Here is a 53,741-nt window from a genome sequence, read left to right on the forward strand (position 1 = left end):
ATCTTTTCCTACGTAGCTGACGGCTGGTAACTGTGCAGGGGCGGATCTAGCAAAGTTTAGCCAGGGGGGCCGATAGGGCATTAACAGGGAAAAGGGGGCACAAAGACATACTTTTCTTTCTTATTCTCATTTAAAATGTCGAGCTTTTAATAAATAATTATCTGACAGCCAAAGTTTTAATTTGATGCAAAATGAATAGAAGTCCATTACTGTATATAGTAACTATTAAGTCTAATATATATATATATATATATACCCTAGTAAGCTATAGTACTTTTTCCTTTGTGAAGGTACCATCTGTGCAGTCTGCAATTTTGTTGAAGAAAGATGTTGAATCTATTTAATATTTCTTGAAAAATAATTGATTTCTGTGCATTTTTTTCACACTGCATCAAATTAAGGTTGATTACGTCGATTAAGCATCATGAGGTGGAGTGTGAGGGGTGGTTCCCTATTTTTTATTTATTTATTTTTATTGTTGCTGGGAGTTGGAACCCTATTAGTTAGGTTGCTTAATATATATGCTAAGTACTCTTTAAAATACCAGAATAGGGAGGATGGTGTAGGTTTAAGTTTATTAGATTGATCAGTATTGCTGAACTATGAAATATTTTTTTTGGATACAGGTATAACAGAATAGCTTTAGTGTAGTTGTTGTTTTAAACTTGAGTATGAACTTATACAAAATGCAGCAAGATATTTAAAAAACAGTTTTGTTGATTAAAAAACACTATATCGGATTCATATCGGTATCGGCAGATATCCAAATTTATGATATCGGTATCGGTATCGGACATAAAAAAGTGGTATCATGCCATCTCTACCAGTAACATGGAAAAAAACAAACAAAAACAAACCCCAAACCCCATCGATTTCATTTAGAGGTTTATTCATTGCTTTCATCAAGTAACAACTGTTTTTATAAAAGATATTTTACATGAGAGCAAATCGGACAAGATGAGGAGATATGTGTTTGGTCATTGGATTGAAAATCCAGTCTCTATCAAAACAAACAAACAAATAAACATAACATTTCAATTTATATAACTTAACAATAAAAGAACCAAACTATGGTCACCACTTTCTTTGTTTCGACAAAGTCTGAAATAATAATTTATAAGCTTTAATATACGTTTGCTTTCCATTCGTCAGCATGGTTGTGAAAGCATGGTTTGTGCTGGAGAAAGACATATACAGTACCAAAACTCGTGGCTTTGTTTATACTTGTAGGGTTTTCTTTGGGGGAGGGGGGGGGGGCAGGTAGGAACAACAAATGCATCTTTGTTGTCTCTGAAGCCTCCGTCCTTTTGCTCTGCCTCTTCCCAGAAAGCGGGTATTGTGTGAGGTGTGAGGGTCACGAGCGGCCCAGAGGTTCAGAAGTGCGATTAGAAACACAAGGAGCGGGTCCGATGGTACCCCGCAGCCACCCTGCCTGGATCAGGTGTATAAAAAACACATGTGGGAGCCCCCCCACCTGCATAAGCAAATAGTGCCTGGGGAGTGGCTAGTGCGATTCATTCCATAATACTTCCATAGTCACACTAACAGGAATAACATAGAGTTGTCCTTCATTTCTCTTTACTTCCATTCATTTTTATGTAAAAACACCTCCACTGAAAACTGTAAGTGCAGCTTTTTTTTTTAAACAGTTTGCACATTCAAGACACATAAAAAGGTCAAAAAGTTACTTTGTGCAGCTTCACTCCCTCTCAAAGTCCTTGACCAGATGCACAGTCTGGGTTTGTCAAAAAAAAGAAGGAAAACTGCACAATTTCTGAAGGAGTGTACATTTTGACACATATAAACAGTACCTTGAAGATATACATAAAATTAAAAAGTCAGCACAGAAAGCCAACTTCAACTTCTCCCATTGACTTCAATTTCATTCCCCCTGTTTGTGAAGTTGGCATCGGTCCCCCCAAACGTTTCTAACATATGCACCGTACATTAGTACATTCTAGATTCTTTCCATTGGATGACAGAAGAAGCGCTTGATGCTTAAGAGAAACTGAGTTTTGATCAAGAACAAAACAGACACACACACACAGACGGACAATAACAAATACTTGCTTGGCCGACGAAAAGATAATACTGAAATGTATTTTTGAAGTCAGGGGTAAAAAAAACGGAGCAAAGGGGAAGAAAGTCAAACTTTTAAGCCTGTTCTCTGGCTCCTTGTAAACAGCAATTAGAATGTAATGCTAAACAGCTGAGAGGGCTGAGGATCAAAAGGCTGGGGGTGCTCGTGGCGGTGGCTTTTTTTTCTCATACTGGACCATCTTGTTCTGAGCGCAGACGTGAAAAGGCAACAGTGTCCGCATAAAACACTGATAATGCAAAGCAAAAACATCCCTTTTAGGTCATGGCATTCCTCCACTGAGCCTTAAAGCACGCCTCTAATGCGTATATCTTTGTCACCGCGTCTTCATTTGGGTCCAGCTGAGTGTCATGTGCACATTTGAGCAAGTAAAAAGCCATGATAAGAAAGGAATCCTTCGCTGGTTAATGAAATCCAAGGCCGAGATGTGGACAAGGAGGAGAGAGCTGGCTGCTTATCTGCGTAGCCAGCAGTTGCTGTTGGCCCGCCATCGACGTGGCTGGGACTGGGACAGAGTTCAGTTTACAGTCAAAATGAAGACTCCAGTCAAAACAAGAACAATGCCTTCAGAGGATTCACACCGGGCATTTTCCCAAGCCCAGTGCGCACCCGTACAAGTGTGTGCCACTCGAGTTCGTCGGCGCCTCGGATTGCTGAGCTCACTCAGCCCTTAAGGCACATGCTGTTGCTGGGAATTTTCATTCACAAATTGAATCCTGAATCCTGAATCTTGACTGGGACCCTAAAAAAGTGTTCCAGAGGCACGTCAGTATCTGTGCTCCACATCGACCACAGTCAGTGAGTTATTTGTCTAAACAACAAAGGCACTTTGGCAAAAAGACTCAATTTGTAGCGTTAAAAAAAGAAGAAATAAAAAATAAAACATGAAAAAAAATAAGTTAACATTACAAAAGTTTTTTTCTTTTTTTTTTTTAAGGAAATACTGCTGCTAAAACTAGTACTCGCAAAAGAGAAGATAGCCAAGGCCTCTTATGAACCTTTTTTTTCAGACATCAATAACAACCAAAAAGAATGAAAGTTCTTTTTCTGCCTCACACTTCCTGACTTCAAATACCCCCACCCCACGACCACCCTCCCTAAACAACAGTTCTTTTCATTTTGGGGTGGGGAGGGGGGAGTTTATTTGGACTCTGGTGAGTTTGCTGAAACAGGAATGTTTGCTGGTTTGCATAGAGGGGACGGGAGGACGACGTCCAGGCTAATATTTCTGCACCAGCGGCACTTTGACAGTCTTGATCTCTGCTATATGAGAGGACTTCTGGATAATGCAGCTGGTGGTCCCGGAGGCACTGTCCTTCCCCTGTGCCAGGTTGGTCAAGGCCATGGCGGCGTTGATCTCCTTCCAGTATGTCTCGTCTTTGCCTTTCGCCTTTTCTTTCTGTGTGGCTCTGGGGCCACCGCTGCTGCTGATGAGCGAGCTGACCATGCAACACGAAAGGACAAAAACAGAGAGCGTTACGATCAGCTCGCAAATGCAAATGACTCGATCTGGTCTGCAGCGTTAAGAGAAAGGCTGCTCACCTGTCACATTTACTTGATCCATGCTCTGTGGTTTCTGAAAGCAAGGAGAGAGAGAGAAAAAAAGGTTAATTTTGCTGAGTTCATCGGGGTCAATGAGGATTTATTGGAATGTCGCTGAACATACACTCTCGCAGTGTGTGTGCAGTAGTGTGTGAGGTCTATGCTGTGCGCTCTTATGCGTACACCCTGCTTTGTGAAAACATGTGTTGCTCTGTTTTCTCTCTTCGCTCAGATGCTGGACAAAAAGGACGTTTTTTTTGTTGTTTTTGGGGTTTTTTTGCAATAAGCCGTCAAGAAACAAGGTGACTAATAGGATCGAGTTGAAAGATGTTTCTTATGACTCACAAGCTCCATTCTCTAATATTTTGTTGGAAAACAAATGGGCCCGGGCCAACGTAATTGAGTTGTCTGAGGAAATCAGATCAAAAATGACTGAGCGCAGAAGATTTAAAGGGGGAATGAAAAGGCAGCAAGTGAGTCAGTGAGAGAAAGATGGATGCCTGCTCTCCCTTTCTTTTTTCCTCTCTTCAAATGGGAGCAATCTTTATCTCATATGTGAAACATTAGCAGAGGGAATAGCAGAGTCATTAAACAATGAAACCCAACTTCTCTTCGGGGCAACCAGTGTGTTTATTTCAGTGTGCTCTTGTTGCCTGAATGCGTGTGTGTGAGTGAAAGAGGAGTTCATTTGGGTGTTTGAGCTGAACCTGTCCTGCTGTCTTGGTTCCAGCCTTAGGTGAGATCTGCCCAACAGTGAGTATGAGGACACAGGCTTGGCGTTTCATGAGGCATTAACCAAAAAGAAAAAAGCAGAGCATCTGGATTTTTCTAGTCGCGTCGCCCCCGGGCGCTCTCTTTAAGTTAACTAAACACGCGTCTGAGGCCCCATGAGCTTTTAAGAAGTTCGGTCTTGACCAGATATAGATGACTGGATGACTCAAGAATGTTCAAAGGAGGGCAAACTCTCCCCAAATTTTCATTTCGTCCAAAGATAACAGAGTTCGTCATACCTGGGTTGTCTCCTGCTCGGCTGTCAATCTGATTTCCTGAATGTTCTCACCAACAGCACAGGGTCACCCAGTCTTTTATACCCCGCCAATGTCGCATTTCCCCATAAAGCAAGTGTCTAAACCTGAGCTAGTGTTTTAACGAGACCCTTCCACCAGCCACCGTCACCACAAGGCAGCAGTTGGCGGGCGTGCATTAACGTTCTCCTTTGCTAATAAAAATCTGCACCCTTCATTCTCGCTGGAATTTCATTTGCTATCGTGGTAAGAAGGGACTGGAAGAGGTTGAGCGAGGACACTGTGTTCAGGCTTCGACATAGCCAACAGAGACCCACTGAGAGCAAAGGAGCCAAAGCTCGTTCAGCGACGGGGAAAGCACATGCAACATTTAACCGTTCTGTTGTGTCACCTCTAACCTCGCCAAACCCTCCGTAGATTTTCCAAATATCTGGATACAGCGTTCAGGCTTGAAGCGCCTAATTACTCCCAACGCCGCGCTCTGTTCCTCTTTCATGACAGCGTCGGGGTTCAAGAGGCCCCAGAGCTAATGCGAGCCTGATTATAACATTTCCTGCGCTTTTCCCGCTCATTCCGTAATAGGTGTAATCCACAGAGAGAGGGAGAGAGAAAGAGACAGACAGAAGAAGCCAATCATTCTTAGACAGAAGAAGAGCAGGAATGTGTGTGTGCACGTGTGTGAGAGCGATGAGGACGTGATAACCCAGTACTACAAACCACAGGATGAGATTTGGGGCTTCAGCGTGTAAGTGTTCCAAAAAAAATCCTCTCATTCCCATCCGACCACAACTCCCTGCTGTCCCGTCTTTTGCTCTGCCTTTATCTCACTTCATCAGCGAGTCCCCTTTTCCTTTACTGATGTCCCCCAGGTCGACTGTTCACCTTTTGATTTGCTGTAATACCCCCTGATTGAGGTACTCGTCAGGAACCAGCCAAAACAAATGCAATGTTTCCCGTCTGTTTTAATAAAGAGTGACTCTGTGCTATGTCAAGAGCAGGTTTTTTTAAAGCCCCTGATATTATCCATCTCTTCTTAGTCTCCAGTTTTTAATCCCTCTATATTTCTTCAGCCATTCTTCAAATTAATTGCCTAAATTGCCAGTGTCAACTGAATACTTGAAAACTGTGAAGCCATCCTCCCTGCACCCTATCTCCATCTTTCTTTCCTGATTGTTGCCAGGGCTCCAAAACAGATTGGTCCTGATTAAAAATGTGCACAACACTCCGTAATCACAGTGCTGGCCAAATTACACAGTTTTCATGCGCTGTTTATGCCCCCTGCCCCCCTGCCTTCGAGATACATTAGCTCAGTGTTTACGGCTGTGGTGCCTGGTGTAAAGATCGGTTGGTGACAGCAACTGATAGCAGCAACATCAAAGACAAACAACAGGCAGAAGAAAAGTGTGTGTGTGTTTGTGGGATCTGAAGTGCAGCGTTTGAGACTTTCCATCCACAGCTTTAAGTGTTTCCAGGGTGTGTGAGGCAGCCACTGTCCAGATGATTCCTTTCAGAACACACACATAAAACTGTGTTTTCTGAGCTTTCTAGCAGGTGGTTGCAAGGATGACCTTTGCCACCCTGCACTCCAAGGCCCTCATTGGGGACTAGACACCAGCTCTCAACCCCTTGGACCCCAGATTTTGAAAATGCACCACTGCTTGCAGAAAAACTCTGTTTCCAAAGCCCTTTGCCTAAAACATCTAAAACTGGGATTTTTAAAAACAAGAGCAGCGCCAAAGACTCAATAAATGGCCAATAAATCACTGAAGATTTTTTTTTATTATTTTCACTTTTTTTTTCCTTTTTTAAACTCAACTACTTTGCTACTGAATACTCAGTCAACTTTGCTGTTGCCTTTGGGCTTCACTGACAGTGGGGTTGCACGGACCGCCAAAGGGGAAAGCTAAGAAGTCTGATGGTTTCTGGCATTGTGCTGGAAGTCCAAAAATACTAGCTCACTTAACATCACAGCGGGATGATGGAGGGGAAGGGGGAAAAGAACATAGGAGAAAAAAAAAGAAAAAGTAGCTTTAACAAAACTTGGTGAAAACGAGGGAAACAAGCAGGGGCTGACAAATTATTGAGGTTATGAGGTTCCACCTGTTAAGATGGCTGCAGAGGAGAGTGGCTGACTATCATCATTACCATCTGGAGCTGTTGTTAGCAACTCGCAACAATAAACAAGGAAAGCTGAGTTGCACAAACCGTGGGCTGGGCTGAATCCGACAGACAAATAAGCACACACACACACACACACATACACACACGCAAGGGCATTTTATGATATTGCAGGCTTTTAGCCTTAGTATTATCCAGAATAATTTCTCGTCACCATGGATAGTATAAAGAGTCTAAAAATAAGAATGGAATAGAAATTGAAAACAAATGATTACCTAGAAACAGAAAAGATGGCTCAATTTTAAAGCAAGAGGGTTTAACAATTCTAACACTTATAGGTCTTTTATGCTAATTTCAATCTCCATATTTTTATTCTCTGGCTCTGCTAGAGTAGGTCTGCATGATTCACAGAGGTGTATAATCCTTATTCATCTTATATCATGCATTGGTGCAGCCCTGTTGACTGAAACAAGTGCTCTCCCTTTAAGGCAACACTCCCTTTAAATCTTTCTTCTAACAGGCTTCTCCCTGCAAAGAGAAGGGCTGAGGTGCATGCAGGTTGGTGGGGCTTTGGTCTTCAGTTTGAGGTGACTGCATTAGAGCTATCAGCACTTTTTGCTTGGAATGTTAGAAGCGAGGAGAAACAGCTAGCTTGGCTCTACCAGCATGTCTACAGCTTAAGTATTAAGATAAGATAAGATAACCTTTATTAGTCCCACACGTGGGAAATTTGTTTTGTCACAGCAGGAAGTGGACAGTGCAAAAGTTATGACGCAAAAAATTAGAATACAATAAGAATAAATACAGTACACAGCTGTACAGAATAGAATAAAATAATATACTATATACAGTAGAATAAAATAGAATAAAAATATACAATAAGATAAAAATAGAATACGAATGCTATATACAACTGAGTAAAAATACAACGATGCCAGAAAAGATTATTGCACTTAGTGTTATTGCACATGTGTGGATGTGTGTGTTTGTTCAGTTAAAGTCTTTGTTGTGGAGTCTGACAGCAGTGGGGAGGAAAGACCTGCGTAATCTCTCCGTCCCACACCGTGGGTGCCGCAGTCTCCCACTGAAGGAGCTGCTCAGTGCTGTCACAGTCTGCTGCATGGGGTGGGAGACGTTGTCCAACAGGGATGACAGCTTAGCCGCCATTCTCCTGTCACTCACCACCTCCACTGGGTCCAGAGGGCATCCTAGAACAGAGCTGGCCCTTCGGATCACCCTGTCCAGTGTAACACACTGGATCTTCTTTTGCTTAATCTGTACATCATAGGAGCATTGTATCAACTGTGTGTAGGGAGTCCTTAGAGAAGCCTAATCCATTTGAAACCTGAACATGTGTTCACTTTAGATACATTTAAAGATGATGCAGAAATGATGTGCTTTGTCTGGATATGTAAGACTACCAGTATGGATGGAAAGCTAAACTAACAATTGTCTGGGCTGCCAGTTTTGAAATAAATCATGAATAAATTCTGTGAATCTTAAAAAGTTCTTCTCAAAATTGGCTAAACTGAGAGATCTGTTAATTATTTATTATTAAATGTATTAGGCTATACTAATAAAGGCAGTGTAGAAAGTCACTGGGTAGAAGGGAAAATATGTTTACTTTGCTCTGAATGAGAAAATATTCCACCACTGGACGAAGGCCGGTGAATCTGGACGCAGAGACAGAATCCAAACTCGACTGTTAAAGTAGGAAATGAGCTAAGCTGATTTCCCCTAACAGGACCTGATGAGAACCAGAGTGGTGCTGCAGACTGGACAATCTGGTCACCGCTGACCTGTGCAACCACAGGATAGGAATGGACCATCATGTCATTAAGCAGCCTCTTTGAAGCCCGCCCAAACCCGAGGATGAGTCAGAAGTTACCATCACCACAGGTGAATCACAACGCTGCGCTCGACCTACAGGATAGAACTGTGATGAGCTCACCTGATGTGAAGTCAAATCAATATCAGAAGATGCATTAATTACTTTTAGCCAAGTCAAGAAGACTTGGCTAAAGGAAATGCCAAAAACCCTCAGGTGCTGCGACGCCTTTTTGAGCTTCTTTCTTTCTGCCACTTTAAGCCCGACGTGCGAGCCTAAGATTTCTCTTTTTATTATATTTCTCTGATGCTCTGTGCTTTTTTATAATGTCAAGAAGAGTCTGTAAATGAAGTTAGGGATGCCTTGGCACTCAGCTTGCCTCGTGCGCTGCCAACCCTACTTTTATATCACCCCTCCCAGCCATTCCTTTCCCCGTCTCTGCCGCGTTTGAACAAAGTCTGAGGCTCCAACGAAGCAAACTGTCAATTCCACTCAGCTAGCCAAAGACATCATACATGGCGTGAATTTAATGCCTTCTCCATTCGCCCTGACAACACTTTCATCGCTTACAAAAATATTGAATAATTAGCTCTTAAACTATTAAATCCAACATACATGCGCTGACATGGCCAGACAGATACTGAGCTGCTGCCCAAAAACGACGTTCATCTCCTGCTTTTTCTGTGCTTTCTTTTTTCTTCTTTTTTTTTCCTTTTCCATGTCTGCCCGGCAGATGACACACTGGTGCTGTGGCTGCGGTTGGGGGCAGATAACCAAGATCCTAGCATTGAGGATTGCCTTGTGTCTTCTTGCTAGATGGAGAAATAATAACAGTGCTTGAAATGTTTAAACGCTGCCAGGTTGTCATTGTGTTTACGAGTGCCAGTAAACAGAGAGTAATCAGGGCCCCCGTAAATCAGCCAAAATAAGGAGCGCGTCTCGACGAAGAAGAAGTAAATACGATGTCATGGCAATGTGTGCAAGTGTCTTGTCTGTGTGGCTGTGGGTGGACTGCCACAGCATCCAAAAGAGGAACCAAGGGGAATTAGGAAGTGGAATGAGATGTGAGCATGGGTGGCCGCAGAAAGATTAAAAACAGGATCACGTTCGACTGGGACACATCGCTGATGATGAACAGATGAGCCTCTTATCACCGCTTTGACGCGGCAGGTACAAAAGAGATTTAAAAAAGCGGGGCCCAGTCTCCTCAGGCAGACCCTTTCATCACAGCTTTCTCAGCGACATCCTCGGGGATGAACGGCAACTGCTTGTGGTGCAGAAAACACACAAATTAGGACGGGGGGGGAAGGAAAAGCGAAAACCACAAGTAAACATTATTCAGATTTTTAAGTGTTTACATGTGTGCAAAAATAACCTTTTTTTCAGGGGGATCTGGCCAAATGATATGTTTGTGCTGCACACACTGCATTATTATGTTGCAATTGTCTGCAGTGGTAGTTGCAGGACTCTCTCACACTCTTGGGGGATTTCTGCGTATGTGTGTTCCACGTCCTTGCTGGGTCACACCTCGGCTCGCTCGTTAAACTCTCTCCTCTCTCCTCCATCCCGTGGGAACGCGATGGCAAACGATTGTTCTCGACACGGCTGGGTTTTTAAAATGGAAACAATTTGTGTTTTATACGGAACAGGGCAGCGTGGCTCAGTTTCTCTGACTAGGCAGGCAGCTGTGCTTTCTGAATCCGATGAAATGATTATGTGTGTGTGTGTGTGTTTGTGTGTGTGTGTCCGTCCCTAGAAGCCTTGGTGTACTGATGATTTAAAAACTATCAGCTTGTGAGGGCTTATTATTCTGCCCTCTTCAAGTTCTATGTTAGGCAGTTGCGTATAAACAGTGTCTGTGCTGGTGTTTGTCTGTTAACACTTCTCCACAGGATGAGCACTGTCTCAGTCTGCTGCTGTCCTCTCTGGTTGCCTCTCATCCAGCCTCTGTTTAGTGGTCAGAAGCCAATATCCCATCTTCCAGTCAGAGAGGTTCACCATGAGGGTTTTTTTTCTTCCTCTCTGTCTTTTTTATCCACCTTTCCATTTGCCTGAAGCTGTCCCACAGCTTAATGCCAGGATTATGCCTAACCTTTGCCAACTCCTAGTTGTTCCCACCGTTGGACCAGCCACACCCTGAAGGACACTTATGTGTCATATTATGTGTGTCTAATCTCGTCCTTTCTTAGTTCTATTTTCTGCTGTGCGTGACAAGACGGAAAAAAAAACACAGCTGCAGCGGTAGGACACTTATATACCTTAATATACTATGTTAAAGTGGACCTATTACACCCATTTCTAGCTCAGTATTTTTTTTATTATTAATGAACTCTGCTAGAGTAGCTCTACATGAGTCACAGTTCAAAAATAATCCTTATTGGAAGGCTTGGTGCTGCTTTTATTTTGTTCCATTGTCTGAAATGAGCCATTTTAGCTTCTTCTCCCTTTAAGCCAGCTTTCCTCTGATTGGGCATGAGTTCCAAACAGAAGTTTTAAACAGAGGGTGGGTGGTGGAAAGGTGGGTGGAGCCTCTTAGCTCACAGTTAGAGCTGTATGCCTAAAATAACTGTATTGAGGCTGAAAGTCATACAAATCAAAGACCTATCAAAGTCAGCTATTGGTTTATGGGGTTTACTTGGAGTTTGCCAAGTTTAATATGACCGTCCACCACTGTAAAAACAGAACATATAAAGAAAGATAATAGCTGCTTTCAAAGAACAAATTATACTGAACATTACGAATGCATTTTTATCTTGAAACCTTTCGAATTCATTGGAAAAAATGCTGGAAAATCATTACGTAATACAAACAAGAGCAGTCCAAGCCTGCATACTTCCAACAAAGCTCAAAATTCATTTTGTACCACGCATAAACTGAGGCCCTGGATCTAGAAGGACATCCATATTAATTTGTGATATTTTCTTGGTAAATTCAAGCAATGTTTTGAATGTTTTTTTTCTTGTTTGAATTCGATACACGTCTATGAAGATGACATCTTCACAATGAAAAAAGTAATCCTTCCAAAAATTCCTCTATTCAGATCCAGCTCGATGTTGGGCCTCATCCCATTTCTGCAAACCTGTCCGTAACTTTTATGTTAACATAAGTATTTGCAAACAAACAGACAAGCCAAAACCAATCACACAAGCTCCTTGGTGGAGGCAGCAAATATTACTCTTATTAGGGCAATAAAACTTTAATAGCTTATAGTAAATTTCCTGAACATTCACGAGCACACAGATATCACTGATGTATAGCTATAGCTTTGCATAAAACAACACTGATTTCATAATGCTTATTCATACAGGCTTCAATCCACTGTCTACTGCAGTGATTCCCAAAGGCTCTGCTGTGTGGCAACACTGAAACAAACTATATTATCACATCAAAAATTTAAATCATCTTCACTATCAAGAAACCTGCTTTTTCTTGTAAGTGAGATCAAGCTTACATAATTTCACTCAATCCAAAGTTAGTCTGAATATGCATACTTTACATCATTGTTATGTCTTTAAATTAAAAAAGGGTTTAAACGGTTTCAACAGTTGTTACTGGAGCTCCTTTCTACCAGAAAATTCAGTTGGCGGTGAGTTCTTTGCACCAGGGGACACAGCTTCTTTGGAAATAATCACTGCTGCTTTTTTTTTTTTTTTGAAGAAATTTTTCAATGCTCTGAGGAGGACAAATAAAATTCCAACCATCTCCCAAATGAGTTGGAAGACTTTTCAGAGGCGTTTGTTATGGTTATTAACAATCTGCATGACCAGACACCGCAAGGGGTAAGTACAAAAATATATAGATCACTTTTGTAATTTGGATGAACTTTTCCTACACCTCAGTTTAATTGTTAGTAGTCTCACCCAATCCCCAAGTCCCAGTCCTGTGCGAAACAACCCCATCACAAAGTAAGGGCCAACCAGATGTCCCCAGTTTTTCCCCTCATCTTCCTATCTTTTTGAGAAAAAAAACAAGAATGCACACACATGCACACACTCACTTCTTCCAACCACACTCTCTGTGTGTCTTAGTCACTGCCACCACGCTGTCTTTTCCCTCCCAACGGGCCACTTCTGGGGAAACTCAACTCTTGATCTGGATGGACCAAGCGCCTCCCTCTCCTCCCTCTCATGCTGTCCAAATTGATTTCTAAAGCCGAACCTGAACCCAGTCAGTCTTGGCAAAAGCTGCCGCCTTGGAACAACATCTCCAACCTCCTCCTCTTTCTGTCTTCCCTTTCTTCTTTCCTATGAAATTGTGGAAAGAGCAAATTGTAGCCAGTCTATCCACATCTTTGAATTCCTGAGACAACGAGTCTTCATCCATCACTCGCCAGGAGTGGCTCATTGTCATCAAGTGTCCCTGTATCGAGCGCTGTCTTTCCTGTTACTCTGTGGCTTACAGTAAATTACCCTGCCGCCCAAGCAAGAAAGACATTAGAGCCTTAAATCAGTCATAACAGCCGGCATCCCTGAACAACACTGCTACAAAAATCATCCCAGTCGGGTTTTTTTCTTTGGAGAGGAAACAAGAGAGAGTAAGGGAAATCCAGTTAAGTATATCTTGTTAGTCGAAAATATGAAAACAATCATGATAGAAATCTCTTTTTATCGCCAGTGACCATCACATCTCTCTACCCTTCCACCTCACGACAAGGAATCCAAACACTCTGGGTGTTTTTTTCCACAATGAGACGACTTCTTCCATTCACCTGGACAAGTCGACAGCTCCTTAAGTGCTACGAAACTCTCCAGGATTCAATAACTGTCTGGCACTTGCTCCAGCCTAATTTGAAAGGCCCTTAGGACCTCAGCGGCTCCTGTCAAGCACTGCTGTTTTCATTGAACAGGTTTCTAAGAATCCTACGTGTTAAAAACCACCAGTTTTAGATTTAAGTCAGTTGAATGTGATAAATAATGGGCCAGTTTGTTTCTCTCGGTGGCAGAAATCCTCTAATTCATAGACTTATTGATGGGAAATGCAATAAATAGTGGAAGTATCAAGTGGAAGTGACAAAAATAAATAATTACACGATTTTGGCAGGTTTCGACACAAATATTTCACTTTTAGCTGCTAGATATTCACGTTCCCCTCAGGAAGAATAACTTTTACCTCTTTCTCGCAAGCATATTGCCGGGGCTCATGCCAAGCCAGTTCAAATGGCAGTACCCTTAAAAAAACTTTATTCGTCCAAAAAAGTTGATTGCATGTAAATTTTCAGTGTAATTTTGTTACATAATTACAACACAAGATGTTAAATCTAAAGGAACCTGTTCAAATGACTTGTATACATTCAGTTTGTACTGAGTGCATTTTTCTTAAATATTAATTCTTTGAGTAAATAAACCTTTGATTTTATAGATTTCAGTTGTATTTTACTCAAAATTATCACGTCATCTTGAGCAAGAGTGAAGAATCATTTCTACCTTGGCACCTGTTGATAAGCAGACCACATGTGGACAGGTTTGAGTACCAAACATGACGTAGCCTTGGTCTGGGTATTTTTTATGGCCAACAGAATTCTCTGAGAATCATTGTTGAGTTTATTGTAGTAACCTCTCCCATACATGTTATCACTGGTTGCAACTTTAAGCCCAACAACTTTACTGTGCCACTTTCTTTTTTTTGGTGAAAACGTATGGGACAGGTTCCAGGAATTCACTGGCAGCAAAAGGGGAAAGTGTTCTACGGTTGACTTTTTAACTTAGTTCAGTGCTTTTGACCAATCGGCCTCAGCTGAAAAGAAAGAAAAAACTGATGATTTCTAAAAGGCTTTTTTCTCTAATTTTGTGCGGTTGCACAAGTACTTTGGTCCAGGCTGCAATATCTCAACAACTTTTGGGGGAGTTTCACGATACTTCATGGGTACAATTATGGCAACTACAAAATGAATGATTTTGTGGTCCTCTCACTTTGCATTTAGCGCAGAAATGACATCAAAACGTTTCTAAAATCATCGAAATGCAGTGTCTTCACAAAATCTGTGTATGAGCAAATGTTAGCATGCTAACACCTACATGCTGCCATTTTTATTCTGTTTTAGGATGGTGATAACAGCTATTAACAGTATCTCAACCTAATAGAGGCATGACTTTAAAGAGGCAAATAAAAATCTCATTACTGGGAACTTGCTGTTGGCCGCTGACTAGGTTGCAGTTATTGGGGCTTTCCCACATCAATAGATGCACTGGCAAGAACTCTACATTCACCATCAGGCTACTGTACTCAGCTGTAACCAACGTCCATAAAGGGTAGAACCTGAGAAAATGCACTACTGTCAATCTCATGTAAAACGTCTGACCAAGATCTCTCAGTCTCCACCCGCAGAAACGTTGGGAGTTATTTGGCGTATAATGATCTATATGATATCAGACGGGGCGAAATCTGGTACCGAGCAACAAGAAAAACACTCGGCCAGATTCCTGCCATTTAATATCCCATTAAAGGGTAATTTGGCATGAAACCCCTGGCGTGTGTGATGGAATTCTATTGCTCCTTGTGTTCAATGAAATTCCCCACAGGCTTTGGACTGCAGTGTGCATGTGTGTGTTTGTACTGGATGTGTGTGTGCCTATGCTTGTATGAGGCCTGTGAATTGTATGTGAGTCCTTTCAAGCTGGCAGAAGTTTAGTTTTCCACTGGGGTAAATCTACACTCACCATCTCCTACCACGTCTGACTGCCCTCTGTAGTCACAGGGGCTCAGGCCACAACAACCAACTGGCCTATTAACGGACTTTTAGCCAATGGCACAATGGTTGCCAGGCACGCCACTTTTGCTTTGACCAATCGCAAGTGGTTGTTCACAAGCTGGAATTCGGCAAAAGAATGCACCGAGAGACATCGTTTTGTGTTTAAGCTGTTGTTTTTCTACGTTTAAATTCTGTTTCTCCCTGCTGAGTGAAAATGTCAGACGTTTTGTCACTGTCAGAAAGAAAGCAGGGGAACATTCAGAGAGCTTAAAGTTGATTTATTCTGTCTTCTTTTTTCTCTGCGTTTCTGATGTAAGCACAGATTTATGTGAAATCAGGTACTCGGGGAAACATTTTTCTCTTATTATAAAAACACAATAAAACTATTTGCAAAAGAGGAATGTGTTCACTGCACAAGTATCTGGGAAGCGGAGCCCACAGGAGGAAAAAAAATATTCAAAAGTTGCAGAGGAAGTGACGCAAGCCCGAGCTTAAAGTGATTTCTCTCTCTGCTCTGTCGGGGGAATCAGATGCGGTATTAAAATTTCATCTTCTCGACTTTTTTCTTTTGTTTCGTTTCTTTGAGCAGGTCGATCAGATCGGAGAGCCCCCGGCAGGTGTTCGATCCCATGAGTCAACGCCGCCTCTGAGAACTTTCCATGTGCGGATTTGAAAGCTTCTCTTGCATGTAAGAGAGTAACACTTCTGTAATGGTGCCAAAGCCCGAGAAATCCAAGAGGGACACCTCAAAGCCAAGAAGTTATATCAGCTATAGAGATAAAATAGTTAGCCTCTATTAAAAACAGCAGGTCAGCCAGATGAATTAATCCTTTTTTGGTGGGAGGGGAGTTCTCTTATTAAAATCTGGTAGAAAGGAGTTATAAGTCTCACTTGGTCTATCCGTCTCTTTCTTTCTTTCTCCATCTGTAAGTCTCAACAGGTGCTTCACTGTGAAAAAAGCCTGATGTTCGTTCAGGTCAAGGGGTTTGAAGTTCTTCTTTTTTTTGATAAAGGCAATTGTACCCGTTGCAGTCGTTGTTGCGTTTCATACAAACCAACCCCCACACGCTCCTTCATGCTCAGATAATAGGAAACACATTTGTCCACGTTTGTCCCCCCCCTCTCACTCACACACACACACACACACACACACACACACACACACACACATGCTCTCCATTACTCCACCACCTACACCTTCAGATCCAGGCCCTCCAGGTCCTGTCCATGCTCTGCAGAAAGTGAAAACGTTACTATTGGTTATGAAGTCTGCTTGAACAAATGGCCCAGTGTTCTCAGCTGAGGAAGACCTCTGATTGTTCTCGCCACAGACGAGCTGTGAGCTGAAGCGCCGTGAAAGCCTCTGTAGGCTACAAAGCTTTTGTGATTTGCTTCGGGCTGACAGTGACTTCACGGTTAGAAGAACATCGGCGTCAATGATATCGCTATGAGACATTTTATCTTATTCGGGTTAAAAAGCACAGCTTTCCCCCGGCAGACTTAAAAACAAGCTAACTGCAGTCAACTGGGGTAATTATTTCAGGGTGACTCATTACTGTAATGTAATGTGCAAAAACAACTACGGGTATGCTTTCCTAAAACAACAAAACATGCTAATAGGGCTTTTTTAGAAACAGAATTTAATAACTTCAGAGAACAGTTAATTGATTCGACTCTCTTCAAGTCAGAAGACCGAGACTTAAAGGAACTCATTTCTAAGAACCGACAATGAAAACTTGGAATTTTTATTTTAATTCAAAACAATAATACACACACTTCTTTTAAGGTCCTCATAAAAGATTAGTGACTCCACTAAGTCCCTATGTAATATTTTACCATGCTGCTTTTATTTCTATTAATTTGTTAAAAAGATAAAACTGATAAAGTTAACTCTAGCTTGAAATGAAAAAAAGCAATGCCCTAGATAAAAACATGTAAAAGTTAGGAAACATTTTTTAAGGATCATTTCCTTGTGGGGAATTCCATTCCATGACATTTCTACTAAAACACAGCAGCAGAGTGGAAAATATCAAAATACTAAAATAGGCATAGAAAAACAAAATCTATCCTCTGTTTTGATATGAAAGTGTTTTCATTCTGTAGAAAATGAACGGAAGCAAGTGTCTTCTTCTAGAGGGAGGAAAATGATCCCTCCAACTCTACTGACTGTAAAGACATTAGCAGCAGTGGAAGTGATGTAAAATAGAGCTGACCTTTTAGGATGATGTTGGTTTTGGTGGAAACTGCAGATTTTTGTACGTCAGAGATGAAAAAAAAATCCTTTTTTAGTTAAAAAAAACAAGTTTATGCTTAAAGACACACACAGAGGCTGTTTGCCCTGCTCTGTCAGCAGGACTTTGTGTCACAATCAAAGGCATCCCAAACAGTAGTGTGAATGTAAGCATGATGCACATGGCCCTGTTGTGTCTGGCATTTAGGTCAGAAGAGCTGCCTGTGGGTGGGTGAAAGACACATTTATGCACATGGGTTCACAAATGTGTATACGAGTTTGTGTTAGGGTGCTGGACACACGCTGGATATTGCTATAATTTAATCAAACTCTTCTTAACACTCAAGCTCTGCTAACTAGGTCTCAGTGGTCACAAGAATCTCATTGAGCAAGTCAAACGTCATGTGAAAAGACAGTTAAAGGGTGTGCTCTGGCAACCCAGATAAAGCGTCATATACTATCGACACAAGCAGGGAGGCAAGCAGAGAGACAGACAGCTGGGAAAAAAAGATGGACCAGCTGCAGGAATTAAAACAAAATGTGCAGATGGAGGGGACAGAAAAAGAACAAAAGTGAAGGATGGCGTGTGTGTGTGAAGGAGACTCTTAAAGGGAAAGAATGCAAGAAATGTGGCTTCTTACCAGCCCGATAAACAAAGTTCGCCTCAGCCTCAGAGGAGGACGGCGAGAGCAGCTCATCGTCATACTCGTTGGAGCTGAAAGAGCCGGAGTGGTTTCTCTTTCGAGCGTCCATGACGGCGTTGGCCACCATGACGTGGCGCAGCGAGTCATTCAGGTAACGGTGCAGCAGGCTGCTCTTGTACTTGGGTGGAGACACGTAGTCCTCTGCCAGTGAGGCGGCTTCGGCGGCCGAACGCAGCCCCGCGCCCATACCCATGCTCATGCCCATGCCCATGCCCATGGCCATCCCCACCATGGAGGAGCCCTCCTTCTTGATCACACTCTGGTACATGGGCTTGTTGAGCTCCTCGGGGCTACTCTGTGTCCTCTGAGGGTTGTCCCCATCTGTGCCAGGATAAGAATACTCATTTAGATGGACTGCAGAAATATATTCTTACACTTTCACAGCTGTCAGCAGACGCCGCACTCAACTGCTGTTCAGAATTTGCGTTTGAGAGGATCAGCCGATCAAAAGACTTGAATTAAGGAGGAGGGGGTAAGATTAGAACTGTGAATCACACAAACCTTTTCAAGTTCATGTTACACGTTTATATATTTATTAAGAGATTTCAAAAAATTTAGATTTTTTTTTTTTAATTTTCTAAACATGAGCTATAGAAGTTGGACACTGTTCCTTAATGGAAATGTTATATTGGATGATATGGATTTGTATTTGTTGTGTTTCATTTGCTTTCAGGTTTCTGTCATTGTGTGCAAACAATACTGTCGCAGTCACTGACTGCACATAAACCCACAGTTACCACATATGTAGTTCACAAGCTAAACACTGTACTTAATCAGTGCTAAATGCCCAAAATGCATAAAATGTTTTAAAGATTCCGATCTCTACTACTGCACATGGAACTCAGTCAATGCATTAAGGGGAGTTTAAACAGGAATTGCGGCTGGAGCTCCAGTTAGCACAAGTGTATATAACAATCACGCACATTTTCTTCAGCAAATATTGTATTTCTAGAGTTAAAATAATTTTCCAAGTTCTGCGCGTCCCATCTGACTCGGGTGCTGGTTATTTTGAGCTGAACTTGAATCCAAATACGAGGCAGGGAGATTTGAACCTGGCACTCCTGCCCTCCCGTTGGCTCTCCTTCAAGAGCGGGAAGCACAGCCGAGACTTAAGAAGCATTACTGAATCATAACGGATGGTAGTCAATTTCCTCTCCATCAAAAGCAAGCTGCCCCTAAGTTCCCCTGCAGAAATAAATAATTTCCAGGGTGCTGCTTTGCAACTGGAGACACTGAATTAAAGCACAGGTCCAAACCTGATGAAAAGGTGGGGGGGTAGGAAGATAAAACACTGCACAGAAGAACCAGATATCCTCTGGCAGAAGGGAAATTAGGGAGAAGTTCGCTCTAGATACCGTCTCTGCCAAGACCATAATTTTGTAATTTGGACAGGTTGGACATTTGATTCAGCCGGAGCCAAATTAAAATTATAGCTCCCACATATCAGAAACACATGGATGGAGAGTATTTGCTCTCCTTCCTATGCGCCATCAGATATTCAGCATTTTTCCTGTTGTCACTCAGACAATAAAATAAATCTTTTCACATCAAATCCTTGCAGTATTTTAAAGAAAACAGGCCCCTTTTCGCACCTCCATGACACTCCAGTTCACAAAACAGAAAACAACATTTTCTCTGCACTTCAACTCCAAAACAAGCTGGACCATTTCAGACAGTAAGAGGAATGCACTCAGGGTCAGTGGGGTTAGATCTGGCCCCATAAATAGACTCTGGAACAAAAGCATAGGCTTAAAAACATAATAGAGGGCCTTTTAGTGCGTGGGTCAGAAGTGGAAGCAGGCTGCGGATAGCTTCATAACCATAATATGACAGGGAGAAGAGTCAGGGAGATATACAGAGCCTCCGGTGGTACAGTGGCCTGTGGCAGACACAATGCAAACACCATGCACACATTCTTCTGTGAGCCGCACACAGCTTCTGCTCCTCAAAAATCTAATTAGAGATCACTGACACCACAGCGCTCGTCCTTTCTCTCTATTCTTTCACTGCTCGGGGATATAAGTTGTATTTTTTTTTATGTTTCCTACCCATGTTTTCTGTGCTGTCATGGAGTACAAAAAGGCAGTCTCTCCCCTCTGAGGATCAACATGTGTTTGCAGTAAATACACTACGCTGACAGGGAGCCGCTCATTTGCAATTGCAGACTAGGAGGCAGAGGTTGGCTCAGCAGGGTGTCCTAATGACAGCGTGTCGCAGCCCATCGGCCTCGGCGTCTCTCAGCTGGATCACCATTTATATCCAGCCCAGAACACTGTTTCTGCAGAGCGTCGGGCCACTTTAGGAGGAACTCAGAAGGAGGTGGACTGGCCTTTGGCGCCGGTTCACTCCGTGACACTACATTTAAAATTTTGGGGGTACAACAACTATGATGTAAGTTCGCAGGTCAGTCGGTACAGAGTGCATCAGGTTCGCAGCATGTGACCAGTTTATATAAGAGAGCCATTATTATGTGATATCTCAGAAGTGATCTTCCATCAAACTGACTGAGCAGCACACGTTTTCCACTGTTCTTTAATGCACATTATTGAATTATTCTAACATTCAGCATTCAAGGATATGCTCTCAGCGAGAGACAGAGAGCTGCAGAATAAGAGCGAAAGAGCAGGCAAAGGGTCAAACACCAAATCAGAACAACGCTGCTCATACACACAGAGAAGGAGTGGCCTTTCAAATATCATCATTATTAAAATTCTGTTAGATTAACTGGTGCCAATGAAAATGGATAATATGCTTTGGTGAATGGAAAAAGAATTAATCTGCTCTGTGTGCTGTGCATGGGTGCACATGGTACAAGTCTGATTAGTGCATGCTTCTAATGATCATTTCGGGCAGTTCTTTTTTTAAAGATATAAAGTAAAAACAAATTTTTGATACTATGGACACCGAAAAATCTTGTTTCTGTTTCACTGAAAGAAAGAAAAAAACATTAAAAAATATCTATCTATAGATAGATTGATAGATATGTCATCTCTCAGTCGGAACAACACAAATTTGATGGGACACAATGATCTTATATGTGTTCTATGTAAAGTTATATGTGATGGAAAACTTCCATAAATACGAATGAGTCACAAGTGACTAATATACAGCACGTGCACTGTATCTATGCCAGCTTCCTGGGAGAGAAGACAATATAAATATGTTTTTACAGTTCATGTGAACGAAGTTAAACAGGGCACCCTTTTAATTATAACTGTGTGAATAAAACTAATTAATCATATTGTAGATCAAAATTAAACATGCTAGTAAGTAAAGGGTTGTTAGTTATCCATGCCTTTGTTTACACCCGGCTGGATTACTGTAATGCTCTTTATATAGGGGTCAGTGCTTCATCAATGACTCATCTACAGAGGGTGCAAAATGCTGCAGCTCGTCGCACTCAAAAGTGTGAGCACTATTTTAGCTTCACTTCACTGGCTGCCCATTCCTTTGAGGATTCATTTTAAAATTCTTTTATTTGCTTTCAAAGCCCTCCATGGTCTAGCCCCATCTTATCTCTCTGAGCTGTTACAGCCTTTATACACCCACCCGCTCTCTCAGGTCAGCTGATCAGCTGTTTCTGAATGCACCTAGGACTGAGTGTAAACTTAGAGGAGATCGTGTTTTTGCTGTAGTAGCTCCAAAAGTGTGGAACACTCTGCCTTTAGAGATTAGACTCTTCTCTGCTTGTTTTTAAATCACCTCTGAAAACCCGTCTCTTCATGTTGGTTTTTAAGTTTATTTTTATTAGTTGATTCTATGTTGTTTTATGCTGTTTTTTTTTTAATATATATATATATAGGTCTGTTTTAATTTAATTTTTATGTATTATGTGTTTTATTTTTGTTTTATTCTATTGTTCTTAACTTACTTACTATACAGCACTTTGGTCCTGTGCTGGCTATTTAAAGTGCTTTATAAATAAAGTTGGATTGGATTGGGGAAATTGAGTGTTGACATTGCTGGCTAATAATCCTTCCTTTGAGGTGAAATTAGTCAAAGGACGACCACTCCCCCATCCCAGTAAACCTGGTTCAGCGTTGCTCAAATGGGATGGCTGACGATTCAGAAACCGTACCTTCTGAGCAGCTGTCATCGCTGCTAACGCTCAGCCTCTCTGCATTCCCCTGAACATATTTGTTGTACAGCTTGATCCTGAGCGCCCAGCTCAGGTCTGGCTGCCTCACTGTGTTCTTCAGTCGCCTCCTGGCATTGGCGAACCAGTTGGACACCTAAGAGAGAGAGTGAGTAAGACAAATAAGAGGGAAGTGGGAACGGACAGCAAATAGAAACATATGTTATTGTTTGGATTCCAAATTCTTCCATATCCAGCAAAACAAAGTCTATCCCCTAAGAAAACGTCTGCTCTCTGCCTGCCATCAGTCTCATTCAGAAAAACCAAGCAAGACCGAAGCAAAAGACAGATATAGAGTCGGGTTGCAGAGGAGCTCTTTGAGGCCGAGACTTAAGAAACAACCCAGACGCTCCAGAGAGACACCGCAGCATGCATCCTTTCTGTATCAGTAACATGCAGAAACATTTAACACCATTCAAACGCCGGATGGCCAGCGAACGCAACATTTCATTAACTAACGTTCTAGCTGAGGCGTACATTGCCCATGCTTATTTTGGACTCGCACGGCCTCCCACCAATAAGACATTTTTTCCAACACTGTCTTCAAGATGAGTGTCTTCAAAAGAGACACTTGATCCAGCGCTCTTCCTTTCACTGGGAATGGAGACTATTAGATATTATACAAGAAAAACTTTTCATGCTCAATAGATTTCAAGCAGTTTATGAAGGGGCTGAGACAGAGGCCTTATGCTAGAGTACTTATTTTTCCGATCCTCTCTTTCAGTATCATGTTTCTTGTTAACTAAGACCATCCCACATCCCTCTGTCGCGAGCCCAGCACCGTGGCACACCAGGAGGACGGCGGCATCTTGTGAATTTGCGAGGTGAGACACGAGACAGCTTGCTTATGAGAGCCGGGGAAAGAATGGCTCAGGGAAAAGAGACAGAGATGGTGACGCCTAAAAAGGCTGGACCCAATCGCCAAACCAAGCTCTCTCAGCCGTGGCTTGTCAGCCGCGTGTGTACCGTAGAGGAGACGGCATGCAGGGACGGCGAGGGATTTCAGTGGTGATGGAGAGATGGGACTGGATTTTCAGCACACTTGATTCACAATATTTACATGGAAAGAACAGGCTGTTTTGCTAAAACATGACAGATTTAGTTGTTTTAAACACCTGGTGCCAGGTGGGTGTTTCCAGGGAAAATGCACAGGAAGTGATGCATTCTACATTTCTGGACTAAACAGTGGAAGAAACGGGTAGCTCTCATCCTCAATCAATGGACAGGCAAAGAAATGTGAGTCAACAGTTAGCTGGTGCTATCATATAACACTTTTTAATGGCTCTATATAAATTAGTTTAGTCTACAAAATGAGAAAATACAATCATCAGGTGGTCTCAGCACTTTTTAAAATTGTGGCTTATGTCCCAAATGCCCATTTATTAAAGATTATATCCTTTCAAAAGTTCAACAAATAAGAGAAAAATTGTCTCCAGGTTGATTTGAGATTTTAGAAGCAGTGCATTTGTGGCAGTTTGATGTCAGTCAGCTATTTGATTTGCTGATACATTGACTCAGCAACGCACACTTAACAGAAAATCAATTAAAAATGAATTAATAAAACTTTTATACCTCCTTCATGCTGGAAAATGCAATTATAACTTGCATACCTACACTCACCATCATGAAATATTCCACTGACCTTTGACGCTGCTGCTGGTATTTGAGTGTCAGCTTAAACGCATGCATGCGTGTGTGTGAGGTTGTGTGGTAGTGTGTGTGAGCGGCACAGCACCCCTGTGTCCAACACAAAGCATTCCTCTGCACTCTACTCGCCCTCACCAAAACAAACAGCTCCATCAGGCCCCCAAAATGAGAACCAGATTAAGCACCGTGGCCGGCAGCCCAAAAAAGCCGCCGCAGACTTTCTGAGGCTGTATCAGTGACCTTGTCAGCCAGATGATACTGTACATACACAGCTGCACGTGCCAGACACCAAACACACTCATATTCTCCACTGGGTTTTCCTCTCAGCGGTCAGTCGCTAAAGTCAAGCCGTCCACTGTACTCTGGCATCATCAGCAGAGGGTGCAATAAAGCTTAAAGCGTATATGAAATCTGCATTTCTAACTGCATTACTGCAGATCAGAGGATCCCAAACTCTGGGTTGGGATCACTTCGAGGTCCCGCGTGAAGTCCCAATGAAGTGTTGTCAAAAGAAAATGCAGCATAAAAATACATCCGTGTTACGCAGAAATAATAATAATAAAAAAGACTGATTTCACCATTTTTCCAGAATTCTTATTAAAAAAAAACCCAGAGTAATGCTTCAAATTAATTTCAATTAATTGCCTTTCTTGTAAAGTCAAAAAAGTTACATGACATAAAATTCTATTTGCAACTAAGTGAAGTTTGTGAAAAACTGAACTGATAATTACAATGTAACTACTGTATAATCTTTGTTGGTTTGAAGCTAAAGAAAAATGTGAGGCTTTCTTGAGAAATAAAGGAATGAAAATATATAAATGCGTCTATGTTTTTCACAACTGACCTATAAAATAATGTAAATCTAAAGCAGTCATCGGCAAAGTGTTTTTACAATAGTGTGAAGAAACAACAATATTCAGTGCTGCTGCATAGGTGCACAGTACTCAAGATGAAACGCATGTTCCACTTACTTCAAGTGCAAATGAAAATACAGCTTTTCAATGCTCTCAACAACAGACATCAACCTTAACTGTTAAACATAACTCTAATGCTCTGTATTCACCGTCAATTTCTTTGTCACCTGACCTGGAAGTTTGAAGGATTACCAGAAAGTGGTCTCACCTGAACCAGCGTCATTTGGGAGCCGAGTGCCAGGAGGATTTTCTCTGTCTTGGTGGGGTAGGGATTGTCCCTGTGCTTGTAGAGCCACTGCTTGAGCGGCCGCGCCATGTCCTGCAGGGCCTGACGTTTGTGTCGGACTTTACCACCACTGGGACGACCCCTGTGAAGAAACGGGTAGAGTATGTATCTGGTATTTGAGTTTGTAGAATCTTTTATCTTTTCTTTAAATGCCTAATTTTTAACACATCTTCCTTCTATGAGTAAGATAGGAGATGTGCCCACAGTGCGTTTATGAGTTAACACAATGCTTGTCTTATTTGAATAAAGACTAAAAAGTAAACAAATTGTTTTGCTTTTAAAAATGTGATAAAATCTGAATTTAAAGCAATGAAACAGAATCAGGATCGTGCTGTATACTGAAATGAACAAACGGTGTTATGCGAGCAGCAAGTTGAGTCCTAAGTGGAGCGGCAAGTTGCCTGACTTTGTTAGTCATGACACATAAAGTGAAAACTCTACAGAGTGTGCAATTTTCTCACCAAAAGCACTGCAATTAAGCCGAGAGATGTTAAAGGGATGTAGAGATGGAGAAAAAGAACGAGAGACTGAGTCAGTGAGGGGGAGAAAGAGAATAGCCACTTGCAGTTTATTTTTCATTGCGTGTCCCACAAGCCGCCAACACATGAAACAAACAAAAACATTCTACTCAGGCACAAAGATTTGCCAGATTAACTTTTCACACCCAGCAAAAGTGGATCAAGAACAATGTAACAGAGGCCACGGCTTGAGCCAAACCATCACACAAGGGACGGACAAAAAGCTGAAATTATACTTCTGGTTTTCACTTACAGAAAATCAAAGTAGGGAATATACTCTGTGGCCTGGAAGATCGCAAATATATTTTCTCAAATCCCAATTCAGCAACTCAGTGGTGAGTACAGCTACAACAGCAACTCATAAAAGATCACTACAGTGAAATTACACAAGATGAAAAATGACAATATATGAATTTTCTATGAGCTCTTAAATATATATTAGAAAGTCTTTCTTTGAGTCTGCTTTTCCTGAGCTGTAAAGGACTCAGTCTCACCTGTAGCTCCAGGTCTTATGAACCTGTAGATGTCAGTATGGTGCTGTGCTGCATTTCTCCTTTTATCTCACCAAAAAGCTGCTCTCACTGTAGATGTAACATACTTTAGTCTAACCTCAAAGTCTACCCGAGGTTCATGTTCTACAAATATTTTCCTTGTAATGCAGATCGCTATGAACATCTTAAAGGATATTTCATTCCATGTTCTGAACTTTGGCTTTAAGCACACTCTCTCACACACGCACTCTGTTTAAAAATTTAATGTACTTTGTTAGCCTTATCCATCCCCTGAAAAAACACCTACAACTCACATAAGTTCACACAGAATTCTTTTAATATTACTGAGGGTTTCTTCTTCACAAGGCTCCTTAACATACCTGCTTTGCCCCAGGTTGCTGTGATATAAACTAAAAAACATGGACATATCAGGACATATCTTCACCTACACCTGCTTCCTATTGTAGAAAATATATAGTTTAAAAAAATCAATGGCCGCTTACATGATTGACTAGACCACACAGAGAGCTCAAGGGTGAATTTATTTATTGAAAACAGATGGAGACCTCCGCTACTGAACAAGGCTGACCTACTTATTAACTCTAAGATTAGCTGTGAACATCAGCACCAAAATAAAGGCCAGATTGGGAAATATAAATTCCCTGAGCCCTAGAATCCTGGTGCATTAAATCCACATGAAAAAAAGCTAGACTTTTTTATTATTATTATTACTAATTATTATTATTTTTTCTTTCAGTGCGGAGATCTAGAGCATAATGTTGGGACCTATAAACGACCAAAATTGTGGCTTATTGAGGCCAGCGTAAGTTTCAAATGTTTGTGCATAAATGCGCAATTACGCACTGCTGCTGGTACTTTATCAAATCCAAATGTTAATCAATGCATCTGTATTACAACTCAGTGAGGCTCGTGCACACACATGGATTAAATATTTATTTTAACAGGATCTGAACCCAAAAGTCTGGCTTGGGTGTTTGGTCTGCTGTCTTTAATTCTGCGCACAAACTGGAGCGATAACCACAGCGCTCTGATAACAAAACCAGCATTGTTGTTCCCTCTCTCTCGTTCTGTTAGCTCGTGCTGGGAGAAATAACCGTGAAATAGAGGCACTCCTCATTAGTAACACCCCGGAGGGGAACTCCAGTTAATCCAACTCCGCACATGCTGACCAGCAGCGTTAACCATAACAGAACGCTCCACATACCCGCTCCGCCGGTGTCTGATCGCCTGGTTGTCTCTGATGGTCTGGTTGCTGGAGAGGAGGTCTGGATGCTGTCCATCGATCACTTCTAGATAATTTCTGCTGCTCATTTCCACCTCCTTCGCTTTCTCCTCAAACAGAACCTGGCTGCTCAACTTGTTAAAGACGATGGTGTTCATCTTTGGTCAGACAATCCACCGTTTTTCTCTGACGCGTAAAATATCAGAAGGAGGGAAGGAAATCCACGGAGTTGTCACAGTGTCCCAGTGTCTCTTCTGTGGAACAAGTGTACATATTTTACACAAAGCGTGCTCAGAAATACCTCGGAGGATGACAAGTAAATTCGCCAGGGAAACTATTACAACTTGACCTTTGGCCACAAGGATCACAAAAAAACAAAAAAACAAAAAACCACTTAATAATGCCAGTACTTTAAAACACACTTTAAAAATTTCTCTGACAAATTGAAATTCCAAACCTTATTAAATGTGCTCGCTCATTTATTTACACTTCATTTAAAAAGCTGATCAATCTGATTAAAGCAGATCGTACCTAACAGCGAAGCTTTGATGCATCAGCTGCTTTACAAACAAAACAACAGAAGCACTTGTGCAGACTCATTATGCACAAATATCCATTGATGTGCAAAGGTATGCGTGAGGAAATTGACATAAATAAAACTGTGAATAATGCGTGCAGACAGCAGATCAGTTATGAGACAAGTAAATAAATGTTATGTGACTCGTTAATGCAGCGCTGCAATAAACTTACTAACTCTTTATCTGATTTTTCTACGTGACAAAATTCCACTCTCTTCAATTTAATGCACTTCCACTTTATTTGCAGGAGACAGCAGGGGAGTGGTACTGCAAGATTTGAACGGTAAACACTAAATTTGAGTTTGTAAAATGTGTTCAAGTGGAATTCACCTCCAAGTATCGTCCTCTGCTCTGTGGTCGCGCGTCAAGAACTCGTGAATGGTTTATTTTGTTTGGTGCTTCCACTCCTCCTCCCTTTTTAAATCTAATACAAACAAACCTACAGCCTTCACAAAAATGTGACATTTTTATTTTTTCCTCCTTTCACCCTCAATTTGTAACTTCTAGTCGAATACTGAATGTGTCCTGACAAGAGAAGCACCTTTGAGCTTTCATCATTAACCTGGCGCAAATTCCGCGCAGCAACAGCACTGAAATAAAACACAAAGCGATATTACTACTACTAGTAGTATTACTAGTAATATTTAAGTTACAACCTGTGTCACGTTTATTGTATTTAGCTTTCTATATGGGGTTACAAGTGAGAATAAAGAGCCATGCAAACTCGGTCCAGTTCATTCAAAGTTGTATACGTGTTTGTCCTCTACATCATCCCTGTCCTGAGTCTCAGTAACGCGGCTCCATTCCTGCTGCAGTAAATCACTGTGAGTGCAGTTACCTGTCCCGGGTCCCTCCTGCGTCTCTCTGCTGTGTAGAGCAATAATCCTGTTTCCAGTCACCCATTCCCTGCTCACATGTTCCCCTACTGAGATCCTGAGCTCAAACCGCACGGACCGCCGTCTCCTCCTCCGCTTTATCGAGTGGCCTGCGCCGCGCTGCCCGGGACTCTGAATATTTCACCCTGCTCATGTTTCCTAGTACACAGCCTGAGACTGCGAACATACTGTTGATGGCTTACGCCTGTTCTGGGGCCGGGGCCAGCAGAGGGGAGGAGAGGGAGGGGAGGCATCACGCTGCAAAAAGTAGGCTGTCTAAATCACGAATCCACGGTGGAGTCTGAAATGTTACTCTGAGTTGTCAGCTTGTGAAAACCCCCTTTGGCTGGTATTTAGTCCTTCTGTTTGGAACATAATACTGCAAAGCAATATTATAAATAGTCATTAATGAAGCCGGAGTAATTAGAATGATAAATTAGTAGACCTGAGTACAGATTCTCTTCAGTCTTTTCCAGAAAATAAGCGCAAAAACTGTGAAAGCAGCGCGAAAAAGCACTAGGGGAGACCGGGGATAGCTGTAACGTGGGTCAGTTGTAACACTTCCAATTTCTCCAATCAGGGCTAAGTTTCAAATGATGTGACTCATCTTGTGCATGCCCAATTCAGCTCTGCTATCACATGTGAAAAATCAGCACATTTTGTCAAACACAGACAATTTAACACGAAAAAAAGTAATTTGTATGCCAAAAAGTAAGTTTTTCTACTTTATTTCAATTTCTAATAGCATTATCTGCTTTGCAGTTAAACTCATCAAACTTAAATTGTGTTATTTGTATGTCTATGGGGATATATTCTGTGTAGGTCTTTAGTGCTAATGTTTTAGCCGTTGGCTGTAATGTTAGCTAGTTCATGGCTATAGGAGTCTGGGTCAGTTGTAACAGCAACAGTCTGGGTTAGTTGTAACAATGCAAATGTTACAAGTTACCACACTATTACTTTAACTTATATTAAACAAGTTGGGGCAACGACATCAGCAGAGAGAGGTTCACTGGTCGCATTTGTATATGTGGTTAATGCCATTGGCAACACAATTCCTCCACTGTTTGTGTTCCCACACATACATTATGCAAACCACTGTGTCAGAGATGGACTAGTAGGAAGTACTGGTAGTGGAAATAAATCAGGATGGGTGCAAGAAACAGATTTCCTCATCTTTCTGAAGCACTCTGCAAACCACACCAAGGTAAGCCATGATAAAAAGTAATGGAATTGCGGTGCTGGTGAACAACTACATTTTTCCAGCTTCATTGTTATGTTCAAAATTGGTGCAAGAGTTGTAGGTTATAATGCCCACTGAGCCAATGAGGCCAAACTCAAGGAAGACCAACCAAAATTAATGAAATATTCAGTTGCAGAAAATTCCAGAATTTGTCTTTTTTGGGGGGTTGGAATATGTTCAAAAGCTAGATTTCTGCATTCTGTCACACACACACACAGCTACATAAATGGCTCTAAGTGCATTCATGTGTTGAATAAACAAAGATTACATGTTAATGTTTTGTTAGTACCCTTATTTCATTGTGTTACATTTCACCCCGGGATATGTTACAACTAACCCAGACTATGGGGTTAATTGTAACATTTCACTCTTTGTGTTTGAGACCATACCATGCAATGGGTAATTGTGCTGCAGAGAAAATAGCTGCACTATTTAATAGCAGAGACATGTAAATACTTTGCATTACATTTTGAATCCACTACCTTAAAAGAGCTTCAATTTACAGACAGAAATGTCAAAAATGTTACAACTATCCCCGGTCTCCCCTACTAAATCCAAATGAGCAAATTTCAGTCATGTGCTGCTTTGTAAAAAACAATGTAGCACCTGTGTCACATACATGTAGTGTCCTAGCTGTGCAAAGGATTTGCAAAATGTGGGATTTTGCTAACAGCAGAAAACTCCAAATACTGCAACAAGGTCAGTCATTATGGTTTCTTTTCTTTAGCTCCTGCAAGATGTAGACTGAGTCAAACCCACTGTCTGCTACAGACACTTTACAGTGCAATAAACCTGTTGTGGATGCTTGTAAAGAGTGTATCATGCTTTATCCCTGCACGATCACACTTGGGTCCTAAATGGTCCTGTGTCAAGAGATTTTGTCCCCTTCTAGCAACCACTTAGTGCACTTTTTTATACAGCTGCCTATCAGTGTATCAGACCATCTTCAAGGTCGTATGTTTTCCTTGTAATGAGAGTTATTCCATCAGATTCAGCACAAAAACACAATCCTAAACTATTTTTGGTAACACTGAAAAGAAGAAAGAGAAAAAAAATCTGACTGTATATAGCCATGCCACTGCTGATTACTCCTGATGCACCCTCTCATTGACTTTCATTATAAACCTGTCACATTATGGGCTCATGAGTCACAGATTCTGAGGTTCTCAGCTGTGTGTTCCTTTGGGGTTTATCCAAGGTAGTTATTCAAAGGACGTGACTAAGCAGCAAGAGCCATATGAAGGGTTCGAGCCCTGTGTAATTATTGTTTATTTGTGCTTATTTTCATTTAATGGGGGAAGTTAACTTTTACTAACAGCTTGTGCAAACATACCATGAATGGCCCAGTCATGTAATGGTTTTAATTAAGAATAGTTTATTTGCTTGGATTATACACAATATGTATGTTTGACTTCTCACCTGATGTGAACTCATGTTACCTCCCATGACCTTGCCAGTGCTATCTAAACTTGTGGCTCAGCACAGACTTGACTGGGGAAGTTTTGAGGCTTGTAAATGGCATCTCTTTGTTCTTAATCTACCCTCTCCAAAGCCTCTGCTTTTTCTCCCTGAACCTCTCTTTATGAGCTTGTCTGCTTGTCATCCAAGTGTGGGCGTGCAAAACGATTCAACAGGTAGGAGCACAACATTAATCATCATGTCCCACTCTATAAGGATTGGTGGCAGGGACTCTGCAGGCGATCCCCGTACACAGTTCTGTTTCATCTCTGGCTGGAGTTCCTAAACTACACCGGCATCTGTTTTCTTTGTTGTCTATTCTTCGTCATGTGTTTGGGTGTTGCAGTTAAACTATAAACGATTTTTTTGAAACCTGGCACCAGTGATTATATATTTCTAGTCTATAGATATGGGTTACAGCTGAAAAGCTTTGCAGTATAATCTATTTTTCATGAAGTCTTGTAATGCTGAATGTGACACCTGACTCAGTCTTACTCCACTCACAGTTTAGACATTTCTGGAACACATTACTGCTTTGGATGAAAAATTAAGAAAGAAAAGAATTCACCATACTTTCACTGTCTGATTTTAGAGGGTCCCCCCTCAATTTTGTCCATCAGTTTGGTCTAGTCGACCCACAAGGGGTAATTACAACTCAGCCTGTAAAAACAGTTGAATAATATTTTGTCTCCCATGGAGCTCAGACAAGCTCCAGAGATGATGTCATAGTGTCACAACAGCTTGTATTGCAGTCTTTCTGGACTTCGACCCATGCATATTAAGGATTAAAGGGCTGCTGAAAAAGGAAATAAACACATATACTACAACCCATCAGCTCTATATTGTGAATAGGCTCTCACTGTTTGATGGAGGACAAGGACACAGGACAGGGTGCTGGAAGTGGTCAACACCTTGGGCTCTTTCACGTGTTCCTTATGTTTTGCTTTATTTTTTTGCATTGATCTGCTTGAGTGGTTAGTGGTTAAGTAAGTATGCTTTGCTGAATTTGTAAGTTTGCGTTATCACAAAAAAAATTAACAGTCACTAATATTTATGGTATTCTCGTGGTAATGGAGAGAGTGACAGAATATCAACCAAAAAGTCAAGTCATTGAGTGAAATAAGTATTAGATCTCCTACAACCCAGCCAGAATTCTGGCTTCCAGAGATTGTACTCGAATGTTATTTAATTGACTGATCTCAAATCATTACATGTATAAAGCATGTGTGTCTGCAGAATCAATTTCTTCAATTCTAACCTCTCCACTGCCATGGGTAAGACCAAAGAGTTGTCCAAGGACATCAGGGACAAGATTGTAGACTAGAGCAACAAGACTATCAGGAAGAAGCTTGATGAGAGGGTGACAAGTTTTGGTTTGATTATTTGGAAATAGAAGAAACAAGAAATGATCATCAATCATACTTCTTCTGGAGCTCCATACAAGATCTTGCCATATGTGGTGAGGATGTAAGGTGGTGAATCATCCCAAGAAGAGAAAGCAGATGAAACCAAAGTTGAGCAGCATCTACTTGTTTGGAGAAAGGGTAGGGGTGGCTGTAGCTCAGGTGGCAGAGCAGGTCAGCCACTAATCAGAAGGTCGGTGGTTCGATCCCAGGCTGCATCCTGGCTGCATGCCAAATATCCTTGGGCAAGATACTAACCCCATGTTTGCCTACTGGTGGTGGTCAGAGGGCCCGGTGGCGCCTGTGTCCGGCAGCCTCGCCTCTGTCAGTGCGCCCCAGGGCAGCTGTGGCTACAATGTAGCTTGCTATCGCCAGTGTGTGAATGGGTGAATGACTGAATGTAGTGTAAAGCGCTTTGGGGTCCTATGGACTAGAAAAGCGCTATACAAATGCAGGCCATTTGCCATTTGTAATGCTAAGTATGACCCAAAGAACACCATTGCCACAGCAAGGCACAGAGGTGGAAACATTATGCTTTTTGCTAAGGGTAGAGAATGACTTAACTGCATTGAGGGGCTAACAGATGGACCCATATACCATAAAATCTGGGATGAGAACCTCCTTTCCTCAGCCAGAACATTGTTTTCCTGGAAGACCCATCCACAACCCATCTAAATCATCCAAAAAGTACCACCAAGACAACAAAGGCTAAAGAGGAAGTGCATTTAGGCCATGGAGTGGACTTAGAGATTTAGAGAGTTTCTGTAAAGAGGACTGGGTCAAAATTCCTGTGCATGGTCTTGATGACCAACTACAAGAAATGTCTGACAACTTTCCATACTGATGTTTGTGTTTGTATAAAACTAAACCCCTGATGTTCTCTCATAAAATACCAACTCCAGTATATCCATACTGGTTCATAGATTCATGTCAGTATATATCAGATCCCTTATGCTTAGTAAAACAACATCTGGAGCATTTTCATACAATACCAGAAAGTAACCATTAGTTTACCCTACACTCCATCCAAGACTCATTTATTTAAATGTTGTACGTCAGTGTAATTGTGGGAAACTCTGTTCTTGCATCCAGTGTCTGTATGTTTTATATACCAATGACAGTCTCTCTTGTATTGTTTTATATGACATCGACTGAGTTCATTTGTATGTGGGTTTGGTCTGGCTTGCCAGAGGGGCGTTTGTAGTTAAAGTTTTATACACTTTCGCTCATAACATTTGTTTTCTCCTTAAACTTCCACTTCAGCTCTAATCCCTAAAGTTCCAGAGGGACTCAAATGTGTTTTATGTTTAATTAACAAAATGCTGTAGTAAAGAAGCTGCAGAAAAATTGATATGTAGCTCTATATGCCATGGCCTAAAGACTTCCTTTTTAGTGTCCCTCTCTGAGGCAGGGATTGTAAAATTAAAAAGCAGACATTCATTACACGTCATGGATCCAACAGGGAACACCCGGTTTTGCCTTGAGCTACTTCATCATTCAGTGCACATTAAAGGATCTGGCTATGAAAAGTGGCCATTACTTAAAATCAGTGTCAACACCTTACGCCATTTCAATCCAAATTACCTTACGCCATTTCAATCCAAATTATTTTTTAAAGCTGCAGCCTCTGCACCCATCATCTGCCCCTCATTTAAGATGATGTTTTCACTCCATGCTTGGGCCTAATTGCCCCATGTAAACCATGTTGCAATTACATAGTATAACTACTTGTAAAGCCAGAAACATATTTGCTCAAAAGTTTTCCAGCTATGGTGGAAAGTGTGACTGAGAAGAAAATTTGCAGGTTGTATAAAATGACCCAATTGCTGTTTTCAAAGAGGGGTTTCAGACATTTGGGACACTAATCAGTGAGCTGAAGCGTGTGCTGTCTGTACATGTCCAGTGAAAGCAATCAAGTTCCATTAGCAGTCACTGGGATTGATCCCTAAAATTACAGTGGGGAATAATTGCAACTTGGAACACCCAGTACTGTTTAACCCTCCTGTCCTGTGTTGCATCTCTAAATATGGCGTTCCAAGAATACACGACTGGCTACTAAATTGGCACATAGTACTCTACAGGGAGGAGATACCACTTCACTATCCAGCATGAATGGTGGTGATGGATTCATCTGTCAAGCTTTTGTTGCAAACCGAACCCTCTGATTTTCATGCACTGTCGATACAAGCTGAATTAACAAATCATGCTTTTTTGCACACTTAAGCCTTGCCAAAAGTCCTCAGTCATGCTGGAATAACAAAGAAGCATACGTGTTTGACTTGTTCATTTATAATGCCAGTGCTGTTAAAACTTCAGTGAAACTTTTCACTTATTCGTGTGTCATCACCTCTATAATTCTGCTGCTGCTATCTTTGGTTCTCGAGTCTCCAGATATTTTTCTCCGTGAGCAGACAGTTGCAAAGCTCTGAAGTATTTGGGAGTGCTTGGGCAAACTGACAGCAAGAGGTAGACTGGGACAGGGGTTATTTATGCATAAGGCAAAAAGAAAGGGCATTTATTAGTGTCAGAATTAAAGTTGAACAAACATGTTTGAGTTTAGAGGTCAAATAGAAGAGGAGGCCACATCAATGAGATGTTGTGGCCAACACGCCAAATAAGAAGAATGCACTTTTGAGTATAGGCCTAATTGACCACTTTTACAAATATTACTGTTAATTCAGTGAAGAAATTTAAGCCACCGGTGTCTACTATGGTTTTGTACTTTGTCTTCATGTCTTAAGGTGCGCAATCTGTTACAGATTTAAATAGGATGTTCTATAATGCCTTGCTGATGATTTGTTGATTTGGTGCTATTCCCCTCAGTTACATGTCTTCCCCTCAGGTCCAGAGTTGTGATAGTTTGATGAAAAGAGCCTGATGAAAACTCTGGGATAATATAATTTTTGGTGGGGTGCCATACGGAGCTCTCAGGTTGGTTCGCGATCCAGTGAGGGGAAACCTGGCTGGGCTTATGGTTCACAGCTGTGCAGCTGGGAGCACACGCCAATTCATCACTGTCTGCCGTGTGGGGAACTTGGCATTTTTGAGTATCTTTACTATCCTTTGTCTGCAAATAAATATAACTGCCTGTTGGCTATCAGGATCCTCTCCTTTCCAGTTTAGTGTTAACACAAGAAGAGAGGCTTTAGGTGAGGCAAATACAAAGCTGAAAAGTGCGCTGAGCGTTATCACGTCATATTTCAAAAAAAGAAGGGGGTTGCATGTTGCAGTTACCCTATGAGGCCAATCAGTGTACTAGAATCCTACATTTAAACTTTCATCAAATCAGAGCACTGGTCTCTAAGATTTCACAATTTCCTCGATTTCAAGGACAGGTAAGGAAAAGAGCTATGATCTGTTAATGTGGCTGACAGGCATATCCTGGTCCAGGTCCCCCCTCCCCTTCATCTACCTTTACACTGACTACAACAGACAGATCCGGTGAGTAAAGAGCGTTTCATTAGAAATGCTTAGATGTTAAGTGCCGTAACAGTTCAGGGTGATTGCTGCACGAAGCGTCATCCAGTCTGTTCTTCCTCTCATATTTACGGGAGAAAAAAGTCAGGGGTTTTAGCAAGAAAAAAAAAATGTTCCGTTTACTACAGTATAACATAAGGATCCTGATCTCTAAAGGCTTGGCCGCAAACAAACAGATCAGTCACATGGAAAAACTAAGCACACCTCTATAATTATCACACTTTCAAATCCATAATATGATCATCAGTCGTTCCAGACTCCCAAACTTGTCCTATTTAAACCTCTGACATCCAGGGCCTGCTGTTCTCTTTGCTACTAAAGTGTTTGGTGTCATCATGCCAAGATCTAAAGAGCCCTCTAAGGCCTTCAGAAAAGGGGTTTTGGATGCCTATGAGTCTGCTAGGGGATTTAAAAAGATCTCCAAATTATTTGAAAAAATAAATCATTCTACTATAAGGAAAATTATCTACAAGTGGTGTAGATTTTAAACAACTGTCAGCTGGTTTAGGACTGGCCATGCCAGGAAAATCCACACTACAGCAGGCTGTTTGACACAAAAAAAGTCTCCAAGAACCTACAAATTTTATAAGAAGATCTGAAGGTAACTCTTCAAACTGTGGGTGTCAAAATGCATACTTCGTCAGTCACAAAAAGCATGCATGTGATATGTGGAGGGTGTGCCAGGAAAAAGCCTTTGCTGTCCACGAGGAACACTGAAGGGGAACTGCTTTGTCAAAGGACACAGAGTCAAATGTGCTCTAGACAGACAAATGAAAGAGTTGTTTGGAAACAGTAACCGAGGACATGTTAGGCACAGTCTAAATGTGGCTTTTCAGGAGACTACCTGTGACGTCTGGAAGAAATCTGTAAGTTTGGGGTTTCTTTTTTTGCCTTAGGAACTGGGGGGCTCAGAGTCATTGATTTAACTATGAATTCCACATCATTCTGAAGAGTACTTGAGGACAAAGTGAGACCACCTGTACAAAAGTTACAAGTCAGCCAGAAATGAACCTTTGAAGAAGATAATAATACAAACTGTACCATATTCACACCTGATACTAGCTAAATCACTCCCAGTAAAACTAAGCTAGCTATAAAATAAAGACAAACCACACTTTCAGTGAGGAGCTAGAATATCAGTAAGATGGTCAAAATAATAATATATTGTCAGTCATGCCTCCAAATTTCTTGCTTCAGGTTTTTGCGACTTTCCTGAGTGAATATGTACACGCTAAATTTGTAGCTTTAGCTTGTCTTGTTTGCAGTGTAGCCCATCTTATCTGAGGAGAATGAAACTGTCATTCTCATCATGAAAGGAACCAACCAGGGACCAAATCACCTGCTCGAAGATCATCAGACAGAGGTGAATGTGTTTAATGAGTCTTTATTTATTTGTGTTCACATTCAAATCACATACCAAAAATACAAATTCGATTTTAAACCATGTTTGAACACATTAGCAATGCATTTTCCATTTGTTATTATAGAGCTTTTGCCTGTTATATTTCACCTACTATCCACAAAAGCTGGGGTAAAAGTAAAATAAGACATTTTTAGTTCAAGCCTTACTTTGCAAGCAACTCAGGTTTACTCATTTGAGCAAACCTGAGTTTGAGCACCCGCAAACCCTCAGGCAATTGCTCAAAGTGTGGTTTTCAGATGCTCTTTGAGAGGGGTGATTAGTGTGCTCATTTATGGAGTAGAGAAAGAAAATATTTGCTTTTTCAAATTTATAGGATATTTGCATAAAATTAAATTTTTGAAAGTAAAAAAAAAAAAAATCAATTACTCACTAGTGACTCACTTTTTTCCAGGTTTTGCAGTTACATGTGGCTGAGACTTTAAGCTTCCTGTAAAAAATGCTTGATGCTTACAATGAACTGCAGTTACAGTTATTAACCTAAAAAGCATTTTTTTGAGACCTTTATGAAAACATTGTACTTACAACACAGATATTATAGTATTTACCTACTCACTACTCTGTTTATTTGTTGTCGTGCCAGCTTGATACGTTATGAGCGCATGAGAGCTCTTTTAAAAGCATCTTCAAAAAACGCTGAGAAATGCAAGTGCATGAGAGGACAGCATGCAACGAACTGTGAGAAGGAAATGGGTGCAGGGAGCAGGCAGTGAGCAAACAGCGAGCTAACACCACACGCAAGACTCGCTTCAACGGGCCTGATGGTGTGAGCGAGCAGCAGTAATATAAAAGCTAATTTAGTGATTGAGAACAGAAGCCGTGTTCACCCCCCCAGTCCTTGGCTACCAGAGAGCACAGCCGTCTGTTGGATGGAGCTCTAAGAGGTTGTTGTGCACATGCATGTTTTTGATGGCAGCATCGGCAAGCAAACCACACTACTTCTGCCGCTGCTGTGCAACAGTTTGTGATTTTTATATTAAAAATACACTTTAGACACTGGAGGGGACAGAAAGCCACTTCTAATATTTGGAAGGAATTTTTACTGGTCATTAGTTTCTTTTATGAAATATTGCAGCAGAACGCCTGGGGAGATGTGGGATCTAAAAAAAACTTCAAAAGAGCGGTTGCGTTTTAAAACAATTAAGCTCGTATCACAATACAAGGCAAACACTCAAAGGACTACAAAGACCTAAAAATTAAGCGTTATATATTTACTGCCCTGTCCACCCAAAATAAGGACAGAGAAAATTCACAGCTACAGAGAGGATATTTCCACCCATAAGACTCATGTAATGTTGAATAAAGTAGACATCCATCCATCACTCCCACCTATGGGAAACATCTGTTGGAGTGTGTGGAGACAGGGTGAAGGTTAGGTCAATGGTGAGACACAACAGTTGGGATATATGGGTGTGGCAGACAACAGGGCCCACATGCACCCTCAAAACAGGAGCAACAACATAACAGATATCCCTCCTCTATTTCCATCCATTCGGTGAAGCGATGAGAATCATGAGATCTTGAATGGTGACCAGAAAGGCCAGAGTCGGACATAATTGCTGTCCCTGCTGAGGTGTGGAGGCGTAACCTCTCATTTCCCTTGAATAATGTCGCTGTTTTGGACAGCAAGCCAAAGAAAGTGGCAGTTTCTTTCCCACAGGCTTTGTGGCTCAACTAATACATTCTGCTGTGGCTTTATGACCGATGAGGCTGAGGGCCAGGCTCCTGAAACTACTGTGCTCCACAAGGTTTAACATCAAGGCCTTCATTCACAAACCAGCCAACCATCCATCTTCTTTGGCCTATCCAGTTCAAGGACATCAGGGGAAGCCTATTCTAGCTGCTACAGGATGAGTGGCAGGGTACACCCTGGACAGGTTGCCAGTATGTTGCAGGGCTAACACAGAGAGACAGGCAACTTAGGATTGCTAATTAACTGTATGTTTCTGGACTGTGGGAGTCCCCAAAGACATGCCACGGAGAACATGAAAACTCCACACAAAAACAGGGAAGATGGTTGAGTCGAACTCAGGACCTTATTGCCAGGAGGCAACTGGTCCAACCACCACACCACCATTCTGCCGAGCTATTTGCAAATCTTCAGAGAATTCAGGAAAACTTTCACAAAAAAGAAAGTGTCTGTAACTTCTGTAGTTGGGTTGTGAGGTTGACCGTATTGCTACAGTAGAGAGATTGAATTCAGACAATCCCTGATGTCTGACATATGTCTGTGAGGTATCCTGTGGAATCACTGGTTAATAGTAGATTTATACAACTTGTTTTTCTAAAAGAAAGAGAGCTGATGGAAACTTAATGAAATAAAACATCCATGTGAGCAGAGTTGCCACTAAGTTGCTGCAAAAGAAGAAAACAGATTTTCCTCTTTGTTTGCTTAAAAAATTAAATGATATTCGCTTAAACATTTCTTAAGAATGAGTTTTGACATTTGCTCATGTTGCTGAAGCCACAAATCTCACTACATGGAATTAAAGATCCATTAATCACTTAGAATTTATTTGCTCTGACTGTTTTAGAGACAGTGGCTGCCTCCAGCTCCTACTTTTTGTGTTTTTGGGAGGAAGTCGCTTCTTCAGCGTAATAAACTCACTCATCCACTCCTCCTTCATCTGTGCTCTTCCAGTGACCCCCACAAACAGCTGGGAGTGCTTAATCTTTAAATGGCAATGACAATTTTCAACCACACATTTTCAGCCTTTTGCTAATTTTTAATTTTTGCACGTGGCTGATATTAATGATGGAAGCCCCGTGAGAACTTTTGGCAGCCCTTTGTGGTTGAGTGCTTTGCATTTAAGCTAACTGGGACCAGGACAGCGGGAGCAGAAGAAACTGAGAAACAAGTGAGAGGCAGCGAGAGGCAGTAGAAGCCAGCAGTCTTTTACTGCAAGACTGTTGAGCCTGACATGGGCTGTTTATAAGAAACAGGAACAGAAAACAGGAGGATCAGACGAAGGAAGGATCTACTACTACTGCATTGGGGGGGGGGCGAGTACTGGATTATTATTATGGAAATAACCTTTAAAATAAACTCAGCAACGAAGGCAGACAAAACAAACAAAAAACTACTTTTGGGAAAAAGCTCAGTGTTTTTCACAAAAATCCTTCATTAGATTGTTTTATAGCTGCTGCTGATTTCAGGCCAATGCAACTGCTTTGGTAAAGAGATGATCCTAACTAGCCAAAAATCTACAACATTCTAGTTTTTACTGAGAAAAATAATGAGCTTGTTTATAAAATGTATTTTACTATTTATAATAAAAGCCCTACAAAATCTGAAAATACTGTAAGTAAACAGTGGAAAATTATGATTTAAATTCTGGTACTCTGCTGGTTGCTGACGTGGAGAAAAAACACTCTATTGTGTTCCTAACTGTTATAAACATTTCTTATCCACTTGTGCTAACAGCACTTGAATTTATGTGTTCAGACTGTTTTAGGGTACTTATCCAGAACATTTCTCAAGATGTCCTGTATTCCACATTGACGCCATACGACCAACAGTGAGTTATTCTGTTTCAGTGCTTTGTTGCAGGTTTTGGTGGTTGGATGTGTTCAGAAGTCAAAGGAGCTTGCAAAGAAAAGCGTCTGGACTTCTTTAAGTTGCTTGAAGACGTTTCACCTCTCATCCGAGAAGCTGGATGACTGAGAACCTTCACAGACGATGTGTTCAGAAGCAAGCAGATGTTGTTTTGACCTCGAGGTCTCTTTTAGTTACTTAGTGGAGAGAAGGTAACTCCAAAGAGTTTTACTCTTACATACGTATGAATTTGGAGAAAGAACTAATGTGAGAAAGTCAGATTTATTTTTGTGGAGATGGTCAGAGAGCGAGGAGGGCTTCCAAAAATGGTTGCTCGAGCTCCAGATGAGGTGAATGATGTAAGGTAGAAGTTCAGGATCAAAGCTCCCTGCGACAATGGAAACAAGAAAGCAAACAAATACACCCTGATCGATCGAGGTAAAGCATTTTATTTGAAACCCTTCTCAGAAGAACATATTTAAAAAGACTTACGGTATTGATATTTGTAACAATGTATCTTAAGCACTTTAGTCAACAGTTTCAGTGAACCACAAGACAAAAGATTTCCATGAACATAAACAGTATTAGTACAAACGTTATAGCAGGGAAGATGTGAAGTAACAGTAGACATTCGTACTTAATGAAAGGCAAACTTGCTTTTTTAAAATATATTCTCTTGTTACAATACTGGCTGTAAAATAATCTGAACACTTGCAAAAATAGGGGATGTGCCATTTGAATGTGCTGTGGATGAAACTGCATACTGCCTTAAGCAGCTTTCAGAAGCAGTAGATGTGGATCATTAAAGTATCATTAGTAGAGACTGAACATAATGAGCACGTCAGTTCTGTATTATAACAGAACAACAGAACATTTACTTAGTGTTAAACCATAACACAACGTGCCAACAAAGCAGCTTTAATGTGTGTGAAGTGAAAATATTATGAAACAGTAGCAGCCCAAAGGATTTCTTCCTCTAATGATCAAAAACAAAGCTAAAATAGCTAAAAAGATCACGCTATTTGTCATGTTTACCAATATTTCGCAAATGCTAATTTGACTACTGTCAAACTGTATTTTGGGCTTTTGCAGATATTTTCTTTTATGGCAATTAAACAATTCAAGCTGAATTTAATAACCCTGCTGCTGTGATCAGTGTCTATAAGTGAATAATTCCTGCTGGCCATGCACAGTAGTCAGACGTTGTGCACACAGTCCTCGTCATCAGAACCAATCATGTTGCTCATGATGGTTGTGGAAGTGTTTGCCTGCTTTAATTGCTGGCCTATCACATAATCCTTCCAGAGGGAAGGAAAAACAACGAAGATTAACTTTCACACATAATCCCACCATTATCAATTATTTGTCAGTAATGAAATATAAAGGAAACCTATCATATTCACACATACAGAATTTACAAGTAACTCCACACATCACTTAATTAGTTTGATTGGTTGACAATTTCTAGAAATTCAAACTCCTACTCTTACCAACTCACGTCCTATAAAAGATCTCCATTTGAGGCGGGCGTCCACTTTACCTGCAAGACAAGATGTTTTCCACAGAGGTTTGACCTGAGTGGCCTAAACTAAACATTTTGTTTATGCGGTGCTCCACAGAGGTGTGTTTAGCACTCATTTTACAATGTTTGAGAACCACTATAGGGGAGTTAGGCAAGGCAAGGCAAGGCAAGTTTATTTGTATAGCACAATTCAACAACAAGGTGATTCAAAGTGCTTTACAGAGACATTAGAAACAAGAACAAATAAAAAGCATGATTTAAAATTGATTAAAACAAGCAAATAAACTAACTAACTAATTAACAAACAAACAACAAACAACAGTATATAAAATCAAAACAGATAAAATCAGAACAGTAGATAAAATCAGTAGTTAAATGTAAGTTTTGAAATTTAAGCTTAAAGTGTGGATTTGGTGCTTTATTCAAATGCAGCTGAGAACAGGTGAGTCTTCAACCTGGATTTAAATAAACTGAGTGTTTCAGCTGATCTGAGGCTTTCTGGGAGTTTGTTCCAGATATAAGGAGCATAAAAGCTGAATGCAGCTTCTCCGTGTCTGGTTCTGACTCTGGGAACTGATAAAAGACCGGATCCAGATGACCTGAGGGATCTGGATGGTTCATACTGGGTCAGGAGGTCATTGATGTATTTTGGTCCTAAACCATTCAGAGCTTTATAGGCCAGCATCAGAACTTTAAAGTCTATCCTTAGGGATGAACTGTGTTAGGGATGAACACAGTGATTCCTAACATTTGTGAAAGGCCAGTTTGAATTGAGAAGGCGGACTTTTGGATGAGTGAGAGATGGGGATGGATGGGTTGACATTTTGGAAGTTGCTGCTTGTGTAATGATTAGAAGGCAATAAACTGACAGCATCTGCTGTTAAATCAAGTCAAAGTGATGTCTCCCATTTTCCCCACCACATCTTAATGTGTGATACCCATAAAATCCCATTTCCTAAGCAGAGTTTCTCCAAAGTGAATCGAAACAGTAGAAAAGCATTAAGTCAACCATATCCAGGTGACTATTACATCTTTGGAAAAAATTCCACTGGACTACTACACCTATTTAGTGAACTTATACACCTTTGGAAAAACATCTTTGCATCTTTGCAAAAACCCCCACTAAAACATAGGTGTCAAACTCTGGCCCGTGGGCCACATTTGGCCCGCAGTGTAATTACATTTGGCCCGCGAAGCCATACCAAATTACTACTAGAGCTGGCCTACTGGTATTATACAGCTAATATCTATATATATATCGTTTAGTATTAAGCCTTGCTTGTTCCATATTCAGTTTTTCAGCAAAACTTGTTTGAGTCAATAAGAAAAGATTGATTCTTATATCTGGAGAAAGATTTTTTTTCAATAAATATTAATGTTAGCCCGCAACATTGTTCCAGTTTTGAATTTTGGCCCACTGTGTATTTGAGTTTGACACCCCTGCACTAAAACATCCAGTGCCTATATAAATAACTTCCTCCTAATGTTTCCGTGTCAGCAGGAATCACTGCACACCCCCACTGACCAGAGGGGCCTGCAGAGCGGTGGCTGTGCAACGACTGTCTCCAACTGCACTGGCACGTGTCCCCCTGTGTGCATTCAGTGTGCATGCGTGTATATCCCACTTCCAAACCGTGGCTCAGCAAAGGGGTTACAGCTGCATGCGCACATGCTTCTGCAAGTTTGTTCACATGAAAGTCGTGCAGGGTAGGCTCGACATTAAAAACCTGAGCATGAACCACAACACTCGACAGCCTTTCCGCCGCTCCAAAGGTCAGATTATATCCGACTATTAGTGGCTTGTATAATGGATCTCGTTAGGTCTTATTGCAGAACAAAGTTTTGAGCTCACCAGAAATCTCTAAGTTTGGAAGTTTATTTTTTGCTAATATAAAATTGAACATTTAAAATGTTTTCGTATGTTCAAAGAGGTATTATTATGTGGAGCTAAGCAAAAAGGAACAAACTGGATATATGGAGTACCACAGAGTGGCATGTTTTTTTTCTTGTATCTGCAGTCAAATCACTACATTATGTTTGTGGGCAGCTGTGGGGCTGAATCAAAATAAAAGTAAATGGATGGATTCAATGGATGAATCTAAATTTGTACAATGTGTGCTGTGTGGTAAAATTACAATGGTGTACCACTGAGGTTTCCAGTGACACACTTCCAGTTCTTCCACATAGGCTTGTTTATATAGATAACGAACCAATGGCAACATTACATCCCTCGGCTAAGCACTTAAACACTGCCAGCTCCTGAACATAATGAAGCCCCAATGAATACATTGCTTAGAAGTCTGATGCACTTTTAAGGTCCACATATAAAAGCTGTGCTCTCTGGTGGACTTTGAAAAAAAATGACTTTAACAAACTGTGTAGCAGCAGGCTTAAGTGGTGTGTTTGTTCCCCTCATTTCGCTGCTGCAATGTCACATCCATGTTGACCGGGAGCAGCACAGGGGACAATATCTAGACTGTCACTGTCCAAAGGACATGATCCAAGAAGCAGTCAGTCTTACTCTACTTCTGGCTAATCTCCACCTGCTCATTGTCTGCCTCTTATTCAAAATTCAATTGAGCAAGCAAAGCTTCATTTTTACAGCACGTTTAATTCCAGATGGAAGTTCAACTTAAAACCAGTTTTTCTCCCAGGTCAAAGCATGCATTAGAAACACCTTCCGACCTTTCTATGTTTTACATGCAAATTTAAGACCGCTCTACACATCAGTGTGGTTTGCAAAGAAGCAGAGACAAGGCATTTCCAGGATTTTCAGGGCAAAGACAAACCGTGAAAGGAAAACACGAAAGATAAAGTGAGCCAGCCTATGGGTATGAGCACGAAAAGGCTGTGAACTTACAGCACATGTCCAGTTAAAATCTGAGAAACTGCTGTTCTTCTTCTACTTATAACCACATTATTTTGTGGAAAAAGTCAAAGAGCAGTCTCATCAGTGTCGAGGAGTGTGTGCAAAACATTTGCCCTCCAGTTTTATGTGATTTTTAAATAGCATCCAAAAGACCTCTAAAAGCAAACATACATCCACATGACGCTCACTAAACAAGTCTGTCCTGTGAGAAGAGAGGATGCCTGAGAGGTGCCAGAGGCAGCGTTTTTGCCAACCTCACGTTACTCAGATTTCACCAAATAAAGTCTCCTGAAGTGCACAGCTAGGATAAGACATCATATCTCTCTTTACTGCCCTTTGTTCTTGCTCGCACTCTCTCCCAGCTGGGATCTCGAGGAATATAATACTCCACTTGTTAGCTACTCCCTGACTGTGGCAACATGAACACTCGTTCCACATTTAAAAACTGAACCGCGAGCTTTTTGCACTTCAGAGAGCTCCAGTGAGTCCTGACTTCCAAGAAGGGACATGTGGACCATGCTCCCCCTCCTGAGGTGAGGTGTGGGAGGAGCAGGCATGCAGTCTGGGAGGGCTGCACATATTGTTGCACGTGTATGCACATTCTGTCACCAATGGAGGTGTCATGGTGTTAAGCGTGCTCTGCTGGATGGTGCCTGGCTGTGGGATCTGAGGTTCAAATTCTCCTGTGCCAGGTCTAGCAGACCTTACAGCTTCACCAGCATCCCCCAACAGGCCATTCCTCCATTTCAGTGTTGCAGACTCCACTGAAGAAGCAAAAAGCACAAACAGGCAGCAATGTTTTGCCGAGGGGAAGCGGGTAAGGGAAGTCAAGGTAAATAACATTCCCTGTAGTCTCCAGTGAGCCAGAGACTGTTGAACTGCTTTTTCTGTGTCTCTAAAGAGGAAGAGGAAAAGCAGGGAACCATTCAAATTTTTAACTTTCAGGGCAGATATTTCGAATTCTTAATCTGAAGAACACAACAAGAAGCGTGACGGCTTAAGGCGACATTAGGTTCCGTGGATGCCGAAAACATGTTGAGCAACAGAGTGCCCGTCTCATCTGCTCACTGCACCCACGAGAAGCATGTTTGACACAAACCCAGAAGAAACTGCAGAAGTAAACCTGTGATGTGCGACTTGGATTTATTTGAAACCCCCCCCACCCCCCACCCCCAAACACCCAAGCTGCACACTTCCACAACCACTGAGCAACATGATTTCACTCTGCCAGGTAAGAAGTGTACTCATGGCAACAAAAGTGCAAACGTTTTTCTCATTTAGATTAGTAAAAGCCTTAAAATACTACATACCAGGACCTGGCAAAGGCTGCGCTTTGGAATGCTTTCAGTTGAAAATTACCAATAATTACCAGTCGCATTTTGTAATTTTCATCAATTTACTTCACAAAGCTTTTCTTATGAAAGAGCCTCTTTAGTACAAATAGCTGGCTGAAGCTGTCTACAAGGATTTATGGTTTCAGCAAACAATCCCCAGTCCCATGGAAGCGATGTAAAGCACAGGGTGAAAGCACACTGATTCTGCGTACAACACAAAATAAAGCACGTCCATATGAAACTGCAAGACACCAAGAGGGGTCGTCAAATAAACTCATCTCAGTCTAACTTGCGTCTTATGTTAATTGTGAGAGCACCTGAAATACTTTTCTTAAACAAGATCTGATCTGATCCAGCACATTCACCAAAAATAAAAAAGCTAACATTTAAACTCATTTACTTACAATCTTTAATATTTGGAGAGCAAAGTAAATAAATTAGAGAACATTTTTTGTGTGGTTAAGACAGACTCACCAACAGACAAGGACGGGTCACTAATGTGTTTTCCAGTGTGAAATACATTCTTTTCAGTGCCTAATTTCCCTCATGAATCTTAGGAACTGGGCCATAGCAGAAGAAACTTTTGCTTATTTGAAACTATACACTGCACATGTTTTTAGAGCTTCTCAAATGCACAGAAAAACTCTTTGAAATACAGTTGCAATAATACAAGAGGCAGACCAGAATTTTACACAGGGCTGTAAATTAAAAACAGAGCCCTGCACCAATAAATCGATAAACCCTCTCCAGCTCAGTCAGAACTATTAGAAATATTATTTTAACACATTCTTGCTAGCAGCTGTCTGTATATCATGAACCACAGCATTGCCGTGCACACTTAGTGCTGGAGATTGACAAGCTCCCTCACTGTAATGTTTCCTCGGGGTCACTCAGGTAAGTATCAGCCTTCCCCGTCCAGACTGGTTAAGACCGTGGTCACACTGAACAATGAGGCTGCCTGTGTTGTGTTTCCATGTCTGAGATTAAGAACAAATGTAATGCTGGTGCAGTTATGTGGCCTTTGGTAATTAAGCTCTTTAAAAGTCCAAAAATACATTATGGAGTAGTGTTGCAACTCTTAACTGGTACATTAATAAGGGCAAACATAGAGACAGATTAAAAAGGGTGGCATTTCTTGAATTTGCACATACATACACCCATTTTCTCACACTAGAATGTCAAATATAGACACACTGAGAGCAGAAAAAAAGAGGGCTTGTCCAGTTTTTGTCACTGCTTTAACTACAAAAGGCATCCAGCTTAATGACTTTTGCAAATTGGACATAACGTGTTCAGAACACCCACTGCTGAGTCCAGCAAACCACTTATGGCTAGTGTGGAACCACATACACTGTAACAGCAAATCAAGCAAAAGCAGACCTTTTAATGAACATGGGAAAAAATATTTGGCTGCAATAGCATTACCACTAAATATATATATATATATATATAGTTGTTATTATTTAGGGATGCTCACTCATACTCACAGGGAGACTTCTCATGTGAAAGTTGTATGTAAAGTTGTTCTGTGAAACATTATTGAATTAGAGAGGAAGCTAACAATGTTTCCCCAATATACTGAACTATGTGTGTATTATCATCTGTGACAAGACATCAGTTACAGTGTAATCTTAATACAGAATCTCTGCATCACTTGCAGAGACAAACATAAACAGTCTTTGGAGCTGAGCATGGAAACAGCCCGACAGGCTCGAATGTTAAACAAAACAATGCTTGTTCCTTTTTGGAAGAGTGCTACACAACTGCCACGATGAGGAAAGCTGGCGGATGTAGGCTGACAGAGGAGAAAAACTTGACCATAAAAAAAACATTGTTCTCTGTTGGTCTTGAACAGCTCTGACCCCACTCTTTGGCCTGAACCGTATTGCTGCTGCATTTTACCCTCATGTCCAGGAACAGTCCTTAGCAACAGTTACCCCCAGCTACAGCCCTTTGACTTGCACTGTAATGGCATCTAGGGTCTACCGTAGAAATGGCACTTTGCACACACTGAGCTGTTTGCTTTTCTGAATTCCCATGACGGCTAGAAAGTGGAGTCATGTTTCCGCCGTCGAATAAAAACCCACTTTGTTTCTGCTCCATCGGTCAAAGGCTCTGAAAATAGTCACAGCTTTTCAAAGTTTATTACTCAAGTGTTTTTCACACATCAGTAAAACAAGGGCGGTGGGAGAGCAAAGCACATTTTCCTTGGTGCAATCCTGCTAGATTTATACTAAAAGACACCATATAAACTACAAGTAATCACTGTTTTTGACTCTACCAAAAAAGCATTAATATGGAGGCAGAAATCCAGGTACAACCGCAATGTAACTGTAACTACTCCTTTCTCATTGATGGTAATGCAGTTATTGGGGTACTTGGACAGTTGACACAGGGACGTGACATACATTAAATGTATGTGTTACAAAGCAACATGTTACTGTATTTAAATTACATTTTTAGTAATGCAGTAATGTAGCAAGTTACTGTACTGAACTCAGTACTTACATTACAGTTATTACTTCCATCACAAAGGTTCTTCAGTTACCTGCATGGTGGGTGAATAGAAAGAAAGAAAATCATGAAACAAAGTTGTTTTTTATTCCTGCATACTTGCATTACAATTAGCTGATTTCAAGTTCAAATTTTATTTGTCATATACAGGTAACAATGGCATACCGCTACTGGCAATGAAATTCTTAAGCTCAGAGTCCTCTCAATATTGCATCTAAAAGAAAACAAAATTGCACATAATTAAAAATTTAAATAAACTTTATAAAAAAAAAAAAAAAATTATTTATGTAAAAAAAAGAGTAGACTAAATAAATACAGATTACTAAGTGTGCCATAGGAGCAAAGTGGTGGAACAGTCTATAGCACACATGTGGACTTTTATTTTTATTGAAGAAAAGGACAAATGTGCAATGGTAAAGTGCACACTCAGCATTATGCTGCTAATACAACTTCTCAAGCATCTGCACAGACAGCATTCTAACACTAAGCTAGCCAAGAACAGCAGCCAGAGCCTCATCTTAAACAGGCATTGAAGGCAGTGATGAGTATGTTTGTGTTTCACTGTGGCTTTAAAGTCTGTTTGAGCCTCCACACAAGTTAATTCTGTTCATCTAAAATTAGGGTTTTCACTCATCCAAGGGACTCATCCAAGTGGCTTCTTCAGTCACAGGCCAAGGGATTTATCTTGATATGTGGGGCTGGAGCCTCAAGTTTATATTGTTAACTGGTAATTATGAGACAACGCATTTCAGGTCATTTTATGGAGGAACCAGCGGTTCATTACTTTTATGAAAAGTAACAAGTAATGTGAAATGGCTTTGCTATGCCACAGCTCCACCTCACCAAATGATGCTAAGTGACTCAAATTCAGGCAGAAACTTCCATCAATCGACTGTTTCTGGCACCTCTTGTGGTTTCTCTCTCCAAAAGTTTGCCGTGATTTGAGTAAAGACTTAAACATGCTCACAGCAGGTCATCGCTGTGAGCATGTTTCAGCAAGATGGTGACAGAACCTGTTATCAGTATCGAGAGAAATAAGATTCTATTGAATCCCAGAGAGCAATTTTTACAATTTTGGTGCTGTATAAATGAAATGAAATTGAACTGAATTTCCCCAGCAGTGAGGTGTTCTTACTGTGTTAGTCAGCTTGGCCAGCAATGGGACGACCTTGAAATCATTGAGGATTGCCAGATTCCCCTCGTCTTTGGCTATTTTGCAGAAATAAATACTAATACTTGCACAAATACTTGCCAGCACCTCATTGTTTGTTGAAATCAGCAATTTAACAATCAGTTGGAATCCACCGATTACTGAGCGTGCCGTTTCTCCTGCATCCTAGAGTCAAAAAGTCTGTTATTAGCTGCAAACAAACACAGAAGATGATGAAGAGGGGAGCAGTCCAATAAACAATAAACAGGAAAGAAGAGATGAAAACGGCAGGATCCTTTTTAAAATTTAAATAAAAACAGAATGCAAGCATTTACAAATCATTTACACAAAGAGAAATGATCAAATGCTGAAACTTAATTCATGAGTTGAGAAATGGGTAACAAGAGAAAACTGGAACGGTTGTGTAATGTTAAAAAATATCACATCTCAGAAATGATTAGTTAATAAACAATGAGGCCATTGCATGATGATGATGATGATTCAGTGTAAAACAAGTATCCCAAAAGAGGCCGAGTCTTGAGTTAGCATGCAGAAGGACTGTCCTTTCTGTTTCAGACCACTTTGGAAAAACGGTTCAACAACAGAATAACATTTCTCAACATAAAACTAAATCAAGTACACGTATTACAACAGCATGGATCCACTGTAAAAGACTAATTTTGTGCATTGTTATTATTTACATTTTGAACCATATTCCAGCCTTTTTGGAAGTAGAGCTATATTCAGTGTCATTAATCTCACTGGTGGATGCTATGCAGTGTATTCGTATTCCAGTTTCCTGTCCTGTGTATTGGCTTTTGTTGAGCAAGCCAGATGCTCACAACCTTTTCCTTACTCCGGCCATAATTTGTCATAATGAAAAAGAAACATAGAATTTAAAGCTTAGAGGTGACATTTAAAACCTTTCCCTCAGTGTGAAACAATGTACATTTCATGGCTTCATGGTTTGAGTTCACGGTACTCTCTTCGACTTGTGGGGTGATGCCTACCAAACAACCAAAAGCTGGTGGGGAGCGCTGAGCGAACCACAGCGGAAGAGCTGGCAGAGACACCGGCTTCAGTTTGGTTTGGCACATCAGACCGCTGTTTAAAATCACAACTCACCATATCGTAAGCCACGGAAGAATACATCAAGGTGCCCGAGTCTGTAATGTTCAGTACTTTGAAAATAGAACCGAATTTTTCTCCAAAGCATACAATTATGGATCGCTGGATGCAAATCAGAAAGTACGCTTAATTTTGAGTCTGTCTTGACATCAATCTACATATCCAGAGCTGATGATGGGATTCTATCAAATTCAGCAATGAAAAATAGGCAGGAGCTGATTTACAGTTTTAGTGCACAGCTACTTTGGAAGAGCTTAATGTACTGTTGTGTTCTCCTCTCTTACAGAGAGCTCACAGCTGAGATCAAGCCAGGATGCGGTGTATGGGCCCTGTGATGCTGTGCCAGAGGATGAACCATGTGTGCAGTGCAGACCAGTGAGGGGGGTGCCAGAGCCAGGAGCTGACCCCCCGACGCACAGGAAGCTCTTCCTCAGGAATACTGATGATGGCTGGCCAGGAGTCCTTGCGACAGAGGAAGCTCTCTCAAGCCACCAGCTGCGACAGACTAGCCAGAATCTCTTTCATGGCCTGGACGGGCCCCCAGATTTGAAACCACAGCATTATGAGGCTGCACACGGAAAGGCCTTTCTTGCTATCCTCTCTCTCCCCTCCTCTTACCCAGGATGAAATGAAATAGAAAACACATTATGTGCTGTGCGTGATCTCAAGCTGAGGGGAGTGAGCCAAGCCCAGAATGGCAGCAGCATGCCCTGACCCCATCTCTAGAGCAATCAGACTTCTGTAGCATACATGGCTACTATGTAAAGGAAAAATAAATCAAGCATCTAAATGTGCCTCAGCATCCAAGGCAAATTAATGATACACCCCATTACGTGTGAGTGGGAAGGTTGTATTTCCTTGATTTAAGAACAAAGATAAATGAATGATTCACTTCTAAGTCTTTAGAGTACTTTTATGGTACTAAATCAACTTAAGTTGTAGACCTGTGGACACAGAGCATAGTGTCTGTCTATGTCTGTGTCCTTGGAGGGGCAAAAGTACCGTATGGGGCATCCAGCAGATGCATTTATACCATGGCTCTTTCATAAATCCACTATGGAACTGCTAACTCAAACCACATGGAGTTTTTATCTAAATAACAAATGCACCAAAGCAGCAGTATCAGGTTTCCCATGTCAATGGGTAAAGAGCGCTATTTAGCTCTTCTCATTGCTCCTGTCCCAGGAAAATCACCCAAAAAGCATGTTCATGAATTTCCCTAAAAACTGGCACACTGACATCCAGACAAACATTGTCAAACTTTGTTAGCACTCAACGGTGGGTCTGCAGTTCCCCCTCACCCTCCACATGGCTGCCATGCGTACACTTCTAGGCCAGAAAAAAGATTCCCCCCCCCCCCCCCCCCCCCCCCCCCCGAAGACACCTGCCTGGGTCCAGTATGTTTAAACTTAACCAGACAGTTCTACTGACATGCTGTTTACTTTTAATCACTGCTATAATCTAATAGAACAACTTTAGGTGTGGCTGGAAACAATACAGCTGCTCAGGAGATCAAAGACCAGATGATATGTAACCCAAATTAAGGTTGATTGACGACACTGATTTGTAATAGTAAGCTAAAGACCTCAAACAACAGCATAAAGATGCTCATTATAACTTAAAAAAACCTAGATTGAATTGGATGGCAGCAACACATCTCAGAAAACCTGGTAAACGGAGCAATGTTTACCGCTGTGTAGCATCCTCTCTTTTTTTTTCTTACGGGGGGGCACCCATTACTGACCTTTTCCCATGTCCCATTCTTGTACAA

The 53,741-nt window shown here is 41.2% G+C and overlaps 1 protein-coding gene across 2 annotated transcripts; it reads right to left on the minus strand.

Moving 5' to 3' along the window:
* Nucleotides 1–489: 489 nt before the first annotated feature.
* Nucleotides 490–29,055, minus strand: mkxa (mohawk homeobox a). 2 transcript variants are annotated; one of them, XM_086307280.1, is made up of 7 exons: nt 28,884–29,055; nt 27,450–27,721; nt 25,138–25,297; nt 22,312–22,465; nt 18,171–18,554; nt 3,641–3,674; nt 490–3,537 (listed from the first exon to the last, which is right to left on the minus strand). In XM_086307280.1, exons 2-7 carry the CDS (start codon nt 27,623–27,625, stop codon nt 3,318–3,320), a joined length of 1,128 nt encoding a protein of 375 aa, XP_086163406.1. In that variant the 5' UTR covers nt 27,626–27,721; nt 28,884–29,055; the 3' UTR covers nt 490–3,317. The 2 variants fall into 2 exon arrangements, with proteins under 2 accessions (XP_086163406.1, XP_086163407.1); XM_086307281.1 differs by lacking the exon at nt 27,450–27,721.
* Between the last annotated feature and the right edge of the window lie 24,686 nt (nt 29,056–53,741).

Source organism: Aulonocara sp. 'chitande type north' Nkhata Bay, linkage group LG9 (assembly GCF_057382095.1).
Source record: "Aulonocara sp. 'chitande type north' Nkhata Bay isolate Kocher_YH1m ecotype deep benthic linkage group LG9, A_spYH_male_GT1.1, whole genome shotgun sequence".
NCBI classification, from domain to species: domain Eukaryota; kingdom Metazoa; phylum Chordata; class Actinopteri; order Cichliformes; family Cichlidae; genus Aulonocara; species Aulonocara sp. 'chitande type north' Nkhata Bay.

Bases quoted from the DNA above. Each gene is read 5' to 3' on its own strand.
- mkxa (XM_086307280.1), bottom strand. From the start codon at position 27,625: ATGAACACCATCGTCTTTAACAAGTTGAGCAGCCAGGTTCTGTTTGAG. The intron at 22,466-25,137 runs GTGAGACCACTT...TCTCTCTCTTAG, and splicing joins CCCAAATGACGCTGGTTCAG to GTGTCCAACTGGTTCGCCAA. The intron at 18,555-22,311 runs GTACGGTTTCTG...ATCCTGGCACAG, and splicing joins CGATGACAGCTGCTCAGAAG to ATGGGGACAACCCTCAGAGG.